The following is a 72,089-nucleotide window of genomic DNA, read 5'->3' as shown; positions in this document are numbered from 1 at the left end:
CATTTCAACCCTGAACTAAAATATTGTTCTTTATTGGTAATTTGTATAGAGTTCAAATTTACTTTTTACACAATATTTGTGTAAAAAAAAATACTGTAATAAATACAAGTAGTAACTTTTTTCAAAATGCTATCTTTATTTTGTATGTGATTTTCACAAAATTGTATATGAATACTTTCAGAATATATAACTACTATATGTATGTTCTATGAAAACAGATGCCAAACCTTTTTAAAAATTACTTAAACCTTAGTATATGTTCAAAAAGAGACTTCTTGATTTTGTACATTTCATATGAAAGTCTTTAAAATAATATGAAGATTATTTCTTCTGCCCAAACCAGATGCATTTGAACGACACAGAAAGCACAAATTACATTAAAAGAACTCTACCTTTATGCACAAACAGCTTTTACTCGGTGGTGGGATTCAATTTTTTTTACTACTGGTTCTGTGGGTATGGCTTGGTGAGCGTGGCAGGGGAAGGATTCTGTAAATTTTCCAGTCAGAGATGGTATTTGCCAGTTCTCCTACTCAAAATTTCTCCTACCGATTCTCCAGAACTGGTCAGAACTTGCTGAATACCCCCTCTGCTTTTACTCATATAAGGGTTTTTTTGAGATTTGACTAAGATTAGATAGAGAAAAAAATTCTTACATTGGTATGTCAGAAGATGTTATCTCAGGGTTTTCATTAAATTTACTTTGAAAAAAGTGGTAAACAATGTGAGACATCATCCCACCAATGATGAAGTCTCCAGGCTGGTACCACTCATGTGGAACAAGGAAAGCATCACTTGCAGGGCAGCTCAAAGTACCTACTTTATGCACCAAAAACATCAGAAGAAACATCTTGATGTGTTTGTTATTGTGCAGATGTTTTGTCTTCCATTCTACCCATTGGAAAGTATAGATAATCCAAAACTTCATCTAAGGATTATACTTGAGAATGTAATTAATGAGAAAATCTATTATGTTTTATTTGAAGATCCACCTGAGCGCAAATTTGTATCTCCTCTACTTCCAGGATTTGAACAGATATTCTGGTAGAAGAGAACAGAGTGTAAAAACTTTGAAGCAATTAATCTGACAAAGCTCTTGTGCCAATCTCCCAGTGGTTCAAAATTTCCTTTATAGCCAAACAAATACCTTGATTGTTGCTGAATTTAAATACCCTTCTGTGCAGCCTTATGTTTATATTTAAGCTTAGCTAAGAAAATATGGTGATTATTCCAGAGATTTTGTTTTGTTTTGATCAGACAATAGTGGCTGATGGTTCAGCTATTTTTTAAAAGAACAATGCCAATGAAAATAGCCTATGAAACACTTGCAGTAGAATATATATTTAATTGTTAAAATGGTAGAAATAAAAATAATGCTTTTTTCAAGGTACCACATTTATTTTCTACCAATTTTTCACAAAATAAAATATAAATAGACCCAGCAGGTGTCAGTCATTTTTAATGTATTTTTTTCAAGGAGTAATAATGCAGAACTTTAAAAAAAATTACTCTAATCTCACTGAAAATCTTCTAAAGTGTCCTTATATTTTATATATTTTATTGCAAACACTTTTACATAAACTAAAGCAGGGGCCCCCACCCATGGCCTGTGGACTGGCACTACAGCATGCCAGAAACCAGGCTGCACAAACAAACAAAGCCCAATCCATGGGAAGCAGCAAGCATTTATTTGTTTGTTTGTTTGTCAAACATGTACAAGATAACAAGTATAAGTATGAACATAAACAAGAACAAAGGCAGTAAATACAGATAAAGTGGACAGGAAGACAGGGACAGTAGGCTGATGCGTTTATCCATGCACCCTTTAAGGACCTCTTAGGAATGGGGTGAGGTCCATGATGTTTGAGGTTAAAGCTGTGAGGGGTTGAGGCTGTAACAACAGAGAGCATTCCATGTGTTGACCACTCTATTGCTGAAGTGTATTTTCTGCAGTCGAGTTTGGAGTAGATTACCTTGAGTTAGTATTGGTTGTTTGCCCATGTATTGTTGCAATTGAGGCTGAAGAAATCATTGACAAGTAAGATGTTGTAACAGACAATTTTGTGTAATATGTTTAGATTGGACCACAAATGGATTGTCTAGGCCCAAAATTTCAAATGTGGAGGCATAGGGAATTCTATTGTGAATGGAGGAGTGGAGTACTTTTGTCGAGAAATCCTCTGAACCCACTCAATTGTGTTAATGTCCAATATACAGTGCAGTTTCCAGGTGGATGAGCTGTATTTGAGAATTGGTCTGGAAAGGTTTTGAATGCTAGAGTTAACAATTCAATGTTGCCAGAGAAGAAGCTTCACAAAAGAAAGTTAACAACTTTTAAAGCCTTTTTGGCAAAGCATGTGAAACCACAGCCCTCTTGTCTGCAGACAAAGCCCAGGTATATTCAAGTTTGTGATCTTTCCCTCTATGAGATTTTATTTTTTTGAAAAATGCCAGACTTGTAATTTTAAGCCAAATCAAGTTACTCTTTATTGTGGTGATTAGTCAACATACATTTTGAATAAAGGGGGAGACAGAAGGAAGAATACAAAGAACATAAAATAATAGAGTTGCAAGGGAACTTGGAGGTCTTCTAGTCCACCCCGCTTTGCTGAGCAGGAGATCCTATAACATTTCAAACAAATGGTTGTCCGGTCACTTTTTCAAAGGTTCCAGTTATGAAGCACGCCCAACTTCTGGAGGCAAGCTATTCCATTAGTTGATTGCTCTCACCATTAGGATTATTTGTCTTTAGTTCTAGGTTGCTTCTCTCTTTGATTAGTTTTTATCAATTGTTTTTTGTCTTGTGTTGTCTTCTGGTGCTTTTGAGAATAGATTGAACCCCTATTCTTTGTGGCAGTTCCCCAAATAATGTAACATTGTTAACATGTCAACCCACTTCTTCTTATCTCTAGACTAGTCATACCCAGTTCCTCTAACTGTTCTTCATATGTTTTAGCCTCTTGCTTTTCTCTGCACTCTTTCTAGAGTCTCAACATCATTTTTATAGTGTGGTGACCAGAACTGGATATCATTTTGTGTGATTTTACTAAGGCTTTGTAAAGTGATACTAGAACATGTGATCTTGATTCTATCCCTCTATTAATGCAGCCTAGGATTGCATTGTTGTTTTTGTTTTTTGTTTTGCCTGGGAAAACTTAATTTCAATAAATTTCCCATATTATTAATACCCGATAACAGTTTTCAATGGAAATTGATTTATGAATAGGGAGTGAATGGTTGGGACCCAGTGTGAAAGCATTAAAAAAATACAGTTAAATATACAGGATTCACAAACTCAAAGTATTTTACATTTCAAAGAACCCTAACAAATCCAAACTAATATAATATAACACTGTGTTAAATAGGTATTCATTTGATGGTAATAAGCTTTTTACTATATTTGTATAGTGTTCTACGAATTGAAAGTATAAAAACCATGAAAATGTCTCTGCAAACACTGGACATCGTTTGAGTCAATATCTGAAATATCCTAATAGCAACCAAGACAGCTAAATCAAAGTAAAGTTCAATGGGAGTGTTGGAAGGGAAAATGGATTAGATTAAAGAATCTTGCAAAGTGATAGGAATGCAGCAACCTGAGCACTTACTTTGGAATGGGCTTACATATGAATGAATCTTAAAATACCCTACATAAATCTTTCCTTGACAAAACCAAACCAAACCAAACCAAACTAAACCAAACCAGCCATTTTATTCCTTTTTCAACAATTTTTTCTAGGCAGAAATATCGCATGCAGTATTAATTCTTCTTTATGAGTTTTTCCTTCTGCTTGAGGTCAGGCCGCAAAACAATGATATAGCATTTCTTTACTTGTTTCTAGATGCTGGTAGATCTGTTTTTTTATTATATTTTCCAGTATCTTCCCAGGTGTTGATGTTAGGCTGATTCGTCTATAGTTTCCTGGGTCTGTTTTTTCCCTTTCTTGAAGATGAGAACCATGCCAGCTCTTTTCCAGTCCTCTGGTAGTTCTCCGGTGCTCCAGGATTTTTGAAAGATATGGTGCAGTGGTTGTAAAATGACCTCTGCCAGCTCCTTAAAACTCTGGGGTGTAATCCATTAGCCCTGGTGATTTGTGTTCATCAAGATCAGACAGGTGTTCTCTTACTATTTTTTTGCTTGTTTGAAATTTTATTTCTGGTCTGTCTTTTACAGTTATGTTTTTGGTGGGTTGAGCTATAGTTTCTTTTTGTGTGAAGACCGATGCAAAGCATGAGTTAAGCAGTTCTGCTTTCTCTCTGTTACCTGTTACTTCCCTGCCATCTTCTCTCTTTAGTGGACCGACTGTTTCCTTGATTTTTTTTCTTGTTATTTATATGTTGGAAGAAACTTTTTTTACTATCTTTGACTTTCGTTGCAAGTCTTTGTTTAATCTGAGCCTTTGCTATCCTGACTTCCTCTTTGCAGATTCCGACTATCTGCTTATATTCTGCCTTAGTTGTATGTCTTTCTTTCCATTTTTTGTACTTGTCCTTTTTTTCTTTCAATTTGCCTGATAGATCGTTGTGCGGCCATGCTGGTTTCTTCTTGGGTTTTTTGTTTTTCTTTCTCAGTGGTATTGTGCTGGTATGGGCTTCTATGATCATACTTTTCAGAGTTTCCCAAGATTTTTGAGTTGTTTTCCCCTTTAAGATTTTCATCCATGGAATCTTTCCTAAGTTCTCTCTGAGATTATTGAAACCAGCTCTTTTAAAATCCAAGTCTCTGGTGTCATTATATTCTATTGCTTGTGCTTGTGTTATGTTGAATTCTAATATGACATGGTCACTCTCACCCAAGGTTCCTGCAGTTTCAACTCCATCTATCACTTTTTCTCTGTTTGTAAGAATTAAGTCCAGTATGGCTGTCCCTCTAGTTCCCCCCCTACCTTTTGGACAACAAGGTTGTCAGCTAGGTTGGTTAGGAACTTATTTGATTTCTCACTTGGTGCAGAATTAGTTTTTCCAATTGATATCAGGATAATTGAAGTCTCCCATTACTATTGTTGTGTGTTTCCTGCACATGTTTGTTAGTTGGTTGGCAAAAAGGACACCTATATTTTCTGCTTGGTTGGGTAGCCTATAATATACACCTATGGCCATGTCATTCTTTTATCTTCTTCTTCTTCTTTTTCTTCAGCGTTTGTCTCGCGCTCGGGCGAGGTCCGCTAATGTCCTTGAGTACTGCTTCCACACCTCTCTGTCTGCCACGTGTGTCGGGTCTGCCTTCGCGATCTCTAGATCGGCCTTGATCGTGTCCATCCAGCGTTGTTTAGGTCTACCACGCGGCCATCCAGCGTTGTTTAGGTCTACCATGTCATTCTTTTATATATATATATATATATATATATATATATATATATATATATATATATATATATATATATATATTAACCCATATGCCTTCTAGGAGTTTTTCATCTTTGGTTTTATGCATTTATGTAGCAATATAGTGGTCCTTTACATATAGTGCAACTCCACCTCCAATTTTATGGGGTCTGTTGTTTTTTTTTAAAAAAATAAATTTTATTGAATTTACAATTAAAAACATATCAACAATACATACACAAAAAAGGAAAAAAAACACCCGGCCTTGCGAACTGGAAAAAGAAGAGAGGGAGGGATGTAGAAGAAAGAAGAAACAAAGAAAAAGAATAAGAAATGAAAAGGGTACATCTAAAAGCAGACAATATCCTTTTTGACAGTCTGTAAGATCCATTCTTCCTAAATTAATTCGGATACGTTCATCTTATCAACTATGCTTAAATTACCCTTTATCTTTTAGGCAGTTTATCTCTGGCTTAACCAATTATACCAAGAATTCCAATTATTGTAAAATGTTGAGGGCTCTTTGTTTTTTAAGGCTATCATTAATTTGTCCATTTCTGCACATTTACATATTTTCTGGATAACCATTTGTTCTGTAGGTGTATACGGTGATTTCCAGCACTGAGCAAACGCTAATCTGGCCGCAGTTAAAATGTGAATTGTTACATATTTCATCTTTTTGGATAAATGTTTGTCAGAGATCCCTAATAGGAAGAACTCTGGTTTATATTCGATCTGTTCTTTGGTTATCTCCTCCAACCATTTTCTAATTTTTTGCCAATATTTCTGGGATTCCTTGCAAGACCACCACATGTGGAAAAAGGTTCCTTCTATGCTTTTACATTTCCAGCATTTTGGACTTGTGTTAGGGTTCATTTTTGCCAACCTCGAAGGTGGCATGTGCCATCTGTAAAACATTTTATATGTATTTTCTTTATATGCTGCTGATTTTGTAATCTTAATATTTCTGTTCCAATTCCTTTCCCATTCTGATAATGTAATACTTCTTCCAACATTCCTGCTCCAGGCTAGCATATTCCCTTTGACTATCTCTTGTTCTAGTTCTACTTCCAGTAAATATTTATAAAATTTAGATATGTTCTTTTTGTTTGATCCTAATAAAATTTTATCTAAGTATTACAGTTTGCTATAAATTCCAAAATCTTTAATGTCTTGTTTATATCTGCTATGAATTTGAATATATAATCACTGATCTATTTTAAATCCCTGTTCCTGTAATTCTTGTCGAGTTTTTAATTTTCCTAGCGGATCTAATAGATCTTTATATTTGATCACTTTTGTTATGTCCAAACTATTGGGATGTACCATTGCCTCCATTGTTGATAGCCAGATCGGAATTTTTAGATAGTATTTTTTGCATATTTTATTCCAATTAATTAATAATGAGTCCCTAATAAGGTGTCTATGAAAATAAGACTGCTTAGGTTTCCCCACTTCCCATAAGAAGGCATGCCATCCTCTCTGGAGGTCAAGCCCTCCTAATGCTAAAGTTCTTTTATTAAGTAAGTTCACCCAGTCTTTTAACCATAATAAGATAGCTGCCAAATAATATAATTCCCAATTTGGAAGAGCGAGACCCCCTCTGCTTTTCGCATCTTGTAAGGCCTTAACATTGATCCTGGCTTTTTTCCCCTGCCAAATAAATTTAAGTGTTATCTTATTTAATTCTTCAAAAAAAAATTTAGGTTACTTAATTGGAATTGTCTGAAATAAATAAAGAAATTTTGGTAATATGTTCATTTTAATCGAGGCAATCCTGCCCAATAGGGAAAGCTGCAGCTTATTCCAAGATTCTAAGTCTTTCTTTGTTTGTTGAAGTAATTTATCATAATTGTTCTCTTTGAGTGATTTACCTTGTGGTGTTAACCATATTCCTAAATATTTGACCCTTTTTGTTACCTGTATCCCCATCATTACTTCTAATTCTTTCTTCTGAATTTCTGTTAAGTTTTTGGTCATTAATTTCATCTTTTTTCTATTAATTTTTAAAACCTGCCACAGCGCTGAATTGTTCTAATTCTTTTATTAGGTTATATCCTTTTTCCATAGGTTCCTCCAGAAAGAAGACCATATCGTCAGCAAATGCTTTAATTTATATTCTTCTGATTTGACCCTCACTCCTTTAATTTCAGAATTTTGTCTAATACGCGTTAAAAGTGATTCTAGGGCAAATATAAAAAGAAGAGGTGAGAGAGGGCAGCCCTGTCTAACACCTTTTTCTATATTTATTGGACCTGTTTTTTGCCATTAATTAGTATATTAGCCTGTTGTGTATTATAAATTGTTATTATAATGTTTTCAAATTTAGTGCCAAGACTCATATTATAAATTTTTTGAATTAAAAAATGTCAGTTTAAGTTGTCAAATGCTTTCTCAGCATCTAAAAACATGAGTGCGGATTGTTTGACGGTTCTTAAATTGTTCTTTATTTGACGGGATGGAAGAAATCCATTTTGATCTTCGTGAATAAGTGGGTTTAAAACTTGTTTTACTCTATTAGCTATAATAGAAGTGAATAATTTATAGTCGGCATTTAAAAGTGAAATCGGTCTGTAATTGTTAATATATCTATGATCTGCATCCTCCTTCAGGATTAGTGAAATCAACGCCCCCCCTCCACGAGTCTGGCATCTTAGCAGCCAGAAGTACCTCACTGAACATTTCCAGCATCAGTGGTCCTACTAGTTCCATTATAGCTTTGTATAGTTCTGCCGGTATCCCATCTGGTCCTGGAGATTTGTTATTACTTTGATTCTCCATTGCTGACTTCAATTCAGACCATGTAATATCTTTATTTAATAATTCTATCCCTTCCTCTCCAATTACTTTGTCGTTCGTATCCTCTAAGTAAGTTCTTATTTTATCTTCATTAACTTCTTCCTTTTTATATAATCTTTGAAAATAGTTGTAGATGATATCTTTTTTCTTCTCTATCTCATGTTGTAAGACGCCTTTCTCATCCATTAGTTAATATATCAATCTCTTTTCTTTCTCTTTTTTAAGTTTATGGGATAACCATCTTCCTGGTTTATTGGCATATTCAAAATAAGTTTGTTTGGACATTTTCAAATTAACTTCTATTTTGTCTTGTTCAAATAAGTTCAACTTATGCTTAATTGTTATTAACTGATTTTGTATTCTCTGGTTTTTAGGGGGTTTTTGTAGTTGTATTTCTAATTCTTTAATTTGTTGTTGTAATTCATTTTGTTGGGCATGTGTTCTTTTATTTCTCATGGCATTATAAGAGATTGTTATTCCTCTTATAATTGCCTTCATTGTGTCCCAAATATTTTGTTTCGTGGTTGCTTCATTATTATTTTCTTTTAGGAAATAATTTAATTCCTCTTTCAGCTTATTAATGTACTCTTCTTCATTTATTAACTGAGTATTTAATGTCCATCTTTTCTTTGTTTTTCTCCTATCTCTCCAAATTAATTGTATTGGGTTGTGGTCGGCCCATTCATTTGGTAGAATTTTAATTTCTTTTATTTCATTAGCCAATTCCGGGTCCATCCAAGCCATGTCTATTCTGGTCCAAATTTTGTGCGGATTAGAATAATATGTAAACTGTTTCTCTTCTGGATTTAGTTTTCTCCATAAATCTATTAAGTTTAATTCTTTCATCATATCCTTACAGGACATAGAAAATTCTCTTTTCCCTTTCTTGTTCTTATTCGCATTACTATGGTCTTTTTGATGGTCAGCAATGGAGTTAAAGTCGCCTATCAAGCAAATATTCCTATTTTCGAAACCTATTATTTTTTGGTGGAGATCTTTAAAAAATTTCCCTTGTTCTTCATTTGGTGCATAGATTGCTGCCAATAAAAATGTGATATGATTAATCCAAATTTGTATAACCAGAGTTCTTCCTTCCGGGTCCGACCAGATTAATTCTGCTTTTACATCGTCTTTCACATATATTGCAATTCCTTTCTTCTTATGTTTGTCTGCTGGTGCTGTGAAAAGTTTTCCAAGTTTCGGGCAAATTAAATATCTTTCATCATTTTTCTTAATGTGTGTTTCTTGTAGACATATTATGTCAGCGCTTTGTCTAATTAATTTAGTTAATATCCTTTTCCTTTTAGATGTTGAATTTAAACCATTTATATTAATGGAGAGGAGTTTCTTTCCTTCCTCCATTTATCTAAGTCTGTTTAGATTTTTGTCTAGTGATAATTTTGTTTTCTTCTTGTGTTGTTGTGAAATTAATTCTTCTCTCCCTGGTTGTGGTTTATCATTCCCTGAATTTTGAGGAAGTCCTTCTTTTTGATTTCTATGGCGATTACAGTCATCCTGTGGTTTCCTTTTAGTTTCCTCCTTGGTATATTGGTCATCCATGCCTATTAGCTGTTCATGAAAGTCTTGGGCCTGTTCTATAGAGTCTATTTTGATTTTTCTCTCTTTCCAAGTTATTAACATCCCTTCCGGGATTAATCATTTAAATGGAATTCCTTTTTTGTTTAAATCATTGGCTAAAAATTTATAATCCTGTCTTATGACCCTCACTTTTCTTGGAATTTGTTTTAGGATCATAATCTCTTTGCCTTTATTGGTATTGTTTTCTCTCTGGACATTTTAAGAATTAAGTTTCTCACACATCTAGTGAAATGAATATAAATTTCTCTCAGGCAATTATGGCATCTAGCATAATTTGTGCTGACCCTATACACCTCGTCAAACTCTTTAATTAGATTGTCTTTTTCTTTCCCTAACAATTCAGCCAATAATTCTGCCATTAGTTGTTCTAGTTCTTCATTTTTTGCTTCCGCCACATTTTGAAACCTTAAATATGCCACCGCTTTATCCATTTCGAGATGGACCAGAGAGCCTTCCATTTCTCCAGTTACATTTTTGAATTCCTCATCTATCCTTTCAAAATTTGTCTCCATCCGTTCAGTCCTACTCTCTATTTCTTTTATCTTAACTTCATTTTTCTCCATAGCCTGTTGCAGGGACCCTATCTTTTCTTCCACCTTAAATATGTCCGCTTTCATTTCCGCTTTAAGCTTTCCCATCTCATCTTTTAATTCGCTAATGTCCACTCTGGTTTCGTTATGATTCTTAATCATTATTTCTTGCATCTTAGACATTGCTTCTTGCAAGGATAGTAGTATAGCTTGTATATTAACATTAGAGACATTGGGCTGTTTTTCTCTATAAGAGATTCTTCAATGGTTTTTTGGATTGTTGATGAAGCAGATGTCAAAGTAGTCGATAGGGTCGGAGTGGTCTTCCTTCCTGTTTTCAAAGCGGTAGTTGTCGTGGAGGTCATCTCTCTTAATATTTGTTTTTGCTGTTGCACTATGTTAGATATATTGTCCCAGATCACCATTCAGTATTTTGCTCCTAAATTGAAAAATCTATTCTAATACTTCAATTAAGTATATAAATAAGCAGTCAATGCTCCTATATTATAGAACGCTGTCTAATACTGTATAATAATCTTTATAATAAATTTATATACCTAATATCAATATTAATCACCAATAATACATCAAGTCAAACCCAATTACCACTTTGAAAATTAATCTTAAATATTCTAAATAATCTAAATCAACAATATTTTTCACTCTTTGTTATTGCTATTTAAAACGATCAAATCAATTGTCAATGAAATCTATAAGGACAGTATACCTTTTTTTTTTCTATAGGAAGTAAATTTATGTAAATTATTAAGAGATTAAGATAGGGAGGAGAAGGGCTAAAAAAAGGGAAGAGAGAAGAGAGCAAAGTTTACCTTAATTTCAGGAAGTCAATAAGCAAGCAGCAAGGGGTTCAAATTGTAAAGATAGTGCCAAAATGATAATATTAAAGTAATACCAAATAGAAATTCCAACAGAAAAAGTGATGTGATAAAGAAAAAAAACAATTTATAGTCAATCTTCAAACTAAAGGTTTAAGTTTTGAATTTCTTTCCAGCTCCCCAGGAAGAGAGTGGTATAATGTGCTGACTAATCTCAATAAGGAGTCAATCTTTCCCAGCCTTCCGATGGTCTCTTCCTCCTTCCTCTTCTTCCTACTTTCCCTTTCCCACTTTTGAATTCAATGTACAAATCTCTTTCACCTATTATTCCCTCCAAAATCCAATGGTCTTCTCATCTCGATTGCTTAACAATCTGTCCTCCCAACAGTATTAAATAAAGCCAATAATCCTATTACACACAGTTCAGAGAGTTAATAAGTCTCTTTCAATGCTGCAATTCTTTCTCCTCGGTCGCCTCCTACTCCTCAAATGTTGTCAAAAAATTAGTCCCAAATACCAAATTACTCACAAATTCAGGTCTTCCAATCTCCTGGTTTCAACGTTCTTCCTCTCTCCCAAGGGTTTTCCTTTCAAAAGCTATAATCCACACTTCACTCTAGCGATCACGCCTTTCCGTTCGCATTTGTCACACTTTCGCTTTTCAAGCCACTTTTCTGGCTGCCTTTCTCTCTGGCTTCCCAAAAATGCTGCTCACAACCAGGAAAAGAAATCTCTCACGCCACTGTCATTCTTCAATCTTTGATATTATATTATGATCTTTCAGCACCACTTGCTACTCTGATCTTACAGGCTGTCACTATCTTGCTTAGTCAAATCGGTGGCAGACCAGACTATGGAGCTGCCATGAACTGGCAGCTGGCTCTTCCGCGCTGGGCTCAGGAGCTCTTCTCTTCATTGCCAGGGGGTTGCCTACCCCCACCCTGCGACTCGAGAGTCTCCTACACTGACACAAACCTCTCTGGAGTTTGTGTATCCCCTAGAGATCACTCCAGATGCTAGAGAAGGTGTCCGAAAACCGCAGCAGTCTTCTCCACCTCTGCACGTCCCTGTCCTGCCACCGGGTCAAGCTCTGGTCTGTTTTTTTTTTAATGGTTTGTATCCTTCTACCAGTATGTTCCAATCATGGGTTTCATCCCACCAAATTTCTGTTATTCCAACTATATTATATCTACCTTCATGTATTCATAGTTCGAGTTCACCCTATTGGTTCCCCAGACCTTGTGCATTTGTATATAGGCACTTGAGATCTTTATGTCTGACACTGTGCTTACTGTCTATGTAACCTGTGTTGTTCTAGCCTGCCCCTACTTTCTTGCCACTTGTTCAATTAATGCACATGGTGTGGCACTCACTATTAAATGCTTGGTTTTAGTTAACAGCAAGGTTGATAATCTTACCTGCACAAACATGTATTTTGCATGCACTGGTATCCTTATTAGTTTTATGTTGCTGGGGACAGAAATGTTCTGAATCCATTAATTCTTTGTCCCCACTGTTGAGTTTAAATGTTTATCCAGGAAATCTGTGAATTTAATGCCAAGTAACTCAGTCCCTTTCTTTGATGGATGCAAACCATCTCTTTTGTACAGTTTTTCATTGGACCAGCTGCAGACACCATGACTAATAAAACCAACGCCTTCCCTTTTACACCACTCCTTTAGCCACACATTAAACTCCGCTAAATGCTGGCCTTTCCCTTTTTGTTACTGGCAGAACCTCTGAAAAGATCAGCTTACAGCCTATATTACTAAGTTCATACCCCAAGCTCTGGAAGTCTTTCTGAACAGAAAGTACATCTGAACAGAAATTGCCTTCAGAGGTAAATGGGGATGGACAGGCCAAATCAGGCCAGGGCCTTTCAGGATTGGGATGGCTTGTAGGGAGGGAGGAAAGGGAGCAGGATGACCAAGAGAGGTTAAGCAGTGAACATGAGAGGCAGAGCTCAGGTAATGAGAAAGGACCACCCCCTCCTGATCCTCAAGCATTAAGAATAGAGAGAAGGAGAGAACAGTGCAGACTGACCTGACTATTTTGGAGGAGCGTATCTTGCCTGCCTTGACAAGGCACACTTGGGGACTGAGACATAAGGAGACCATGTGGGGAGGGACATTTGTCAGGAACAAATTTTGAATTCCTGGAGTGTATTGCTGACATTTGAAGTTTTCTGGATTTCCTGCTTTCTTCCTGGCTTCCTGGGTTAATTGCCTTGCTCCTTGCTTCCTGGACTTATTGACTTGCCCTGCTGGATTTCTTGCTTTGGAGCCATTGTGCTCACATTGGGCTGGACAGCATTGGGCTAATCCTAATGTACTCTTTTGGGACCATGAAATAAAGTGAAGAGAGATTACTGGTGTCAAAGTCCTCTTGGGCTAATGAGCCATATGTCAGCTGCAAGAAAGTGAAGTAGTATCCTCTTGAGTTGTAAGATCAAATGCAATTGTCCAGATCTAGTTTTCATACAAAATATATGCAAGGAAGGAATTGTTTTCCTGAAATTCTTCTAGGTATTAATATGGAAATGAATTTATTAGAATTATTTCAATCACATAGGATTGATCAATTATTTTGATAGAAGCAAAGAACACTAGGTTCAAATCTTCACATCTTTCCTCAGATATGGAATGTCTCTAGATACTTCTTGTATTTGGCATTGTAGTTTCAAAATTATTCTAACTAATAGAACTTAAGTCAGGGAGGACATCTTAATACAAATCTAAGCTTGATCTTTAATGTTCCTTAATTAATCCATAACAACATCAGCATCATTTGTACAGAGGGGTCCTTGGTGCTCTCTGAGCTTAGTGGTTTTCTTATAGACATTTCATTACCCAAAATAGGTAACATCATCACTTCCTAGCACTTAAGATGTTCTCTAGTTTGGATAAAAAAAGGCCTGCAAGAAAACAATCAGTCAAAGGACCCTTCATTTCCTCCCTGAACATATTCTCCTTTACTGGTAATTTCTACAAATTTATTTTATGAAGTAATTCCATGATTTACAAGAAATATGTACAACAGCAAATACAATAGTCACTTTTTTCAAAGCACTATATTTTCTATGACATTTTCAAAAAGTGGTATACGAACAGATTCAGGAGCTATCACTTATTTACTGAATGTATGTTTTGTGAGGAGAGATAATGCCGACTCTTTCTAAAATCATCTTTATTCCAGTAAATCTTCATATAGAGACTTATTGATCTGAAATTTTGTACATTTCATGTGAAAGACTTTTAGATAATGTAAAGAAGGCTATTTCTTTTTTCCAAACAAGATGCAACTGAAAGAAAGGGAAGGCAGAGATTATACTTATTATACTTGTACATTTATCTACAAATAACTTTTTAGTCATATAATGGATTTTTCAAAAATCTAGGATTAGATAGAGAAAAAATTCTATGTTGGTATCTCATAAGGTTTCTTAGAAGGATTTTCACTCAATTTAATTTCATAAAGGTGATAACTGAAGTGAGATGTCATGCCACCAAGGACCAAGTCCCCAGGCTGTTACCACTCATGTGGAACAAGGAAAGTATCACTTGCAGGGCATTTTCAGAGTAACTACTTTATGCACCAAAAATATCACAAAAACATCTTCATGCTTTTGTTATTATGAAAATGTTTTCCCTTCCATCCTACCAATCAGAAAGTACATATAATTCAATATTTCATCAAAAGATTGATGCAAAGTTTATATCTGAGAATGTACCTAATGGGAAAAATATAAGGGAAAACATATGCTTAGTTGTTAAAATTGTTGAAAGTGTTTTTTGAATCTACAAACATTTATTTTTATAAATTTTTCACAAAATAGAATATGTACATATTCAGCACACATCAGTCATTTAGTGTATGTATATTTTGTGAGGAGTAACAATGCAAAACCTTTTAAAAGAATTACCTTAAACTCACTTAAAGGTTTTCTTGCACCAAAGTTTCTAATATTCTACTGTTAACATTTGAACATACTCTAAAGAATATTATTTCTTCTTCCAAAACTAGAAACATTTGAAAGACAGAATGACTTATATTAGATATAAAGACTATATTTATGCTGTAACAATTTTGTAATAAACAATTTTGGGGGAACTGGCTAAGAATATAAAAAGAAAAAAACTTCAGTCATTAAAAAAAAACTCTCTTTACATAGTATGTCACAATGCTTTACATGCAGATGTTCCTTTAATTTCAGTTCATAAAAGTAGTGATATATCGGAAAATATCCAGAAGCTCCAATTGGTTTGAAATCCAGTCACCCATATGGAAATGAGGAGGTGATAAGCTACCTGGGAAAACCAAGGGAAATTATCAAAACCATAAAAAAGTGAAAGTTAGAATATTTTGGAAATGTGATGCGACATCCTGGAAAATACAGCCTACTTCACTTAATCCTCCAGGGAAAGATTGAAGGCAAATGAGGTCCAAGCAGAAGAAGAACATCATGGCTTCAAAATCTAATGGACTGAGTTTGAACAAAACTCAGGGGCATTTTTTTTTCGTGTGGCTGTTGATCAAAATATGGTCACCAGCATATTCTCCAATGTCTGATGACAGATATGGCACAAGAAAAGAAGAGGAAAAGGAAGAGGAAGAGGAGGAGGAGGAGAAGGAGGAGGAAGAGGAGGAGGAGGAGGAGTTGGTGGTGGTAGTTTTGTGCCAGCCCAGGTGTTCAGATATGTCATCTCTCCTGAGAGAGCTGCAATGGCTGCCAATTTTCTTCTGGTGACCATGTTATTTGAAGGACCATCTCATGCTGGTCACATCCACCTGACACACCAGACTGGGGAGGCAGTAAATATTAAGGGCCTTCTCTCCTAAGAAAGTACATGTGGCAGGACTCAGAAGACCAGCTGATGGTGGGTCCCTCTCTTTGGAACCTCATCCCTATGGAGGTAAGATTGTCACTGACTTCGATAGTCTTTCACAAGGCTCTTTTGCCAACAGGCCTTTAGAATTCTGAGTGGGATGGAGCCCATCAAAAGGCTTATCTAATTGATTGTTATCCCCATGAGTGCATGTGGTGGGGGGGAGGTTTATTATGTTTATTTTTTTCATATTGGGTTTTTTTTTAACCAGCCCAAAAACCCTGACAGTGATGGGTGGCCATATAAATTCTCAGAAATGAATTAATTAATTAATTAATTAATTAATTAATTAATTAATAAACAAACAAATGAACAAACAAACAAACAAATAAATAATCTTATAATGGTATGTCATAAGGGTTTCCTTAAATTTCAGTTTATAAAATTGGTGAACTACGTGGGACATCATGCCACCAATGATGAAAACAGGGGAAACATCACTTGCAGAGAAGTCCAGAGTAAGTAGTTTCTGTCTGAATTAGGATTGCACTTTCATTATCATTTGGGCCATTGGCCCTGTCCATAGAATCTGTCTGTCTCTGTCTGTCTCTTCTCTGTCTCTTCTCTGTCTCCATCTCTGCCTCTCTCTCTCTCTCTCTTCTTATCTATCTATCTATCTATCTATCTATCTATCTATCTATCTATCTATCTATCTAGTCCTGTCCTATCCTATCCTATCCTATCCTATCCTATCCTATCCTATCCTATCCTATCCTATAAAAATGAAATTTATTGTAGAGAAAAGCATGATTTTACATCTCGACAGGAATAACCAAACCTACAAGTACAGATTAGGTGAAACCTGGTTCAAAAACAGGAACTGTGAGGGGGATCTTAGAGTCCTTAGTGGATGATCACCTAAACATGAGCCAGCAATGTGCCAGAACAGCCAAAAAAGCTAATACAATCCTTGGTTGTAGAAAGTCATAGAATCAAAATCATGTGAAGTATTAGTACCAGTTCATAAAGCCATAATAAGGTCACACATGGAATCCTGTATCCAGTTTTCATCACCATATTACACAAAGTGATGTTGAGACCTTGAAAAAATAAGTGCAAAGAAGAGCAACTAAGCTGATATAAGGACTGGAGAGTAAAACATATGGAAAAAAGGTTGCAGGATTTGGATTTGGCTAGTCTAGGGAAAAAAGACTGGGGGGCGGTATGGTGGCAATAATCTAGTATTTGAGAAGCTGACACAAAGAGGAGGAGGTCAATTTATTTTCCAAAAAAACAGAGGGCAGGACAAGTAATGCATTGATAAACAATCAACCAGTGGAACAGCTTGCCTTTTTTCCCCTATTGGCTCTGTGGGCATGGCTTTATGGGCATGGCTTGGTGGGGTTCAATCTCTAAAAGGAAGAAGGAAGGTGGGCATGGGTGGGTCCAACTGATTTAAATCGTCACTACCATCTCTCAGAACCAATTCAAATCATCCCGACCTCTTCTCCCAAGATAGTGCGAGGTAGTTGAATTTCACTCCTGCTCTCTCCTCACTTTCTCCCCTATGGTATTTCCCTGAAAAGATAACTGGGTCTTGTTTTCTTTTGACCCCCTGAAAAAATGGCTTTTTGGGTTTTAACTCACCTCATGGAGGTTGAACCAACAGCCCTGCCCTGCAGGAATCTGCTGCCAGCCCACTTCTGTGACCACTTGCTGCTGCTCACATGCATTGCTCCCAGCCTCCATTTCTTGAAAGCCTTCTGCAGCTGAAAAACAAACTCCAGGTTGACATGCGCAACACTTCCTGGCTACCGTTTCACCTCCAGATGCCTTCCAGAAAGCCCTCTGTATCCAATAAAAGAGCTCTAGATCAAAAAGGAGGCCAGGGGTGATGCGTGCAAGTGACAGCAAGCAGCAGCAGGAGAAGCAGCCCTGCAAGGCAAGGCAGATGTTGGGGTGTGCAAGGCCTGATAAGGAGGGCAGCTCCATCTTTCCACCTCCATCCTAGCTTAATTTTTACCTGTGTGCCTCATCCCACCCGCTACACCCTGGGGTGGGTGAGATCTTGTTAGGGGCAATTTTGACAGTAGGGCTTAATTTTAGCACATGCATTCAAATACATGATAGGGCTTCTTTTCAGGGTGGGTTATATTTTCAGGAAAACACGGTATCTTTCTGTCATCTATTCATCATATATCTATCTATCTATCCATTCATCTGTCATCTATCTATTCATCATCTATCTATCTATCCATCCATCCATCTATCATCCATCCAATCTATCTACATGCCTGTATCTATCATCTCCATCTAGTAGGACACTTCAAATTTCCTCCAGGAATTTAGACATTCCCTCAGCAGAGAGGGGTGTTCCTTTTTGTGTGTGTAGGATTTGGGCTGAACTTCACCTTTGATTTTCTTGAAAAATGGCAGACTTTTTATTTTAAATCAAATTAAATCACTCTTTATTATGATCATTGATAAGCTATGAATAAAGGATAAGACAGAAGGAAGAATACATTTCATATAATTTCACTAAATGTCCCATATTATTAATACCTGGTAACAGATTAAATCATCCCTTCAACCTCATCACAATTAAGTTTACAGCTCTCCCTGCCTTAAGAAAGTTGAAAACATTCTTAAAGATCCATCTCAGCCTTTTTTCAGGCAGATGGTATAAGACAATAAACACAAGGACAAATAGGCTGAAAAACAGCTTCTATCCCAGAACAGTAACTGCTACTGTATAGTGCAATTTAACACAATATCAGGGGCTTTCAATTCAATTGTACAGAATGTGAAAGATGCGTGTTTTTGTTTTATTTTTATGTATAATGTACACTGAAAATGGCATTTAATTTAATTGTTCAAGGTGCAATGAATTTAACAATCAACTTAAACGCATGAAAACCTACAATTTGGCAATATATGAAAATGTATCTGATGGACCTCCTTTTCAAATCCCAGGAATTTGTCCCTAACTACAAATGTGATAGACAGAAGAATCTCATGGCCATCATTGGAGTACTGGTGTTGTTACATCATCTTGTATTGCTGAAATTGTAGGTTTCTTCCAGATTCCATTAGTAAGTTTTTATTTTATTTATTTATTTATTTTTGTCAATTGCTTACAAGATAATAGGTATAAGTAAAAACATAGTTATGAATACATGGATACATATAAAAAAAATAATTTTGAAGTTGGCAACATGACCAGATTTGTTTTTCCGCCAAAGTGATTTCTTTTTGGATTGAAGCTTCCTTATTGTTAAGGGTAATTTGTTTTTTCGGGTTTTGAGAATTGTTAATGGTACATATAGTTTGATGACTCTTTTGATTTCAAGTAAAAATATATTGTAATGGTCTTCAACAGTATTGCATCCAGAGAATAAAAATTGCCTATCAAGGGATGAGAGATCATTGTTTATAAGATCATAGTTGCCTTTTTTGAAGTTATAAGTGGGGATTCTATCGTTGTGATGATTTTGTGTGGACGTATGTTGGGACAAAGTCAATCATGTTGTAGTCACTGTTGGAAAAGGGTCCTTTAATTTGTATTCTGTAAATTGAACTCAAACTATTGCAGAAGATGAGATCAAGGCAGTTGTTAAGTCCAGTGTTGTTGGTTACTAGTTGTTCTAGTCCCAAATTTGTTACTGCATTGTGGAAGGTTGCATGTGTGTTTAGTTGTACATTCATTAAGGGTCCAGTTAATATGAGGTAGATTGAAGTCACCAAGAAAGATAAAAGCATGTTGGCAGGATGCTGCCCATTTTGGTAGTGAATTTAGCTTGTTTACATGTTCAATGTCATAATCAGGGGCTCTGTAATATAGTAAGAACTGAAATGTGATACTTAAGGACAGTTCACAGATGATGGTCTCAGGAATAGCAAGCTCCTGGGTAACCTGGATGTTTTTTAGATGTGGGTATTCTAGGTATTGAATCATTTGCTCGGGTAATCTCAAGCAGTCATGACGAGCGTATTTGTTACATAGAGAACATTTGATGGAGTTTCCATTATCCTTTAGAGTTTTGTAGCATTTAAGGCATGTGCAGGAGTCTTGTTGTTCAACACCACCTCCTCTACGGATTTCATGATCTGATCGGTAAACATGATAGTCTCTTACTGTGGTAATGGAGTCAAAAAAAAAAAGTTGTAAAAGTGTTAAAGAGAAAAAACATATTCTGTTGATGTTCTTATGGAATGTATTCATTTTCTGTGTTGTAAAAAATAGGTAGAAATTAAAATATGCTACCTAGAGAAAAGCACTATTTTTATTTCTTCAACTGGAACAATTAAATATACATTATATTACAAATCTGCCTTATACAACTTTTGTAGGCATTTTTTTTCATTTTTCAAAAATAGTTGGCCAATTGGAAAAGTGCTGTAATATCTATTATTCACTATCGCATCATATGATTTCTATTGTATCACATCATAGTAGACTATATCATAGTATATTATATCATATAATATCATAGGAGGAAGAAGGTGTATTAGATATCTTCTCTGCCTTGAGTTATTTCAAAACCTAATACAAATCAGAATACAAATAAAATAAATAAATAAATAACTAATATTTGGATGGGTAGATTACTAAACTCAAGGTAATATCTAATGAAAATTTTGAAATATCAGTACCATCATTGTTATTGTTTCATTCTTCAACATTCTTTCACTGAAAATGTGAATAAAACCTCCAAAGAAATTATTGGCTTATTTGTCAGACCTGTTATGTATGGATATTTGGCTTATACACCTAAGAATATAAAGAACCAATTTAGTGTTAGCTATCTGAACCTTTTAAAGATCAGAACATTTATGCAATGTGTTTACTGCTAAAGAGTTATGCAGAATTGTGAAATATCCTGTCCTTAGCTTAGTTTACTGGGGCGTCTTCACATTATAAGATATATTAAGGGATATTAATGATCTCTTGTGTAATCTTGTAAGGAGAAAACAGGAAATCCGAAGATAAATGGTGAAGTGAAGAAAGTTGGCCAATTATTATCTCATCAAAACAAAATAATTATCTCCCAGAGTGTTTTCTTAGTGAGACCAAAACATGAAAGGCTGCACAAAAGGATATTTAAATTCAACAATAATCAAAGATTCTGTCTGACTATAAAGTAATTGTTGACGAACAAGCAGTTTGGTACAAGGAGTAATAATCCCTCTGACACATTCAGTGCTTCAAGTTTCAACCCTCTGACCTTTTCTGCCAGAGTAGCTGTTCAATACTTGTAATGTTCAAGATACAAATTTGTATTCTCATGGATCTTTTAAAAAGAAATGGTGGATATTCTCATTAGATGCATTCCCAAATATAATCCTTGGGTTAATACTTAGATGAACTATTGTATGCAATATACTTCCCTATGGGTAAGATGAAAGACAAAACATTTTCACAATAAGAAAAGCAACAAGATGTTTCTTCTGATGTTTTTGGTGCACAGAGTAGTTACCCTGAGCTGCCCTGCAAGTGATGCTTTCCTTGTTCCACATGAATGGTACCAGCCTGGAGATTTCATCATTGGTGGGATGATGTCTCACATCGTTTACCCCTTTATTGAAAGTAAATTTAATAAAAACCCTGCTATAACATCTTATGACATACCAATGTAAGATTTTTTTCATTAACTAATCTTAGCCTAGCTCTCCAAATACCCCTTATATTAATAAAAGCTGTTTGTTCATAAATGTAGAGTTCTTTTGATATAATCTGTAATTTCTATGTCTTTCAATGGCATCTAGTTCTGGCAGAAGAAATAATCTTCTTTACATTATTTTAAAGATTTTCTGAAAACATCACAGAAAATAAATATAGCACTTTGAAAAAAGTCATTACTTTTATTTGTTGAAGTACATTTTTGTTGGAGGTCATAGAAATGCTGTGTTAACTCAATTTGAACTCTGTAAAAATTACCAAAAAAGGAGAATATTTTGGTTCAGCATTGAAAGGAGGGGTGCTTCATGCCCTCTGAGATGTGTTGTTTTATTGCAGATATTTCCCTCTCCAAACTAGATAACCTCTTCAAAGCTAGGCTATTTTGCATAATGAAACATCTACAGGAAAGTCACCAAACTCAGAGAGTACCAAGGATCCTCTGTATAAATTATTAAGTGTTTTAGAAAGATGATTATCATTTTACTACTGTCAGAGAAAGAATTGTTTGTTATTCATACATAAATGATGAGAATTGTCAACTATTTTTTTTCAAATGGGATTTAAAATATTTAAAATATTTGCAGTGTAATCACCAAATTTCATCAGCACATCCTTGCCTTGGCTTTTGCTGTGAAGGAGATCAATGAGGACTCCCAGATCTTACCTAATATCACTCCCGGGTTCCACATCTATGACAGTTACAACAACCCAAGGATGACCTATCGCACCACTCTGGGCCTGCTTTTCAAATCCCAGGATTTTGTCCTTAACTACAAATGTAATAGCCAGAAGAATCTCATGGCTATTATTGGAGGATTGGATTTTGATACATCATTTTATATAGGTGAAATTATAAGTTTCTTCAAGATTCCACAAGTAAGCTGTGATGGGGTTGAGGAGGAAAATTCTATATTTTGTTGTTCTTATGGAATATATAATGAGCACCAAAGATTGGGTTTAGGTTTGTGTTAAGATCTATAACTCAGATTGAAATTCCATACCTGAGCAAAAATTAAATGTAGTACTCTTTGCCCCTATTAAAAAAATTGATCTTTTCTATCTATTCAAAAGAATGCCAAGAAATACCTTTCTATGTTTATATTTAGAGAAAAAGATTTCTAGGAAAACATTGTTCCTTAGGTATATTTTGTAAGAAAACTACATTAAAAATTAGATATGATTTGAGAATTGAACAGAATACCACTCCATTTTTTTAAGCTGATATATGGCTCATTGGTCCAGGAGGAATTCCAGACCAGTAAACTTTCTTCACTTTATTTCATGGTACCCAAAGAGGAACATCAGTACACTGGGATTATCCAACTACTCCATCATTTCAGGTGGACATGGATTGGCATTTTTGCTGTAGATAACAACAGTGGGGAAAATTTCTTACAGAAAATTCAGCCCTTACTTTCCCAGAATGGAATATGTTCATCATTCATACAAAGTCTTTCCCAACTAGTCCATTTGGAAGACTATCAAGAATATTTTCAAAAAATTGAAATTATCTCCATCAACATGATGAAGAGCAAGGCAAATGTATTTCTTGTCTATGGGGAATCTTCGGCAATTATGTGGCTAAGGATGGCCACATTTATTGTAGATCCTGAAAGCAAGGAAGTTGCCTTGTATAGAAAGGTGTGGATCATGACTGCACAGATTGATTTTGTGCTATCAGGATTTCAAAATCGGTGGGATCTCCAGATGTTTCATGGAGCTATTTCTTTCAATATTCATTCAACAGCAGTTGTAGGTTTCAAGGAATTTCTTCAGACCATAAATCCCCTTTCACTCTCGCAAGATGGTTTTTTACAGGATGTTTGGGAACAATCATTTGAGTGTTCATTTCTGAGATCAGACTTAAAAGAAATACACAGTAGGAAATGTACTGGGGAGATGAAGCTGGAGGATCTTCCTGGGCCAATATTTGAAATGGAAATGACTGGACAAAGCTACAGTATCTACAATGCTGTTTATGTTGTGGCTCATGCTTTGCAAACACTACTCATGCAGAGATATAATGTTAAAAAACCTATGATAAAAAAACCTGACTGTCCAGATTTCCAGGCTTGGCAGGTATTCTCTCTGCTTTGGACAATTGTATTGCAATGAGTCACTTTATATAGAAATATATTTTGAAATGATTGTGGAAAATCCTAATATTTTCTGCATATGGAATCAAGTTAAGTATGAAATACAATCTAGAAATAAGGAGGAATTTCCTGTCATTGTGAAAAATTAGTTTGTTGAACAACTTGCATTCAGAAGTTCTGGGTGCTTCATCACTGAAGATTTTTATGACAAGATTGCACAACCATTTGTTAGAAATGGTATAGGGTCTCATCCTTAAGCAGGGGGATGAACTAGAATATCTCTGAAGTCCCTCCTAATTCTGTTATTCTGTTCTGTATAGAATGGATACAGAGAAACAGATTCCTGTTATTCTGACTATTGAGAACCTACCATATAAATTATAGTTATGTTTCTGTAGGAATTATTTAGGAAATCATCTTAGTTTGCCCAATCAAAATGATAATTTAAATTACATTATCTGTTCGAAAAATAATCTATTTTTCAAGATACTTCTGTGTGGCTCATGAACTTCTGGTATGTTCAAAGATAACTCTTCTGTCTCTATCAGATATTTAGAGGAATGAAGTAGTGGTCCTTTTTAAATGTGGCATACACAATATGAAACAATCCTATGTTTGCAATGATTACTATATCCCATCTATCTATTGAAGAATACTTGAATCTCAGAATTTAAAGTTTTAACGAAGGGATTTCATACTATCAAACAGCCTTGTACAAATGAACAAATGTTTATGCTATGGCTCATGCTCTGCAAGCCCTACTCATGCAGAGATATAATATTAAAAAAAAACATGATGAGTGAAAAAACTGATTATACAGATTTTTAGGCTTGGCAGGTATTCTCTCTGCTTTGGGCACTTCTTTTTTTTTTTTAACAAGTCACTTCATATAGAAATATATATGGCAAATGATTGTGGAAAGTCTTAATATTTTCTGCATGTGGAATGAAGTTAAACATGAAAAACAATCTAGAAATAAGGAGGAATTTCCTTTCAGTATGAAAAAATAATTTGTTGAACAGCTTGCATTCAGAAATTCTGGTGGTTTCATCACTGAAGATTTTTTATGATGAGCTTGCACAACCATTTCTTAGAAATGGTATAGGGTCTCATCCTTAAGCAGCGGGGTGAACTAGAATATCTCTGAAGTCCCTTCAAACTCTGTTATTCTGTTCTGTATAGAACAGATCTAGAAAAACAGGTTCCTGTTATTCTCATCATTGAGAACCTACCATATAAATCATGGTTTATGTTTCTGTCAGAATTATTTATTTATGTATTTAATTAGTAGACCTAAATAATAGGAATTGGCATAATTCCAATAGTCTATATTCATTATGATTTGGTTTGTTGTTTTTTATCTTTTTTTAATAGTACCAAATTAATAGTAGAGTTCATATTTATATTTTCATACATTATCAAGTATCAAATTTATAAGTGTACATATTTAGTAATTATTATACGAACGGGGAAAAATGACTGAATGACACATGAATTTGATGATCTCCTTTCTATCAACATTCTTTCAACTCCTTCTCTCTTTCATTCTTTTTCAACTAGCTCCATTCATTTCTTCATGACATTTCTTTCAATAATTCAGTTGGGGAGAGAGTATTTCTGAATGAGAAAGGAGAAGCAACAGGTGGCTTTGACATCACCAACTTGGTCACTTTTCCAAACAGATCCTTTCAGAGAATTAGAGTTGGAAAGATCGAACCCGGTGCAACCAAAGGAAAGGAATTATTCATTGATGATGACAGGATTGCCTGGCACCCAACTTTTAACCAGGTATGGAGGCATTTTATTAATCATGTTTTTTTGAATCTTTTTATTTTATTTTATTCAAGGCAAACTTAAAATATGAAACTCAGAAAAATCCAAAAAAGGTCAAACAAGAAAAAACACAAATCAACAAAAATATTAAAAAAATAAAAATAAAATAAAAAAGGCCAACATTTATACACAAAGTCAAGCTATTTTTCCAAAGCACCTGAAGGCCAGACAAGGAATAATGAATGGGAACTGAACAAGGAGAGATTCAAGCCAGAAATAAGGGGAAATATTCTGACACTGAGATCAATCAACCAATGGAAAAGCTTGCTTTCAGAAGTTGTGGGAGCTTCATCACTGGAAGCTTTCAAGAAGAGACTGGACTGCTATCTGTCATCAATAGTGTAGGGTCTGCTTGGGTTGGGGGTTGGACTAGATGACTTACAAGGTTCCTTCCAAATTTGTTAATCAGTATCTATTATTCTCCCCTGATTAATACATTACTACATCATTGATTTTCACTCTTTGAGAAACAGCTCGCCACCCTCCAATCTTGACTGAAAATATATGTGAGGATGAAATGATTTTGATATTGAATTAATGAATTTAAATATGAAAGGGAAATTTATCTAAAGATTAGTTGAATGGATAATAAGTTGAAGTGATATTAATTAAGAAAGTTGAAAGTGTAACTATGACTAGGTATAAATATTGTAATCTAGAATCACGTTGCTCATGTGAAGAGATGTGTAAAAAATAAAAAATAAAAAAAATGGGAAAAAAAAGAAATCACAAGAATGGCAATTCTTCTATCACATTGTAAACACATTCAATTATTTACTCACCTGCCCTTCATACAGGACCTTTTATATATGATTTTAATCTCTATGTCTTTTTAACATACATTATAAACCCCAGTTAATTCAACATCCATGTTGGAAATCAATAATAATTTCATTCCATTAAGGAGAAAAATCAGAAACTGTTTTAAAAACCCTCCTTTTCGGACTTCCCTTTGGGCGCTGTGTTGGTGTGGAGCTGAGGAGTGGATCCAATTCCGATTTTTGCTAGTTGGTGGCTTTTTGGAGCATGCCAGACCCCGGAGGGGTAGGCAAAAGAAAGGGGAAGATACAGAGGTCTTGGGAAGGTGCTGCGATCCCAGAAAATGGAAGAAGAAACTCCTGAAAACCAACAGCAGAAAAGGGAGATCGTGACAACTGTGATGATCGGAACCAGAGACACAGCAACCCAGCCAATTAAAAGAAGTGAAAAGAGAGAAGCAGCAGGCTGAGCACTGGAGAGGTGTATTTAAAGAAGATCTTCAGAATATTGGTGTATACTGTAAAGAAAGCTCCGAACTAAGTGGTGTGGTGAAGAGACAGAGTCTTTGACTGGAGCGTTGGCTGAAATAACGGCAGAGATTTATGCTGACTAATGAAATCGTGAAACCTGGGGAGACAAAGGGTGAGATAACAACATTTGCTTTGTGAGTGGAGGAGTGAACTATAGAACTTTATTGTCCATTTATTTGAGAACTGGGGAAAGAAAGAAAAAGAAGTGAAAGTGATTAAGTGCTATAGGAAAACAAAAGGACAAGTAAGAGTGTAAAACTTGAGAATGAACTTTTACTGCATTGAAAGATCAGAAGAAAGGACTGGGGAAAAGAAACCTTAATCTGATAAGTATTAATAGACAACTTTGACAACATAATAACAAAAACTTATTTAAGGTTTATAAGTGAAACTGTGACTGCGCGGGAATAAAAGAATAAAAGAGCAACAAGAAAATACACAACCAGAGAAAGTGACAGTGCAATTTGGAATGAGGACATTTTGAATTAAGACCTGATGTAAGATAACAACAAAAATTGCTGGATCTGATTTAATAGATATTGGTACGATACAATGAACTGATTGTGAGGAATCACGAAGACGTGAAATTAGAAATGAGCATGGAAATAGGAGGAGTGAAGAATGAGATACAAAATTTAGATAGTAAAATCGGAAAGATCCAGGAGACAATGACAAAAAAATGAACAAAAATTAAACATAGTAGAGGTAAGAACTGAGGTGGTGGAAAAGAGATTAGAGGACTCAGAACAAAATTGGAAAGTTTTATATTGTGAACTTCGGGATTCTGTGGTGCATATAGGATTAGAAAAAGCATCCTTTTATTTGAGATTCCAGAATTTTGTTGAAGATAAAAAAGGAAGATTTACATGAAATAATGGTGAATTTGATAGCAAGAGCCCTACAGAAAGACAAACAGGACATCGATGAGGTCTACAGAGTATACACACACTACACCTGAAGATATAGATTACCCCGAGAAGTCCACATCCGATTCATGAGAAAGACAATACGAGACATGCTATACGGCAAGACCAGATATTCGCCACTGATATATAAAGATCACGAAGTGGTCATGTTGAAGCAAATACCCAGGAGAGTTAGGGAGCAAAGAAGGGGCTACCAGTTTTTGTCATCTCAGTTAATTAAAAATGGTATATCGTTCAGATGGCTCACCCCAGAACGGCTCCTAGTAGCATGGCAGAATAAAAAATATAAAATTGATACAATAGAGAAAACACATCATTTTCGTGAACAATATCTGGAACCCAAAGAAGAATGTGAAAGTGGAGGAGATTTAAATACAAGAAGTCAGGAAGAAATCTCTGAAGAGAAAGAACCTGTACCTCAGTCAGAATCTCAGAAACCTAGAGAAGATGAGGACAACAGACCAAGTACAAGAGAACCCAGAACAAGGAAAGAAACAAAAAATGCTCTACACAGACAGTAATATGAGCAGAGAAATTACCTTATTCTCAGTTAATATCAATGGTTTAAACTCAACATTAAAAAGAAAACAGTCATTTGAAAAACTTAAAAAGCAAAATGCAGATATAACTTGTATACAAGAGGTACACATCATAGATAAACAGGCAGATCTCCTAAAGGATACTTATTTGGAAAAAATATATTGGGCCCTTTCAAACCAAAGAAAAAGAGGTATTGTAGTATATATAAAAGATTGGCTGCAACACAAACAAGTATATAAGGATGATGATGGAAGAATGTTATTTATAGAAATAATATTAAACCAGAAAAAGACCTTGTTATATGCCCCGAATGTAAACCAAAAAGAATTTTATAATAAACTCCACCATAAGATAATAGAATATGAATATACAAATGTATGTATTGTAGGAGATTTAAATGCTGTTTCAGACAAGGACAAAGACTTTAAAAGCTCCCCCCCAAAACAATAATAAATAAATAAAAGGAGACTATTTCCATCGTCTTTTAATAACATAGTAAGGGAATTAAACTTGAAAGATGTGTGGAGAGAACTATATCCAACCCAAAAGCAATATACTTTCTTTTCCAATTCCCATCATTCTTGGTCTAGAATAGATCATATTTGGATGGACCCAGGCTTAATGAAAAACACTGAAAATATAGAGATTTTGCCAAATGTATGGGCTGATCATAACCCTATTCAAATTAAATAGAAAGGAAAGAGAACAATTGGAAGATGGATATTTAATAATAGTATATTAAAAGATAGCAAATATATTGAAATGGTGAGAAAAGAATTGAAAATATTTTTTGAAATAAACAAGAGAGAGCATACATTTCTTCAAAATCTTTGGTATACCACAAAAGCCTATGTGAGAGGTTTAACTATTGGCTATAGTATTGAAAAAAAAATAAAGAAAAAAGACAACAACAAAATGTGTGGAGAGAGAAGCTTAAAGATTTAGAAGTAAGTAGACAATTTGATCCAAATAATCAAAATACTAGTAAAGAAATAGATTTGGTAAAACAGAAGATAAATTTAAGTATGCAGGAAGACCTGGTCCAAAAAGTTAAATTAGCAAAACAAAACTATTTTGAAAATGCAAACAAGCCAGGGAGATGGTTAGGCCATAAAATAAAAAAGAACAAAATAAAAACCCTCCTTTTCAAAACCTTTTATGCTTATCCCCAGGATCTTCCATTATCTCAATGCAATGACCCATGTTTCCCTGGATCCTGGAAGAAGGGGATTGAGGGGAATAAGTTCTGCTGCTATGACTGTTTTCCATGCCCAGAGGGGAAGATTTCAAATCAAAATGGTAAGCTTGTAGCAAACTTTAATATACTACTTTAGGATGCATAAGATTAATAAAGTCAGTTTCAATAATATGGAATGTCTAGCTGACAAATTCCATGACTTTTCTTCCAGATATGGATGACTGTTTTGAATGTCCAGAAGATTATTATCCAGATAAAGAAAAGAAAGACTGTATCCTGAAAACAATGGTATTTCTAACTTTTGAAGAAACCTTAGGAATTAGTTTATCCTCAGCAACTCTTTGTTTCTTCTTCCTGACATCTTGGGTATTTGGAACTTTTATTAAGCAGAGGAATACTCCCATTGTCAAAGCCAATAATAGGTCCCTCACATACACTCTCCTTGTCTCTCTCCAACTCTGTTTTCTCTCCTCTTTATTCTTCCTTAGCCAACCTGGAAAGGTAACCTGCCTTCTCCGACAATCAATGTTTGGCATCACTTTTTCAGTGGCCATTTCTAGTGTACTGGCCAAAACCATCACTGTAGTTGTTGCTTTCATGGCCACTAAACCAGGATCTCAGATGAGGAAATGGGTGGGGAAAAGATTGGCCTTTTCTATTGTTCTCTTGTGCTCTCTCTTCCAAGTATGTATTTGTATTCTTTGGTTGTCAACATCTCCCCCATTCCCTGAGTTGGACATGCACTCAGAGATTCAAGAAATGAGTTTACAGTGCAATGAAGGGTCAGCTTTTTTCTTCTACTGTGTCTTGGGCTACATGGGTATCTTGGCTATCTCCAGCTTTATTGTGGCTTTCCTTGCCCGTAAATTACCGGACAGCTTTAATGAAGCCAAGTTCATCACCTTCAGCATGTTGGCCTTCTGCAGCATATGGATGTCCTTCTTTCCAGCCTATCTGAGTACAAAAGGCAAAGCCATGGTAGTTGTGGAGGTCTTTTCCATCTTGGTTTCCAGTGCTGCTTTACTGGGATGCATATTCCTGCCAAAATGCTACATCATTGTTTTTCGGCCTGAGTTAAATCAGAGAGAGAAACTCATAAGGAAGAATTAATACCACATGTGAAATTTCTGTCCAAGAGAAATTGCTGAAATAAATTATAAAAAACTGTTTGTCTACAGGAAATATATATAAAACCTACAGGAACATAGAAGTTTTTATTTCTGACAAGGAAGGGTTTATAAACAGTATTTAAAAAAGAACAATAAAAATTTCTTGGAAAATGCCAACAAAGCAGGGAGATGGCTAGCATATAAATTAAAAAAAGAAAAAGAAAAAATGTTGGATTAGTAAATTACAGAATGAGAAAGGAACTATGTGTTATCAAAGTAAAGAGAAAAACAAAATAGATCAAGAGTATTTTGAAAAGCTACAACAAATGGCCCATAGAGGAAAAGCAAATACAATGTCTAGAGAAAGTAGAGCTGCCAAGAATCACAGAAGAAATAAAAATGTTGGAACTAATTGAAATATAGAAAAAACAGAGGAATAATAAAATGACAGGCCCTGATGGACTGCCAGCAGAAATATATAAAGAATTCCAGAAACCATTAGGCTAAATATTATTAAAAGTGTTTAATTCAATTTTAAAAGGATAAATACCACCAGCATCACGGACTGAAGCAAAAATAAAAGAAAGTATGGATTTAACAATGGTTAAAAATTACAGACCCATATCATAATTGAATTCAGCTTACAAAATATTTATGGCAATCATCGCAGAAAGACTTAAAAGATTCCAATACAAATTTATACATGTAGATCAAAACGGGTTTCTCCTAAAAAGACAAATATGTAATAACATGAGAACAATACTGGACATTTTAGAATATTATGAGGTTCACTGTGAAAAACAAGTAGCATTGATATGGAGTTTGCTGTGTTCTGCTTGATTATGAATACAGCAAACTCCAAGACCAATAAACACAAACCAAGACTCCCAACCAATCAGGATGAATAAAAAACCATTCTGGCACAGCAATAGGCTAACCCCAAATTTAAAACTGAAATGGCTGTGAAAGTCTGACTCACAGATGAACACAATACAGAAGCCTGATGATGGCAGATGAGATTCTGCCGAAACATTGCTACAACTTTAAAAGCACAACTATAATGACATCGGAAAATACTCAAACAAAGCTGAATACCATACATGTAAGTATGTGGGAATAAACTTTGACTTGGGTATTGGGTAATGATTAGTCTAAGACCTTATACATACATGCTTGCTTAAAGGTCACTGAGATAGTATAAGGAAATTAAAAACAAACACTAGAAACAATCAGGCAGCTCAGACAACTGTAAACAAGTCTGTACTATATCTAATTATTGTAATCCACATTGTGACTATACTTGCTATGCTAAAAATCTCAATAAAAGGGAGCGCTGGAATTTGCTCTGGGCTCTCATCCTGAGAACACTCGCTTGTGTCTCACCTTTTCCATGAGAGACCACCACAAGTGGTGACCCCGACGTGATCCACTGCTGACCCCGACGTGATCCACTGCAGGTGGTACATGTCCGGACCTCCGTGTTTCCTCACCTGGACTAGGTAAAGTACGGACTTAACTATTTCTGGACAATAGGATTTTTCAGGGAACATGGGGGGAAAACTTTCTCAGCCACAGGAACGTCATGTTAGTGAGCTGCTGAAACTAGTCAGGACAAATTTCTTTCTCTTTAAACCTTCTGGAGAGGAGTATATAGTTCTTTCAAGAGGTAATGTGAAAAAGCTGCTGCAAGAGATCTGGCGGCAATGCCCCTGGTACTCAGAGAAGGGCTCTTTAAAGTTAGTCACGTGGAGGAAAATTGGAACTATCCTTCATGAGGAACCACGGGCAACAGCTGAAATTTTGACATATTGGAAGGTTGTTATGACTGCTTTAGAGACCCAGCAACAACCTCTTTTAAAACCTTTAGCAGAACTTCCTCCTTATAAAGGAGTTGTGTTGCACCCTCCAACTCCAAAGCTGGAGTATGTTTTCTCACCCCCAACAGTGCCTACGCCTGTGGATGAGAAACCCCAGCCACAAATGGGAAAAGTTCAAACAACGATGCATCAGGCTTTCAATGAGGGGAAATTAGAACCTGATGAGATTCCCCAGATGAATTTGTTTCCAGTTAATAGGCAAGTGGATGCTCAAGGCAACATGCAGGCGGAATGGGTTCCGATTCCGTTGGCAGTACTTAGGGAAATCAAGAAAGCCGCTAAAGATTATGGTATTCAAAGTCCTTTTACAAAGGGTCTTCTGACAAGTTTGGCTACCTCACACATGATTCCTAATGATTGAAAAGATTTAATGAGAATGATATTGAGTTCTACTCAGTATGTGGTTTTTGATTCAGAGTACCAAAGGAAAGCTATCACTAGGGGACGAAATTCGGGGGGGGGGCTGTATACGCCAGACCAAATCTATGGGGCAGGCTTGTTTGAATCCACTGCTGATCAAGCTACTAATTTGCCTGATCACGCACTTCTCGTGGTTATGGCGGCTGTCCTTGGGGCGTTGTCCCGCATCCAGGATGTGGGAACCCTGGCATGGTCTTTTTCTCAAATTAAGCAAACAGCATCTGAGTCTTATAATGATTTTGTGGAAAGACTACAATTGGCTATTACCCAGAAAATCTCCAATGAGGAAGCAGCGAAGGAACTTTTGCTGATATTGGCAGTTGAAAATGCAAACGCTGACTGCAAACGTATCTTACAGCCTTTGGTGGCTAGAGGTGAGGTTACTCTGGCTGATCTGTTAAAGGCATGTGCAGTGGTGGGTTCTCAGGCTTACAACATGGAGACTTTGGCTATGGCATTACAAAGAGGGATGAAACCTACAGGGAACTGTTTTAATTGTGGGAAGCCTGGCCATTTTAAAGCCCAGTGTCGAGCACCTGGGGGGGGGGGAATGGCGTTTAACAAAAAAATAAATAAGGGCGTCCACCCGAAGTCGGTCTGTCCAAAATGCAAAAAAGGGTTTCATTGGGCAAATCAATGTCGCTCTGATCAGAATCAAAATTTGGGAAACTAAATTTGGGGCGTGCAACTAGCCCCGCTCCCAAGGCTGTTACAAAGGCATCGCCCGCAACTACCGGGAATGCAGGTTTGTGTTTAAAAATTTTGCACTTGATTGATGTAACTTTTCCTAATCAAGTGTACATTGAGGACACTCATTTGCATGGGCCACTGCCAGAAAAAACAGTGGGATTGGTACTTCCCAGGTCTTCTGCATCAAAAAAGGGGTTCTTTGTTATTCCAGGGGTTATTGATCAAGATTATAAAGGGGTTATTAAGATACAATTGTACACTGATACTCCTGCATCATTAATGGCCGGTGAATCTATTGCCCAGTTATTATTGATTCCATACATTCCTATGAATCCTTTAATTGGGATCCCACGAACTGGTGGTTTTGGGTCCACTGAAATGGCCAGTTCTCCAGTTGCTGCAGAATTGCTAGCACTGACAAAAAATTTGACTACAGACCAACCAAAAATGACAATTGAAATTCAAGGAAAATCATTTTCTGGCCTTATAGATTCCGGAGCAGATGTCTCTGTGATACGCCAAAAGGAATGGCCAAATGAATGGGTGCTTGAGGACTCTCTGGCTGTTCGTGGTGTAGGTGGTTTGCAGTTTGCAAGAAGTAGTGTACATTGGTTGACGGCATTGCATAGAGCAACTGGCGAGACCACAAGGATCCAACCTCTTGTGTTGCCCCTGCACATAAACTTGTGTGGTAGAGATTTGCTGTCACAGTTCCACACAAAAATTGTTATTGGATAATGGAAAAGTTACAACTGTTAATCTCTCAGCCAGTTTGGATTGACCAATGGCCACTTCCACAGGAAAAACTTGTAGCTTTACATCAATTGGTAGCTGAGCAGCTACAATTAGGCCACATTGAGCCAACTTCTAGTCCGTATAACACTCCTTCATATAAAAACAAAAACGGGGGAAGTGGATGGATATGGTTTGCCTTACATACAAAACATTCTTAATATTACCTTATACACTTTAAATTTTTTAAACATGACAGGATCTCCTGCTGCTACGGCAGCCAGTAGGCATTTTGCTTCCTCCCCTTCTGCAGGTACGCCAAGTCCGAAAGTTTGGTATAGGAGACTGCCAGATCCAACGTGGAAAGGACCTGTCCCGCTGATAACTTGGGGCCAAGGATACGCTGCCATTGAAGATGAGGGGACAGTTGTTTGGGTTCCTGCTCACTTTGTGCATCCTTATCATCAGCCAAAGGGACAAGGGGGTGGATTTGGGGGAATGGAAAAGAAACACATTGATCCAGGACATGGAGAAGCTAGCAAACCTTCATAATAAAACTGATTGTTGGGTATGTATGCACATGCCAACTCACAAAACATCAGGGCTTCCAATGGTTGCAGTACCTCTGCCCAAAGGCGACTAGTATAAGGAACAATGCTATGGTTGTTCAGGGACGTGGTCTAGCAGTTGGACTACAAGTAACATAAACACCTTACACCTTGGAAGCCGGATCCAAGAGGTGGCGGGTATCTGCTGGACCCACAATGAGACGGTAGAGAATATGACTTATTTGGGAACATATCCATTTTGTAACAAAACAGTTGTTATTGGCAATGGAAGTCGGGTTTATTCGGGTGACATGAAAACAAAAAATCTTAGTTACTTTGTACACAACATTTCTTATTTTGATATCATATCTTTGATCAATGAAAATGGGTGTCCATATATTCCTGCCACATGCTATCCCACCACGAAAGAAAACCAGCTGCCTAAATGTGCAAATGGGAATAACGCACCATCGTCCACTTATTTGGCTATGTTAATGGAGTCTTTTGCAAAACTATGCTAAAAATCTCAATAAAAGGGGAGATGGGAGGAGCTTGCGCCGTGGCGATACGGTCTGCAATCGAGCTCCTCGATTGCAGCCGATATCTCCGCCACTGGCCGGTCCAACGGACCTACGCTGTCCCGTAGGGACAGCCATCGTGAAGAGCATATCCTGAGGATTCCGGGGATACCGCAAAATCCCTGGAGAGCCCGGGTGAAGCTCTTCTTGCCAGCGGCGGAGAGGCAGCCCCCATGCTGCTGAGGTCGGGGCGACTCCAGACGGAAAGAGTTTGAGAAAGAGTTTGTCGGTTGGGTGAGAACTTCTTTTTTTTATTTAATTTTTTGAATTTGGAAAGTTTACTCTAATTATCTGAAGAAACCTGTGTGATTTTTGTTTTGTTTTTTGACAAAATTGATTTAGCGGCGTTTTTTTAGGGAAACGTCAAAGAGAGAATCCATTTTTTTTTCTTTTCTTTGCTTCCGGACTCTATTGTTACTTATTGGATAACTGGACTGTTTTCTTTTTTCTATATATTCATATGTTTTATTCTTCTTCTGGACTTTTTTTTTTTTTTTTTCTGGGCTAGAGGCTTCTCTTGATTTTGTTTGATTTCTCGGTTTCTGTTTTGTGTATTGCAAGCCGGCTTTCCCTTAAGAGAGGAGGGGGGAAAGTGAGAACTATGATACTTTGTAACACTGCCACCTAGAGGCTCGGAAATATTTTAAAAAAAGAAAAATAGACTCTTCTTCTCAAGGACATCCCCTGATAAGATAGAGGAAAGCACTTTGTGGAATATTATTACAGGTGTCTTTCTGGATATACATGGCTCAGCTTTGAAGCTTGTGGGAAAGAGAAGGGAGTTATAATTAGAGCCTTGGATAATTAAATAGAGTGCAGTGTTGTTGTTTTTTTTGAGTTCTGCCAACCCCTTCACTAACATCAAGGTCCTGACTTTTAAGCTTGATTTATTTGCAAAGGGAAGCCTCTGAATTTCTTTTTTCTACTTATATTTTATTTTGATTTAACTGATTTTATTTTTTTTTTTGCCTATTTGGATCCTGTTTTCTCTTTTTTCCTTTTTTTTTTTTTTAATGTACATTAGCGGACTATTTCTTTTTCCTTTTTTTAATTGAGGTTTTTTCTTTTTTCTTTTTTTTTTCTGGCTGGACTAAGGTGTGGAATCTGAAGAAACTTATTTTTCTTGGTTTTTGTTTTGTTTTTTGTTTTTTCTCTTTTTCTTCTTCCCTTCTTCCTTTTTGGCTTTGTCTTGTTTATTATTATTATTGGGTTTTTATTTTTACTGTTACTTTTTTTTTTATGGTTTTTTTTTCTTTTTTTATTGGACTAAGGTCAGGAAGAATTTGAAGAATTTTTTTTTTTTTTTTTTTTTTTCTTTTTTTCTCTCACTTTTGGCTTTTTTATTGTTGGCCTTTTTACCTTGGATTAAAATTTCATATTTTTTTTCTTTTTTTGTGGATTAAAATTTGAAAAAACTTGAAGAGTTGGAACCACTTAAAATGAGTAAGAAATTTATATCTTCGGTGCCTCTATGTCTGCTTCTGCCTCCCCACCATTTGGACAGCGTTCAATTCAGACATTGTTAAAGCAAGATAAAGAGAAAGAAAAAGAACAAGAAAGAGTATCCTTCCAGATGATTATGCAAGGAATTCAAGATCTTAAGGTAAAAATGGATACTATTGAACAAAGAACAGGTAGGATGGAACAGATGATGGAAAAATATGAAGAGAGACTCCAAAATATTGAAGAGGGAGGCAAACAAAGAGAGGAGAAAATTGGAAATATCGACAATAGATTAACAGCGATTGAACAAGAAAAAAGTGAGATGTTGAAGTGGGAGTTGGATAGATCAGAATTTTATCTTAGATTCCAAAATATAGAAGAAGAAAAAGGACAAGATTTGGTTGTGATAATGGTAGGAATCTTGGCGGAGGCGCTCGAGATAACAGAAGAGAAGATGATGGATGGAATTGATGAGATATATCGAGTTTTTACAAGATATGCGATGAGAAACAACCTACCCAGAGAAGTTCATATTAGATTTATTAAAAAATCTTTGAAGACACAAATATTGCAAGTAGCAAGAGAAATGCCACTGAAATACAAAAGTAAAGAAATTTTGGTTTTAAAACAAATACCTAGAAGAGTGAGAGAGATGAGAAGAGAATACCGATTCCTGACTAAAAGGTTATTGGAAAAAGAGGTGTCTTACAGGTGGTTGATTCCAGAAGGATTGATGTTTACGTGGCAGGAACAGAGACATAGAATTGATTCAATTGAGAAAGCAGAACTGTTTTGCGCAGAGGTTTTTGGAGGCAGAGAAGGAGGAGCAGGAAAGGAGGTCCCATCAATTGAATCTCAAGAGGAACAAATGGAGGTTGGAAAAGAAGAAGGTGCAGTAGGTGGACAAGTGGATATTAAAGATCAACGTGAGGCAAGACCCACGAGAGTGGTTAAATCTAAATATAAAGCATAATTATGGAAGAAAAAAAATTGATTACAATGAATATAAATGGACTTTGATCAATGAAAATGGGTGTCCATATATTCCTGCCACATGCTATCCCACCACGAAAGAAAACCAGCTGCCTAAATGTGCAAATGGGAATAACGCACCATCGTCCACTTATTTGGCTATGTTAATGGAGTCTTTTGCAAAACTAATCTATGCTGAGCCAAATAAGGTTGGTCATCTCCTGGGAGCAAATCTATGGTTGCTGTGTGGACGGATGGCCTATGATCGCATGCCAGCACGATGGAAAGGGGTCTGCACCTTTGGGAAAGTAATCCCATCTCATGTCATTTAAAAATCTTTGGGGACTGCTCATATCCGCAATGCGCATTCTGCAATGGAAGTAAACTCTGTTTTGACCCATGACTAATGGACACAAGTATCAAGGGGAGTTATTCCCCCTTTAGCAGTCATGATGATCTATAGAGATTTACATCGTTTAAACAATTGGACAGTTACTATGTTTAAAGACACCATTAAAATGCTAAAGCTGCTTGAAGAAGAGCAAGGCAAAATTCTTGACTTTGTCCTGCAAACCAGATATGCGGTGGACACTATTTTGGCTGCGCAAGGGGGAGTTTGTGCTGTGGTTCATATGCATTGTTGCATGTATATCTCTGATCATTCTCCAAACATTACAGCTACTATACAGCATATGGAACAAACCTTGAAGGAGAATCCACTACAATCGGAGGGTGAGGGACTGGACGTGTGGTCTGCACTTTGGTCCTGGTTGCCAGATGGTTCATGGATTTGTCACCTAATTGTTGGAGTGATATTGCTTATTATATTTTCTCTTTGTGTATGCTATTGCATCCAATGTCTCCCTGGACTTTTAGGAATGTGTCAGGTGAAGCCTACGGAAGGAGAACTGCTGTTCCAGATGGCAAAAAGCTACCGAGGCATCCGCAATCATCAAAAAAATAAAACAGGGGAGATGTGGGAATAAACTTTGACTTGGGTATTGGGTAATGATTAGTCTAAGACCTTATACATACATGCTTGCTTAAAGGTCACTGAGATAGTGTAAGGAAATTAAAAACAAAACTAGAAACAATCGGGCAGCTCAGACAACTGTAAACAAGTCTGTACTATATCTAATTATTGTAATCCACATTGTGACTATACTTGCTATGCTATATGTGTGTGTGTGTGTGTGTGTGTGTGTGTGTGTGTGTGTGTGTGTGTGTGTTGATTTGTCTGTTTTAAATGTATGTCAAATAAATGTTTTTTTTCTAGAATAAATTTTTTTTTAAAAGAATTATTCTGAAAGACAAGCAAATTAGAGAGCTAAATATTAAGAAAGAAACATACAAATTACAGGCATATGCAGATGACCTTGTATTCATCATAGAGGAACCACTGCAATCAGGCACAAGGTTTATGGAAGTACTGGAGGACTACTGGAAAGTAGCAGGGCTAAAAATAAATAAAGATAAAACTAAAATGATAACAAAAACATTACAAATTCACAGAAAAAAGATTTGGCTGAGAAGATAAACATTCTAATAGTGAAGAAAGTAAAATATTTGATAATACAGCTATCAGCAAGGTATAGAACAATAAAAGAGAATAATTATATTAATTTGACCAATCAAATAAAGAAAGAATTAGAAAAATTGGGAAACCTGCAACTCTCCTTTATGGAGAGAATTGCAGCAATAAAAATGAATATCCTACCTAAAATACTTTTTCTTTTCCAAAATATACCAATAAAACTAGAGAAAAATACTTTGAAGATTTGAATAAAACAATATTAAAATTTATTTAGCAGGGGAGGAAACCGAGAATTAAATTAAAATTATTGCAAGATGTCAAACACATAACAGATAATCAGAGTTGGGAGGGACCTTGTAGGTCATCTAGTCCAACTCCCCACCCAAGTGGGAGACCCTACACCATTTCTGACAAATGGCAGTCCAATCTCTTCTTGAAAGTCTCAAGTGATGATGCTTGCACAACTTCCAAGGGCAAGCTTTTCCATTGGTTGATTGTTCTTATTGTCAAGGGGATTTGGTTTACCTGACTGGGAGTTGTATTACCAAGCTTCTGCATTAAATTGCGTGCAAGAGTGGATAATTTTTTTTAAAAAAGGAGGTTAATAACATTAGAGAATCATGACCTACAGTCCAGATGGCACTCTTTTTTATTGGATGAAAGGCATACCAGTACTTCCAGAGGCATTATGTAAGATATGCTCTACTTAAGGTATGGATAAAAACTAATCAGCAAAATTACATAAAGACTCTGGTATGGCTCTCAACAGTAAAAACAATAGTGCATCAAAATTTCATGAATCTGGGGAAAGTCATTATATACAAAGATCTACTAGATGGAAAAGGGGAATTAAAATCCAGACACGAACTGAAACAAGATGGGATACAACTCCAGTGGTGAGCATACCTACAAATCTAATCAAGATACAAGAAAGACAAGAAAGAATGGGACATACGGAGAGAATTGATGGCATTGGATAAGATACTATTAGAAATGGAGGGGAAAACAATCAAGGGAATATACAACTATCTACTAGAGTATAAAATGGAGGAGGAGCAAGTCAAAGAAGTAACGATAAAATGGGCTTAAAATTTCATGAGGGTGACTCTATGATATTTAATAAGACAATTGAAAGGAGATGGCATTAATCAACCATACTTCAATCAATTATGAACTCATACTGAAATAATCTCTTTAGAAATCTAATTTCTATTTTTAATATAAAAATGGCACATATATTTTAGAATAGAATATAATAAAATAGAATAGAATTCTTTATGGGCCAAGTGTGATGGGACACACAAGGAATTTGTCTTGGCACAAATGCTTTCAGTGTACATAAAAGAAAAGATAAATTCAAGAGTCAAGAATCATAAGGTACAAGACTTAATAATAGTCATAGGATACAATAAGCAATATTAATAAACAGTCAATAAAAATCATTAAGATACAAGCAACAAGGTTACAGTCATACAGTCATAATTTGTTTTAGAGGGGTGAAAGGAAGGATGGGAGGATTAATAGTAATAGTAATGCTTTTTTTTTTTACCAGTGTGGTCAAGCATTAATCAAATTGACAAAATTACATTACAGTGTAAAAACCATGTTTGAATACTTGGGTTGCATTTCCATTAGAAATCACAAGAATGGCAATTCTTCCATCACATTGTCAACACATTCAATTATTTATCCACCCTGCCCTTCATACAGGATTTTTGTATATCATTTTAATCTCTGCATCTTTTTAATCTTTTTAATGTACATTATAAACCCCAATTAATTCAACATCCATTTTGGAAGTCAGTAATAATTTCACTCTATTAAGTATTGCCAAATATGGCCATAGAGTGGAGTCAGCTAAGAGATTCCACTCATTGGCTCAGCTACTGGCAGGAGAAATAAAGCCCCATCAGTGGCCGAAGCTTTGGACAGCACCAGCTACAAAAGGTGGCTCCTGCTGTGGCTGAGCGGCTTTTTCTTAAATTCACAAAATAAAGACTGTTACCTGTTCTTGCCGTGTCCTGCCTCTTATTACTGTGGACCCATCTAACACTGGTGATGAAGGTGGGATCCTGAGCTGTGGAGAGAACAAAGGACACCTCATGGGACCAACATGGCTCAATGATCAAACAGCCTGGCACACTGCACAATGTCAATCTCCTACAACCTGGCAAAAGAGAAATGGTTCTCCTACATGAGCCAATTTGACCTGCACCTGGAAGTCAACGGCCTCCAAGCAGCCCCCCATGCACAAAAGAAAGCATTGTTCCTGACATCGTGTGACACTGAAATCTACGAGATGGCAGATACCCTAGTAGCAGATGACCTGAGAAGTTTGTCCTGGGATAAACTACTATGGGCACTCAAGAGACATTATGCCCCCTCTCCTTCCTACCTGGCAAGCCAATATGACCTTTACACATGAACCCAGAGAGAGGGAGAGACGATCAACTCATTCGTGGCTGACTTACAGCAAATAGCAAAGAACTGCAGATTCCCAGACACTGAAGGGATGATCCGAGATCAAATCATCCTGGGAACAAGGGACCCAGCCCTACAAAAGAAGCTTTTAGTCTGGGAGGATGTCTCCTTAAAAGAAGCCATCAATGAGGCATGAGCTACAGAGTCCTTGGACAACTTGGCAGCACAGATCAGAGGGACAGGGAGGAGCCATGCAACCAAGACAGATCAATACCCAACTGCAATGACTCCGCTCTGAAGTAAGTGAGGACGAAGATGAGGAAGTGCATAAGGTAAACTCTGGTAAGCTAGATGGGAAACTGAGAAACAAAGAGTGTGTTGGTTGTGCAGGAAATCATCACTGCTCAGCATGATGTCTTAAAGACACTATTAGCTGAAGATGTGAGCACAGAGGCCACATTGTGGAGGTATGCCAGGCCATCCAACTGACCAGCAAACAAGGCAGGCGGGCATCATCACCCATGAGGAAAGATGCCCACCAAAGGGAAAGACGGAAGGTCCCTGGTGGGAAATTGAAAAGGAGAGATGGCTCCAGGGAAGAAGAAGCCCATTTCACCTTCATTGGCTATGCCCAGACTCAGGTGAGACATGCTGATGCCTATGAGGCCAACAAAGTAATGGTCACAGTGTCCATCGAGGGCAAACCCTGCCAGATAGAAGTGGACTTGGGGTCCTACATATCTATGATTTCATAGGATACCCTCAAGAGACTCCAACCCAAACTGTAGTGTGACCAACTGGAGCCACAACTCTCATATTAAAGGACTACCAGGGCAGCCTCATATCTGTATTCAGCAGGAAGACAGTCCACATAAAATATAGCCACTATCAAGGGAACCTGCCACTCACAATAGTAGATTGGAACCTGTGAGCCTACTGGGAAGAGAATGGTTCCAGCCGCTCCCAATCAACATCAGCGGCATCCATGCAGCAGAGACCACCACCACCACCTCGCACCCAGCAGCAGACATCGCCAAACTGGAATGGGATTTCAGTGACATCTTTGACATCTTTGGGCAAGTACACAGGGATCCCAATATCATTTAATTTAGACCCCAACATCGCCTCAGTCCAGCTCAAGCCGCAGCAAGTCCTGTTTGCTCTCCGTCCCAAGGTTGAAGTACAATTCAATAAATTAATCACACAAGTGGTCCTTGAGCCGGTGGACCATGCCAAATGGGAGACCCCAATCATCATCCCAGTTAAACCTGATGGGTCAATCCAGATCTATGTGGACTATAAAATGACCCTGAACAAGGCCCTCCAGCAAAGCACCTACCCCGTGCCCATGATACAGCACCTCCTGCATTCCCTGGGCCGAGGAACTATATTCACGATATTCGATCTGGCCTAGGCCTATCAGCAACTGCCCATTGACGAGGTAACTGCTGAAGCGCTAACCATCGTCACCCACTATGGTGCATTTAAATGTAAGTGGCTAAAGTTCAGAGTAAGCATAGCCCCCTGGCCTGTTCCAGAGCATTATGGAAAGGCTACTGAACAATATTCTGGGGGTGATACCCTATTTCAATGATGTGAATATCTCAGCCAGCAATAGAGAACAACACATGGAGCAGTTAAGGACAGTACTGAGGCGATTCCAAGAAGCATGACTGAAATTAAAAAGGAACAAATGCCACCTGGCTGTGCCCCAAGTGGAATTTTTGGGGTTCCTGATAGATGCAGCAGGCATCCAACCCACAAACGGGAAGCTGAAAGCAATACAGAAGCCCCCACCCCAAAAACTGTAAGCCTTCTTGGGATTGGTTAACTTTTATAATGTCTTTCTGCCACAGAAAGCAACCATTGCAGAACCGCTCTATAGACAGCTGGACATGGGAACAATGAAAGGCTGATGCATTCAAAAAAATAAAGAACATCTTGACATCCAACAGTGTCCTCATGCAATATAGCGAGACACAACCATTGACACTCACATGCGACGCCTCCCCCTATGGAATCAGAGCAGTCCTCAGTCACAAACTACCCAATGGGACAGAAGCCCCCATCGCATATTCTTCTAAGCCATTATCCAAACCACAAAAGAACTATAGTCAGATTGATAAGGAAGTGCTTGCCACAGTAGCACGGATCAAGTGCTTCCATGAATACCTGTATGGAAGACAATTTGACTTAATAACCACCACAAACCCCTGCTGGGCATCCTCTCCAGAGACCGACCCACACCAAACATCCTATCACCCAGAATGTTAAGATTTTGTCAAATAACCAGCACCCTCCACCTCAGTACTTCTAGTAGAAGAACTACAGCCTGGGCTGATGGTGTCTGCAGAAATCACCAGACTCACATACAAAACCATGGCATGGATTTTGAACTGAGTGTGAATGAGATGGCCAGAATCCACAGAAGGGCATGAGTTCAAACCATATAAAAACAGACAGGCTGAGCTATCCATACAAAAGTGCTGTATTCTATTGGGAGAGAGAGTGATCATCCACCCCACTAAGAAAGAGTACTAACAATACTACACGAGGGCCAGCTGGGGATAGTCCTCATGAAAGCTGTAGCTAGGAGCTATGTGTGGTGGCTGGGACTGGACAAAGAAATAGAGACCTGGATCGCTACCTGCACACCCTTTCAAGAAACCCAACCAGCCGGATGAAATCCACCACCACTCAATCGACCGTAAGAGCTCTGCAGAAGCTGTTTGCTACCCATGGAATACCGGATATTTTCATCTCCGACAACGGGCCTCAGTTCACCTCACAACCATTCAAGGGTTTCCTAGCTGGAGTAGGAATCAGGCACGCCCTATCAACACCTGTACATCCGAGCATGAATGGGCAGGTGGAGAGAATAGTCCAAACGACCAAGGAAACCCTCAGGAGAATGGGCAAAGGGAACTGGCAGGAAAAATTCTACATGATTCTTTTGGCCCAACACATCCCATCCCATGCGACAACACACCATAGCCCAGCAGAGCTATTGATGGGCCAGAAGCTCTGATTTATGCTAGACAGGATCCACCTATACTACAGTCCTGAAACCCCAGTAGACTCCACTGGGAAGTATAGGAACTTTTCATAAGGGATATGGTCTATGAGCACAATTACATAGGGGGACCCATTTGAGTACCCGCCAAAGTCATTGGGATAACTGGAACCAGATCCTATTGAGTAGAAACAGAGGAGGGGAACCAGTGGGAGAGACACATCGACCAAATCAGAGGCTGAATTCTGATCACCGACAAATGGTCAGAAAACCAATGTGAACAAACAAAACAATCCCTAGCTGAGGCCCTGCTGACAGAACTCAGAACAAGAACCAACAAACTAGCCGCAAACCTGGTCAGGACTTGGGAACACTTATCATTTGAAGAAGAGGTCCTGCGGTGTACTTCTGAGGCCTCAGGCTCAACTGTCCCTGCCGCGCTCCAAGATGACTTTGAGACGGTTCCATGGGCAGTGACCAGAGCAGTGGTGGACCTGTCCTCTTGGGCTGCTGCCCCAGGAACGAGTGAAGTGTGCAGGTCCAGCCACACCTCCCAAAGCCCCGCCTATCTATGTGATTACATAAAGTATGCAAGTGCTGATTGGCAGAATACTGACTAGGAGGGGAGGGGTGTTAAGTATTGCCAAGTATGGCCATAGAGTGGAATTGGCTAACAAACTCCACTCAATGGCCCAGCTACTGGTGAGAGAAATAAAGCCCCCTGTCAGTGGCTGAAGCTTTGGACGGCACTGGCTACAAAACCTAGCACCTGCTGTGGCTGAGCGGCTTTTTCTTAAATTCACAAAACAAAGACTGTTATCTGTTCCTGCCATGTCCTGCCTCTTATTACCGTGGACATATCTAACACACTCCATTAAGGAGAAAAATCAAAAAGTGTTTTAAAAACTCTCTTTTTCAAAATCTGTTATGCTTATCCCCAGGATCTCCCGTTCTCTTGATGCAATGAACTTTGTTTCCCTGGATCCTGGAAGAAGGGGATTGAGGGCGTTTAGTTCTACTGCTATAGTTTTGTTCCATGCCCAGAAAGGAAGATTTCAAATCAAAATGATAGGATTGTAGCAAACTTTAATATACTTCTTTAGGATGCATAAGATTAATAAAGTCAGTTTCAATAATGTTGAATGTCTAGGTGACAAATTCCTTGACTTTTCTCCAAATATGGATGACTGTTTTGAATGTCCAGAAGATGTCCAAACAATGAAAAGAAAGGATGCATCCTGAAACCAATGGTATTTCTAACTTTTGAAGAAACTTTAGGAATTAATTTAACCCCAGCAGCTCTTTGTTTCTTCTTCCTGACATCTTGCGTACTTAGAATATTTATTAAGTACAGGGATACTCCCATTGTCAGAGTCAATAACAGGTTCCTCACCTACACCTTCCTTCTCTTTCTTCTGCTTTGTTTTCTCTCCTCTTTATTCTTCCTTGGCCTGCCTGGCAAAGTGACCTGTCTTCTCCGACAATCAATGTTTGGCATCATCGTCTCAGTGGCCATTTCTAGTGTACTAGCCAAAACCATCACTGTGGCTGTGGCTTTCATGGCCACAAAGCCAGGATCTCAGATGAGGAAATGGGTGGGGAAAAGATTGGCCTTTTCTATTGTTCTTTTGTGCTCTTTCTTCCAAGTATGTATTTGTATTCTTTGGTTGTCAACATCTCCCCCATTCCCTGAATTGGACATGCATTCAGAGCTCCAAGAAATGATTTTACAGTGCAATGAGGGTTCAGTTTTCTTCTACTGTGTCTTGGGCTACATGGGTATCTTGGCCATTGCCAGCTTTATTGTGGCTTTTGTTGCCTGTAAATTACTGGACAGCTTTAATGAAGCCAAGTTCATCACCTTCAGCATGTTGGCCTTCAGCATGTTGGCATATGGATCTCCTTTTTTCCATCCTATCTGAGCACAAAAGACAAAGCCATGGTAGCTGTGGAGGTCTTCTCCATCTTGTCTTCTGGTGCTGTGCTACTGGGATGCATATTCTTGCTGAAGTGCTATATTACTGTTTTTCGGCCTGAGCTAAACCATAGAGAGAAACTCATAATGAAGAATTAGTGTCACATGTGATATTTCTGACTAGGAGAAACTGCTGAAAAATGGAATGGAAAAACTGTTTGATGTCTACATGGAATATATTAAAACCTAGAGGAACATACAAGGCTTTTTTTTTCTACCAAGGCAGGATTTATTCAGGATATTTAAGATTCATTCATATTTAAGCCCTTTCCAAAATAAGTGCTCATGTTGCTGCATTTCCATAATTTTGCAAAATTATTTAATCTAATCCATTCTCCCTTTCAACACTCCTGTTGAACTTGACTTTGATCTAGTTTTTTCATTGCTGTTAGGATATTTCAGATATTAACTCAAGCAATGTTCAATATTTGCAGAGACATTTTCACGGTTTTTATACTTTCAACTCACAAAGCATTATATAAAATATAGTAAAAAAGCTGATTAGCATTGTATGAATATATATTTAATACAGTATTATAAGATATTAGTTTGGATTTGTTAGGGTTCTTTGAAATTTAAAATATCCTGTATATTTAACTGCATTTTTTAAAAATGCAGGCTTTTGTGGTCTACTTTGTCAAATGCCCTTCTGAAGTTTAAGTATATTATGTCCACAGTATTTTCCTAGTTACTAATTTAGTTAAAGAATGAAATAAGATTGGTTTGGCATGAATTGTTTTAAAGAAACCCACGGCTACTCATGCCTTGAAATTTTATCCCTTTTATCTCTGTCTACAAGTTTTTTGTATTTATCCTTTTCTTCCCAGCTTTCTTGCCCTTTCAGTTTCCTGCCCACTGCTGGGGTTTTCAGGTATCATGTGCTGATATGGACACTCTGCTCCATTTAGCTGGTGTGCCATGATGCTCTCAGCTGCTAGAAATAAGAAAAATATAGATAGATAGAGAGAGATTGGAATTAGAATAAAAAAGATATGGGATTGATTTTGTTAAAAATGAATTAGAAATCTTACTGTGTTGAAATGATGAACATATTATTACTAGGATTTATAAAATGTTATTGAAATTGAATTTGGAAAGTGAACTTGTAAAACATTGCATGATTCAGTGGGCAAGGAACTTTGGATATAATGGGATGCTTGAACAATCGGAAAATATGTGGAGATAGATAGATAGATAGATAGATAGATAGATAGATAGATAGATAGATAGATAGAAGGGGCGAGAGCTTCTATGGACAGGTTAAATAGCATAAATTATAATGAAAGTGCAATTCTTATTGCAGATATGGTGTGCAATGGTGAGAATGTCGAATAGCAGGCTAAGTTCTATGGTCAGAAATAAAGCCTGGAAAGCTAAGGCTCGAAATGAACTAAACTTTCCAACAAAAGTCAAAAACAACAATAACAACAACAACAAAAGCTTGTTTCAACATGTATTAAAGCATGCAACTCTGTCACATGGTGTCCCACATGGTTTATCACTTTTGTGAATTGAAATTTAGTATAAAACCTGATCACTTAGTTTAGGTTAGTTTAGTTTACTTTATTGTCATTGCACCTCATACAATGAAATTAAATACCATCTTCAGTGTACATTATGACAATGAAAATAAACACAAACACACATCCCTCACATTCTATCCATTGAGTTGAAAGCCCCTGATATTGCATTAATATTGCACTATACAGTAGAATTCAATAGAGTTACTGCCTTGGAATAGAAGCTGTTTTTCAGCCTATTTGTCCTTTTTTTAAATTATCCTGTACAATTTGCCCAATGGTAATAGTTCAAAGAAAGGGTTCCCAGGATGAGATGGATCTTTGAGAATGTTTTGAACTTTCTTAAGGTAGTGGGAGCTATAAAGCTCTTCCAAAGAGGGGAGAGGGCACCCAATGATCTTCTGCACATAGATATTAACCCTCTAGAGTGCTTTCCTATCTGCCACTGTGCAATTGGCAAACCATACACTGGTGCAGTCAATTAAGATACTCTCTCTGTGCAGCAGTAGAAGATCTCCAGCAGTTTTTATTTCAATTGTTGTTTTCTGAGAAGTCTCTGCTGGGCCCTTTTGACCAGTGCAGGCAATGTGTCAGGTCAGATCCTCTTTTATGGTAACACCCAGAAACTTAAAACTGGCCACTTGCTCCACTCAGTCTCCATTGATAAGCAAGGGCTGGATGTCTGATCTGTTCCTTCTATAGTTCACTATAAGTTCCTTGGTCTTATTGGTGTTAAGGACCAAATTATTGTTTCCATATCACAAAAGCAACCAGTCCACCTCATCTCAATAGGCAGACTCATGCCCCCCGGAGATGAATCCCACCACTGTTGTATCACCTGCAAATTTAGTAATTGTTATGTCCCTGGAACTTGCCAAAGTTCCCAACCAGGTCCGTTCATACTGTGGGGGCGTTACTGCTCCTCATTGGCTGACTCCCCTCGACAGCCGGCTATAAAAGCCAGCTGCAGGGTCAGGTCAGTCGCTGTTCATTGGAAGCCTGCTACCAGCAGCGCTGACATGTTCAGTCCTTTATTCCTTGAATAAAGTCTTGTTGCACTCATGCCCTGGTCTAGCCTCTCATTACTCAATCCACAACACTGGCGACGAGGATGGGATAGCTACCAGAGGCAATCAGCAGCAGCTGAAGTCACTCTATTGCTGAGCCGCAGCCGCGCCGTCGGAGAGCTCGGTCAGCAAAAGTGAAAGTAAGAAGCATCTGTAGCCGCTCAGTTAGCAAGCTACAGGGGAAAGTGAAACGCTGCGAGCCGCAGCCGTTCAGCACAAAAAGAGCGCGAAATTCAAACGGCTGTCGTTTGAATTCAAGCCAGAATACAGCGTGGTGCTGTCATTCCCGAGTCACCGACGCCTACGCAGGCGTGAGATTTGAAGCGCTATCAGAGGTGGCCAGCCATTACCGCCCACGCTCTCTAGGAGCGCGAAAACTCAAAACCCTGCCAACAGCCGTTGCAGCCCGAGCCACAAACGTTAACCCAGAGAGAACAGAGAGGTTCTGTGGGGCCTCTCCAGAGCTGAAGTTACTAGTCTGGCAAGCGCTGTAGCCACAGCAGCCACTCTCACCAAGGAGCACACAGGGTTGTTTACCCAGAGAGATTTAACAGCCCTATCACTAGTCTGGCAAAACGCTGTAGCAGCAGCTGCCACACTCACCAGGAGCACACAGGGTTGTTTACCCAGAGAGATTTTACAGCCCTGTAACCAACTGAAGTTCACAACATGAACTCCAACCCAGCCTTCCCACCGTTCAAGCCTGATGAAGAGAAGTGGGACTCGTACAAAAATCGTTTTAACCACTACATCGACGCCATTGGCCTGGCCGATGCAGCAGAGCACAGGAAGAAGTCATACTTCCTCAGTTATTGTGGGGCCACCGTTTTTGATACTGCCACAGCACTCGTCGCACCACGTGAGTTAAAGAATGTTCCCTGGACAGAGTTGCTAGAGACCCTCACCAATCATTACTCTCCCAAGCCTTCGCAGATCGCGAGACGCTTCACCTTCCGGATGAGGAAGCAAACTGAAGGGGAAACCATCAACCAGTACATGGCCGCCTTGAGGACTGCAGCTCTCCACTGCGAGTTCAGAGACTACTTAGATGACATGCTCCTTGACCAACTCGTCTGCGGGGTCAAGGACCTTCATCTCCAAAGGCGACTGCTAGCCAGCAAGGATCTCAACCTCTCCCAGGCCGTTGAGGAAGCCTTGGCTGCAGAACTAGCAACCCAGTCAGCTGTGGAAATTCAAGGCCCCGTCTCCAAGCCAAGCTGTGCCACCATCCACTCGGAAGTGGTAATCAGCGAAGATGATCCCAACGATCAAACAGAAGTCCACCGTCTCGCCCAAGCCAAGCAACCACAGGCGGGAACCAGACAGGAAAGCAGCGGTGCACCCAAGCACATCGCCCTGTGCCTATCCTGTGGCGGACCTCACTCGAGGGCCTCGTGCAGATTCAAGGGCGCCACCTGCAACAATTGCCACAAGAAAGGCCACATCACCAGAGTCTGCCAGGCTGCACACAACTCAGCACAAAGGTTTCCTCCCTTTTCCCATCCTGGCTCCCAAAGGCAAGTACTAAATTGTCACACTTGCTACCATGCTAACCACACCTGTCATTCTATCAGTAAAATCACACTTTCCATTTTATTAGAAGGTAAGCCTTGTCGTATGGAGGTTGACACGGGGTCAGCGCTCTCAATCATCTCTTGGAGCACACTCAAGAAGATCCAGCCCACACTATCCAGAAACCAGCTCCAGAAGTGCCAGCTCACCTTGAGGGACTATCAGGGAAAGGACATTCCAGTACTCGGCAAAGGCAAGTTCCTTGTTAATTTTAAAGCTTTCAAAGGCCATCTGCCTCTAGTGGTAGTTAACGGCAACCTCCCTAGTCTCCTGGGGCTTGATTGGTTCCCCTATCTCGGCCTTGGGGTAACAGGAGTCCATGCTGTCTCAGCTTCTGACACTGACTCCTTATTCACTGACTACTCTTACGTATTCAGCAATGAGTTGGGGTGTTATAACGGAACCCCCATCTCATTTGCAGTAGACCCCCAAGCAGTTCCCGTTCGGCTGAAACCACGTAGGGTACCATTCGCCATTCGGCCTAAACTGGACGCAGAACTTGACAAACTATTAAAGCAAGGGGTCATTGAACCCACAGACTTCGCCAAATGGGAGACACCAATTGTCACACCCCTTAAGAAGGATGGCAGTCTGAGAATTTGTTCTGATTACAAGACAACAATTAACCGCTTCCTACAAGTTAGTGCTTACCCAGTCCCGGTCATTCAACATTTACTGCACACTTTTGAGCCTGGCACCATTTTTGCCAAATTGGACATGTCACAAGCTTATCAACAGTTTCCTGTTGACAACCAAACAGCCGAATTACAAACTATCGTGACCCACAGGGGTGCATTCAGGTGCAAGCATCTCCAATTTGGCGTAAGTGTTGCCCCAGGCATCTTTCAGTCCCTGATGGAACGTATCCTACAGGGCCTCCCTGGTGTAGTACCCTACTTCGATGATATATTGGTCTCGGCCAGGGACAGACCCCAACTCTTCCAGAGAGTCAGAGCAGTGTTAGACAGGTTCAGACAGCATGGCCTCAAATTAAAAAGGGAGAAATGTGCCATTGCCACTAGACAGGTGGACTTTCTAGGCTATAGAATTGACGCATCAGGCATCCACCCCCTAGAATCCAAAGTCAAGGCAATCCATGAGGCACCCACTCCAACCACTAAAGCCGAGCTACAAGCCTTTTGGGATTATTAAATTTCTATGCATCATTCCTACCTCACAAAGCGTCAGTAGCTGAGCCCTTACACAGGCTCTTAGATAAAAATCACCATGGCACTGGGGACACAAGGAAGACACCGCCTTTCACGCAGTCAAATCACTGCTCACATCAGACGCTGTCCTCATACAATTTGACCCACGTCTTCCTTTAGTATTAGCAGCAGATGCATCCCCTTTTGGGATTGGAGCTGTGTTAAGCCACAGACTACCCAACGGCTCCGAGGCACCAATCGCCTTCTTTTCCAGAACACTCTCAGCAACAGAGCGTAATTACAGCCAAATTGATAAGGAGGCTTTAACCGCAGTCGCAGCAGTAAAGAAATTTCATGAATTCCTTTTTGGCCACAACTTCGAACTCATCACAGACCATAAACCTCTCCTGGGTCTTCTATCCGGAGACAAGCAGACCCCCCAAGTGTTGTCCCCCAGGATGACGAGATGGACCTTGTTCCTGGTGGCATACTCGTACAAACTCATCCACCGCCCCGGGAAAACATTAAGTCACGCAGACGCCCTCAGCCGCTGCCCCCTGCCAGCTCCAGCTGAGGATCCGGCCCCTGTCCATGCCATCTTCGATGTCACCGAGCTCAACCTTCCTGTCACCGCTCTCGACATCGCCACCAAATCTAAGGCAGACAGAACAATCGCCCAGGTACTGGACTGGGTGAGGAGGGGGTGGCCGGGCACTAACCTTGAAACCGAATTCACACCTTTTAAGACCCGTCAACAGGAACTATCTAGCTTGCAGGGTTGTCTGTTGTGGGGCACCAGAGTCGTTATCCCGGCCTCACTTTGCACGCCAGTCTTAGAGGCACTGCACGAGGGCCACCCGGGCATCGTCCAGATGAAGGCGTTAGCTCAAAGTTACGTTTGGTGGCCCGGCATGGACGACGACATCATCAAGTGGGTAAGCTCTTGCCAGCCCTGTCAGGAATCCAGACCATCCCCTCCAGTCACCACCCCCACAAAGTGGGAGAGCGCCAACGCGCCTTGGTCTAGACTTCACATTGACTTAGCCGGACCAATGCACGGCAAAACCTTCTTGGTGGTCGTGGATTCATACTCCAAATGGATCGATGTGGCCCAACTATCCACAACCACCACGCAAGCAATTACCAAGGCCTTGACCCGTCTATTCGTGACACACGGTCTACCGGATACTATAGTCTCGGACAATGGCCCCCAGTTTGCCTCAACAGAATTCAGCCGCTTTGCCACCAATCTGGGCATTCGACACATCCTCACGGCTCCCTTTCATCCTGCCAGCAACGGACTGGCAGAGAGAGCCGTTAGGTCCACAAAAGAAGCATTAGCCAGATTCAACAAAGAGGACTGGCATCACAGACTCTCCTGCTTCTTACTGAGCCAACACTCAACCCCATGCACGGTCACCAACAAATCACCGGCTGAACTCCTGATGGGTAGACGCCTAAGAACTGTGTTGGATAGGCTCCACCCTCACTATTGCCCCGACACCCCTCTTGGTTCAATGACGGGGGTCAGAGATTTTGTCTTGCAGGAACATGTCTTTGCAAGGAACTACGCCGGAAACCCACTGTGGATACCAGGGGAGATCGTAGCCATCACCAGTCCCAGGTCGTACCGAGTCCAGCTGGAAGACAGCCGCATCTGGAGAAGGCACCTGGACCAGCTAAGGAAGCGCCAGGGTACCCTCGCCAGTGCTGGATCATGGGCACAGGTCAGCCCCCAGGTGCCACACCAAACTCTCATCGGAGACCATTCCAGGGGCTCTTCGCCTTCATCACCTGAGCCGGGAGAACAGGCAGTAGGCCGAGACTGCCCGATGGGTCCGCCACCAGTACCCTCCGATGGAACCACAGCATCGCCGGCCGGAAGCACTACACCGGTACCAGCTCAGACCCCCGAGCAAGACCGCACTCCATCACCAACCCTACCTGCGTCTTCGAACTCTGGGTCACTTAGTAACTCGCCTGAGTTATGTCGCTCTGGGCGCCAGCACAGACCACCCGCTTATTTAAATGACTATACGTGTTCGCATCTGGGGGGAAGGGGTGTTATGTCCCTGGAACTTGCCAAAGTTCCCAACCAGGTCCGTTCATACTGTGGGGGCGTTACTGCTCCTCATTGGCTGACTCCCCTCAACAGCCAGCTATAAAAGCCAGCTGCAGGGTCAGGTCAGTCGCTGTTTGTTGGAAGCCTGCTACCAGCAGCGCTGACACGTTCAGTCCTTTATTCCTTGAATAAAGTCTTGTTGCACTCATGCCCTGGTCTAGCCTCTCATTACTCAATCCACAACAGTAATAGTATTACTAGTGTGAGTGGGAATGTAGTCATGCACATAAAGAGTACCCTGTGTTGTACCAGTGTTAAGAATAAGGGCTGAAGAGTATGATTACCTAATCTGACCCTCTGTGAGTAGCTGGACAGAAAATCCATAATCCAAAGGCAGATTGAATAAGAAAGTCCAAGGTCCAGAAGTTTAGACACTAGTCTATGTGGAAGAATTGTGTTAAATGCAGAACTAAAATCTACAAAAAGCATCCTCACATAGCCGTCCCTCTGTTCTAGATGAGTCAGAGCAGTGTGAAGCATGATGATTGTAGCATCCTCTGTAGATCTATTTATTATAATGTCTATTATAATATCTATTTATTATAATATCTATTTATTATAATATCCCATTGTAGGGGTTTTCTTTCTTTTTATAATCTAAGCCTCTTCCCCCCAAATTTCTTATATGAGTAAAAGATAGTTCATCATAAATATAGGCTTTATTTCTAATCAGAAGTCAGGGTGACCTAGTAGCTAGAATGCAGTATTGCAGGCTGACTCTGCCAGCAGTTTGATTCTCACTGGCTCAAAATTGACTCAACCTTTCATCCTTCCAAGTTGGTATAATGAGGATCCAGTTTGGAGCTGAAGAGAGGATAGAGGTAAATGTGGGTTTGTGGTCAAAACAACATAGTTTTTCAATGAGTCATGGACAATTCAACAACTGGTTAGCCAGAAGAGGAGGATAGAAGCAACCAGCATACTTTACTGAAGCCAATTGGTTACAGAAGAGGCAAAGCTAGATCTGGGATTTTCATGCCAAAAGTATATTGTAAACCTTTGCCTGTTCCTTTCTATCCCCTGATTATGAGGAAATGCCCAATTATTGCTAATAAATTGTTTGGGTACATCATAGGTCCCTTTCTACTCAGCTGGCTTCATTCCTTTGCTGGAACTTGGAATGAATGGCTAGTAAACTTCGAAGGACAATATGAGTCTTGGTTTCATTTCCTCATGGTAACCCATAGTAACCCTCCCTCTGGTTCCACCCCCCCACAGATCTCTCCTCTCTCCCATACAGTGCACAGCATAACTGAAAGGCAGCCCTGAAAATAATATTCTTTAGTTTATCTTAAATTGTTCCCAATAGAATGTATGAAACTTGGGTGCAAGAAATCTTGAAGAATTTCAGTGAGTTTAAGGTAATTCTTTTAAAAAGTTCTGCATTATTACTCATCACAAAAAACACATAAAGTAAATAACTGATGTCTGTTGGATCTGTTCATATTCTATACTTTTTCAACTGGAGTATTTAAAATATGTGCAGTATAATCACCAAATTTCCTCAACACAACCTTGCCTTGGCCTTGCCAATGAGGACTCCCAGATCTTACTGGGGTTCCACATCTGTGACAGTTACCTCCATGCAAGGATGACCTACCATACTACCATGCACCTGCTTTTCAAATTCCAGGAATTTGTCCTTAACTACAAATGAAGAATGGCTATCATTGGAAGAGTGAATTTTGATGCATCATCTTATATAAATGAACTTATAGGTTTCTTCAAGATTCCACAAGTAAGCTATGATGGGGTTGAGGAAGAAAATTATATACTTTGTTGTTCTTGTGGAATATATAATGAGCATCAAAGATTTTTTATTTTTTCTATTTTTTATTTTTTTATTTGTCATTGCTTACAAGATAATAGGTAAAAGTAAAAACATAGTTATGAATACATTGATATATATAAGAAAAATAAAAAAAATATATAGAAGAAACAATAGGACAGGCATGGTAGGCACATTGGTGTGCTTATGCATGTGCCCTACAGACCTCTTAGGAAAGGGCTGAGGTCAATAGTATACAGTCTAAAGTTAAAGTTTTTGGGGTTTGAGGAAAAAAACACAGAGTCAGGTAGAGTATTCCAGACATTGACCACTCTGTTACTGAAGTCGTATTTCCTGCAATCAAGTTTGGTGTGATTAACCTTGAGTTTGTATGTATTGTTTCCTCTTGTATTGTTATGGTTGAAGCTGAAGTATTCATTGACAGGTAGGACATTGTAATGTATGATTTTATATACTATACTTAGATCGGACTGAAGGTGGCGTAATTCTAGGTTTTCTCAGTCTAGAATTTTGAGTCTGGTGGCATAAGGTATTCTGCAATGAGTAGAGGAGTGGAGAACTCTTCTTGTGAAATATTTCTGGAGTTTCTCAACTGTGTTAATATCAGATACATAATGTGGGTTCCAGACTGAGGAGCTGTATTCGAGTATTGGTCTTGCAAATGTTTTGTATGCTCTAGTTATTAGTGTAATATTACCAGAGAAAAAGCTACGTAAGATTAGGTTAACAACTCTTAACACCTTTTTGGCTATGTAGTTACAGTGGGCTCTAGCACTTAGATCATTAGAGATGAGTACTCCAAAATCCTTGACAGAGTTTGGATCATCAACAAGGTCTTGATTATTCAGCCTGTATTTTATTTTCTGATTTATTTTTGCAATACGTAGGACAGAGCATTTATTTGTTGAGATTTGAAGTTGCCATTTGTTTGACCATTCTGATACATAGTCAAGGTCTTTTTGAAGGGTAGCAGTATTGTCTGTGGTGTTGAATAGCTTGACATCATCAGTGAAGAGAACACAGTTGCTCTTGATATGATCACAGAGGTCATTTATGTAGAGTATGAAAGGAGTTGGTCCTAGAACACTGCTTTGGGGGACAACACTGTTGACAGGTACAGAGTTTGATAGGACGCTCCCAATTTTGACCACTTGTTGTCTGTTTGACAGGAATTCTTCTTTTTTTAAAAAAAAATATAGTTTATTAATTTTTACAATTAAAACCAGTCACCATACATACACAAATAAGCAAAAGAAAAAAAAAAGAGAGAAGAGGAAGAGAAAGAAAGAATTTTGAGAAAAGAAAGAAAAAGAAAGGGGGAAGAAAGAAAGAAAGAGGTTACAAGGTAGAAAGTATTCTTATTTTTACAATTTGCAAGATCTTTTGTTTTCATAATCTTAACTAATGTCATATAACCACACCTGTTTTTAACTTATATCGTTACCTCATTATTATGGGTTGATACTTTTCTTTTATGCCTTATGATATATAATTTATCTTTGGTAAATCCAATTATACCAACAATTCCAGCTATCGTAGTATAGTGAAGTGTCTTTGTTTTTTAGCGCCAAAGTCAATTTATCCATTTCTGCACATTTTGAGATTTTTTTCAATAATCATTTCTTCTGATGGAATTTGATGTTGTTTCCAGTGTTGAGCGAAGGCTAATCTGGCCGCTGTTAAAATGTGTATTGTTATGTATTTGGCTTTTTTGGAAATTTGCTTATCAAAAATCCCTAGTAGGAAGGACTCTGGTTTGTATTCGATCTGCTCTTTGGTGATTTCTTCCAACCACGTTTTAATTTTCTTCCAATACTTTTGGGTTTCTGCACAACATATGGAAAAAGGTTTCTTCTTTTTTCCTACATTTCCAGCAATGCGGACTCATGTTGGGGTGCATCTTCGCTAAGATGTCCAGAGATACCATAAGATTTTAGTTTTAGGAGTAGTTTGTCGTGTACCACTGAATCAAAGGTTTTACAGAAGTCTATGTAGATTGCATCTATTGCTTTGCCCTGATCGAGTTGTGTGGTCCCTATGTTTTTGCAGTGTAAGAGTTGCAGATTGCATGATAGTTTTTTCCTAAAACCAAATTGTTTATTAGAGAGCAGGTTTCTAAGTGGAGGATGATGGATTGCTTAATAATTGATTCCATGACTTTACCGGTGATGCAGCATAAAGAGATTGATCTTTAATTTTCAACTAGGCTGGGGTATCCCTTTTTGAAGATGGGGATGACCGTGGCTTGGACCATAGTTTTGGCAAGGAGCTGGTCGTGAAAGATTTTTCAAAGATTATACTTAAAGGTTCAGCTATGGCAGTGGGTAGCTTTTTTAAGAGGTAGGCACCTATTCAGTCCAGTCCAATAGGTAGAGATGGTTTTAGATTGCGTAGTGCTTTTTCAACAATGCCTTCTGTAAAATCGATATGTATTAGATCATTGTAGTTGTCTATGGTTTTACTAGGAAATACTGGGCATGATCCATTACTGTTTACAAATACTGAGCCAAAGAATGTATTAAAGAGGTTGGCTTTAATAGTGTCCTGGTTGCCATCTTTACCATTAGGTCCTTTTAGGGGTGGGAGGGACCTTGCCTCTTTTAGTTTGTTGTTTACAAAATTGTAGAAAGTACAGGTGGAATTGGTGCATAGAAGGTTTTCTTCTTGTATAATGTGATAATTGGTGCTTTCTTTTTTTATCTGGTGGCATAAATTTTTTTGTATTGGCTTTTGAAGTTGGCAACGTGACCAGATTTGTTTTTCCGCCAAAGTGATTTCCTTTTTTGGATTGAAGCTTCCTTATTGTTTTGGGTAATTTGTTTTTTCTGGTTTTGGGAGTTGTTAATGGTACATATAGTTTGATGACTCTTTTGACTTCAAGTAAAAATTAAGTTTCGGCTTGTGTTAAGATGATCTCCATGGCTTATGGTTTACTAATTAGCATTCTTTTCTGAAACTGGAATACCAAATGCCAATAAGAAGTATATGAAATGAATATCCAGAGTATTCCATGCCTGTGGGAAATTGACATAGTACTCTTGCACCTATTGAAATTATATGTCTTTGAAATAAATCCAAGTAATTCCTTTTTATATTAATAGTTAGAAGAATTCTCGGGAAATGTTCCTTGAATGTATTTGATAAGAAATTTAGATAAGAAAGAATAGATTTGATTTAATATTTCAACAGAATACTATTCTACTTTCTTATAGCTGACCTATGGCTCATTGGCCCAAGAGGAATTCCAGACCAGTAAGGTCTCTTCACTTTATTTCATGGTCCCAAAAGAGGACCATCAGTACATTGAGATTATTCAACTGCTTCATCATTTTAGGTGGATGTGGATTGGGATTTTTGCTGTTGATTACAACAATGGAGAAAATTTCTTACAGAAATTGCAGCCTTTACTTTCAGAGAACGGAATCGGCTCGGCATTCATAGAAAGGCTTTCACAACTAATTCATGTGGAAGACTTTCCAGGACTTTATGAAACAGTCTCTGTTATCTCCATTAATATAATGAATAGCAAAGGAAATGCATTTCTTGTCTATGGAGAATCATGGGCAGTTATGTAGCTATGATTTGTCACATTTCTGATAGAACATTAAAAGCAAGAAAATTGATTATTTAGAAAGGTCTGGGTCATGACTGCACAGATTGATTTTATATTATCTGGATTCAAAATCAGTTGGGATCTCCACATGTTCTATGGGGCTATTTCCTTCACTGTTCATTCAACATCAGTTGTGGGGTTTCATGGAATTTCTTCAAACCATAAATTCTCTTTCAGACTATAGAGATGGGTTTTGAAAGGATGTTTGGGAACAATTGCTTGATTGTACATTTCCAAAACCAGAATTACAAGAAATGCATAGTAATCCATGCACTGGGCAGAAGAAACTAGAAGATCTTCCTGCACCTTTGTTTGAAATGGAAATGACTGGCCAAAGCTACAGTGTCTACAATGCTGTTTATGCTGTGACTCATACTTCACAGGCTCTGTACACATTACGTTTCAATAGAAAAAAAGCTATGATGGGTAAAAAATCTGACCACTCAGCTCTCCAGGCTTGTCAGGTATTCTCTCTGCATTGGACACTTTTTTTTAATTTCAGTGAGCAGTTTCATGTAGAATTATCTTTTGAACCCTCTGTAGAAATTCTTAATACTTTCTACATGTTAAGTATGAGTGTAAACCTAGAACTAAGGATAAATGTCCTGACAGTGATTATAATTAATTAATAGAAATCTTGCTTCCTGAAGATATGGATGCTGCAACACTGGATATTTTTTTAAAAAGGGATTTGGTAGTGATTTGTCAAAAATGGTATTAAGTCCACTCTTTTAATAGTGTATAGGACTAGATGGCTTCCAAGGTCACTTCCAACTCTCTTATTCTTCTTCTGTATAAAATAGATTCAGAAAAGCTAGTTTCTGTTTTTTTTTTCTTCTATTTTCCATTATTCTAACCATTGAGAAACTACTATCTAAATTACAACAGAATAACAGATTTGGAAAGGATCTTGCTGTTTCTTCCCAAGCAGGAAATCCTTTACGATTTCAGACAAATGGTTATCTAAACTCTTTTTAAAAACCTCCAGTGTTAGAGCACCCATGACCTCTGGAGGTAAATCACTCATTAATTTTTCTGTCAGGAAATCTCTCCTTAGTTCTAGCTTGGTTCTCTTGATTAGTTTCCATCAATTTCTTCTCGTCTTGCATTGAGGTTCCTTGGAGAACATGTTGACCCCCTCTTCTTTGTGGCAGCTCCTTAGATATTAGAAGACAGCTATCATGTCACACCTAGTCCTTCTTTTCATTGAAATAGACATTGCTACAACTATTCTTTGATATAATTCAGTGGTTCTGAGGTTATAACTTCCACTTCCTTCTGAACCATTGGGTATAATCTATCTGGTCCTTGTAATGTGAACTTTTCTAGAGCAGATAGATGTTCTACCATTTTCTTTCTTATTTTGACTTGTGTTCCTTGTGTGCATTTTATGAGGGAGGGAGTTTTATGTAAAGGCAGATTTTTTTTAAAAAAAACCCACTTTTCTCCCATTACTAAATCAATTGTTTCCTTGATCTTTTTCTTGAATTTTACATATTTTTTAAAAAATCTTTAATGTCAAGCCTTAGTTTATTTTGAGCCTTAGCTTTCCTGACTTCATTTTTGCAGGTTCAAGCTATTTGCTGATAATCTGCTTCAGTTATTTGCCCCTCTTTCCACTTTTTATACATTTCCTTTGTGTCTTTCAGTTTAACAGAGAGTTCTTTGTTCAGCCATGCTAATTTCTTTTGAAATCTCTTATTTTTCTTCTTCATTGGAATTGTGATAGAATGGGCTTTTATAATGTCACTTTTCAAACTTTCCCAAGCTTTTTCAGTTGTTTTTCCCTTGAGAATTCTAATCCATGGAATGTTTATTCCATATATATTATATTGAAATCAGCTCTCTTGAAGACTTAAACTCCAGTCTGACTTGTTCTATTGCTTTCGCTTGCATAAAATTAAATTCCACTTATTACATGTTTACTCGCACTGAAAATTCCTGTAACTTCAATACCTTCTTTCATTTATCCTTGTTTGTGAGAATTACAATGAATCCAGTATGTCTGACCCTCTATTTCCTCTCTCTACTTTTTATCATGCTTTAGGTATCAGTAGGGATTATGTAGGAAATCATCATAACTTGTACAATGTTATATATAAAATGATAATTTAGGTTCTTTTTCATTGTTTCCTTCAAAAATAATCAATTCTCCAAATACTATTTTTCTGACTCATGAATTTTTGAGAAGGTGAGCTTTCTGTCCTTCTCAGAATTCAGTGAGAATGAATTAAAAGATGGTTCTTTTTAAATTATTCTGATAACAGTCCTTGTCTACTCAGCTGGCTGCATTCCATTGCCAGATCTTGGAATGGCTGGTGAGTTTATTGGACCTTGTAAGTCTTGGTTTTTTTCCCTCTTCCCTCTCGCCCTCCCCAGAGCTCCCTCCACCCTCCCCTGCACTCCCCCTCCCTTGCAGTGCACAGCATAACTGAATGGCAGCCCTGACAATACTCTTTAGTTGATGATAAAATTGTTTGCAGTAGAATGTATGAAACCTTTTGAAGAAAACTTTTGAAGATTTTTAGTGAATTTAAGGTAATTCCTTTAAAAGGTTCTGCATTGTTACTCATCACAAAAAATACAGACAATAAAAGACAGATATCTGCTGGATCTGATCATATTCTATTTTGTGAAAAAATTAGCAGAAAATAAATGTGGTATCTTGAAAAATAGCACTCTACAGTTTCAACAATTAAATAAACATTCTATTGCAAATCTTCCTGATTCTACTTTCATTGGCATTTGCTTATTTTTTTTAAAAAAAAGATGAAGCATCAGGCACTTATTATCTGATCAAAACAAAATAATAATCTCCTAGAAGAATCACAATATTTTCTTAATATGGCCTAAGCATCAAAGGCTTCACAGAAAAGTATTTAAACTGAACAACAACCAAGGCTGTTGTTTGGGTATAAAGTGCACCTTGAACTTCTGGGAGATTGGGACAAGAGGAAATAAGAGCTATGTCAGATTCATTGCTTCAAGTTTCTATTCTCCATTCTCTACTGTCAGAGTATCTGTACAAATCCTTCTGATATTCAAGATACAAATTTGCACTCAGATAAACTTCAAGTAGATAATGATAGATTTTCTATTTGGATGCATTCTAAAATATAATCCTTGGATGTGTGTGTGTGTGTGTGTGTGTGTGTGTGTGTGTGTGTGTGTGTGTGTGTGTGTGTGTGTGTGTGTGTGTCCTGTCCCACCTGTATCCACAAATGAAAACTTCAAGTTACAGAGTTCAAATACTTTACGTAAACAAAACCAGAGACAGAAGATTCAATTGCTCTGTTATCACAGTCCTTTGGCAATCCTGTCTGGCAATTCTGTATAGTTCGTAAATCACAACGCAGTAATCAGACGGAAGTCTTTCCAAGGCAAAATTCACTTTGTTTTCCAGCAAAGATTACGAAGTCGTACACTCCCTTATATCCTCTAAGAGAGGGCATGTCAGTCTCATTAATTAATACTTTGCTGGACATCTCTTTTCTAATTGAGATTGACGTCTCAATCTTCTCCTAGTTCTGGCATCCATCCAGCATCCGGCAGTTTCCTCACCGCTTGAAACCTCTGACACCCTTTCCTGATTAAGTTAACACCTGACGTGTAATTGGGGAAGTAGAGGGAGTGGACTCTGAGACCTCCAATAAATCAGGTTCATCTCTCAAATCCAACTCCTCTCCCTCTACTTGACTCCCCTCTAAGTCACTTAATAATGCAGGCTCAAATCTCAGTGCCAGATCTTCTTCATCGCTCAAATCCACATCTGCTGACTGATCAGGTTCAAGTCTCGGAGTCACAACATGTGTATGTATGTATGTGTATATATATATATATATATGGATCTTTGGTTGTTCAAAGCCACAGGACATGAAATTGATTTTAAAAATACCAGAACTATCACCAAAACTGAACACTTCAACAGCAGAATAATCAGAGAAGCCATAGAGATAGAAAAACGCCCACACAGCATGAACAAACGAGATGACACCTCCCACCTTCCAGCCATTTGGAAACCCGCCCTCATGAACAGACGAGTACCTAACATGAAGAAGGACATATATATGTTTCTGAGGTTCTAGCCTCAGGTATTTGTATGTGGATCTTTGGTTATTCGGGTTTTCTCCTGCATAAGATTGGCAGTAACATTTCGATGAAGTCTCATTCATCATCTTCAGGCTTCTGTCTTTGGCTCTGTGCTTCTCAGAGTGAGAAGCACAGAGCCGAAGACACAAGCCTGAAGATGATGAATGAGACTTCATCGAAACGCTGCCTAGATACTGCCAATCTTATGCGGGAGAAACCCGAATAACCAAAGATCCACATAAGTATCAAGATGTTTCTTCTGATATTTTTGGTGCACAAAATAGTTACTCTAAGGTGCCCTGCAAGTGATGCTTTCCTTGTTCCACATGAGTGGTACCAGCCTGGAGACTTCATCATTGGTGAGATGGTGTCTCACATCATTTACCACTTTTATGAAATAAAATTTGATGAAAACCCTGATATAACTCCTTATGGTTTACCTATGTAAAAATATTTTTTTGCTACCAAATCTTAGTCAATATTCCAGAGTCCCTTATATGAGTAAAAACTGAAATCTTTTATTTCTATAAAATCTATGCTTTCTGTGTCTTTCAAATGCATCTGATTCTGGCAAGAAAAAAAAATTATGTTGCACTATTTTTTAAAGATGTTCACTCATGTTGATGAATATATACTTTCTTTATTCTTTATTGGCCAAGTGTGATTAGACACACAAGGAATTTTTCTTGGAAATACTATGTAAAAACTAAATTTGAACTCTCTAGAAATTATCAATAAAGGAGAATATTTGTAGCTCAAGGTTGAAATGTCCTTGGTGCTATCTGAGATTAATTATTTTCTTGCAGACATTTTATTATCCAAACTAGATAGCATCCTCAGTGCCAGACAGTGATGATGTTACCTTCTTTGATTAATGAAACATCTGCAAGAAAACTACCAAGCTAAGAAAGCACCAAGGATCCCTCTGTAGAAATTACTAAGAATATTAGGAAAGTGATTATCTTTTTACTATGGTCAGAGAAAAAAATTGTTTGTTACTCATACAGAAATGATGAGAATTGTCAACTAACTTTTTCAACTGGGGTATTTAAAATATTTGCAGTGTAATCACCAAATTTCATCAACACATCCTTGCCTTAGCCTTTGCTGTGAAGGAGATCAATGAGGACTCCCAGATCTTACCTAACATCACTCTTGGGTTCCACATCTATGAAAGTTACTACAATCCAAGGATGACCTATCGCACCACTCTAGACCTGCTTTTCAAATCCCAGAAATTTGTCCCTAAATACAGATCTGATAGTGTGAAGAATCTTATGTCTATCATTTGTGGCTTGGATTTTCAAACATAGGTGAAATTATAGGTTTCTTCAAGATACCACAAGTAAGCTGTGATGTGATTGAGGAGGGAAATACTATATTTGTTGCTCTTGTTAATGTTGTTGTTGATGTTGTAGACTATTTTATGAGCATCAAATATTAGGCTTAGGTTTGTATTAAAATGTTCTGCATGGCTAAAGGTCTACTAATTAGCATGCATTTCTGAAACTATAATACCAAATACAGGAAGTGAGTGCCAAAGACATTCCATACCTAAGGGAAAAAATATTGTGGTACTCTTTGCACCTATTAAAACAATTGTTATCTGATATGTTTTTGAAGTAATTCCAAGAAATTCCTTTCTTAATATTTAGAAGAATTCTAGGGAAAATGTTCCTTGGATGTGTCTCATAAGAAAACTAGGTAAGAAAAAATTGATTTGATTGAACATTTCAACAGAATACTATTCCACCTTCTTATAGCTGACACATGGCTCATTAGCCCAAGATGCATTTGAGACCAATAAGCTCATTTCACTTTATTTCATGGTCCCAAAAGAGGACCATCAGTACATTGGGATTATCCAACTGCTTCACCATTTCAAATGGACAGGATTGGGATTTTTGCTGTTGATAACAACAATGGAGAAAAATTCTTACAGAAAATGCACCCCTTACTTTCCCAGAATGGCATATGTTCATCATTTGTACAACGGCTTCCCACTTAGTCTACTTGGAGGACTTGTCAGAATTTTATGAAACAGTGAAAGATTTTGCCATAAATATGATGAATAGCAAAGCCAATGCATTTCTTGTCTATGGAGAATCACGGGCAGTTATGTGGCTACGATTTGTCACATTTGCATTGGGTCCTGAAAGCAAAAAAAAGCCCTGCATTATATAGAAAGGTGCGGATCATCACTGCACAGATTGATTTTATATTATCTGGATTCAAAATCAGTTGGGATCTCCACATGTTCTATGGGGCTATTTCCTTCACTGTTCATTCAACATCAGTTGTGGGGTTTCATGGAATTTCTTCAAACCATAAATCCTCTTTCAGACTATAGAGATGGTTTTTTAAAGAATGTTTGGGAACAATTGTTTGATTGTACATTTCCAAAACCAGAATTACAAGAAATGCATAGTAATCCATGCACTGGGCAGAAGAAACTAGAAGATCTCCCTGCACCTTTGTTTGAAATGGAAATGACTGGCCAAAGCTACAGTGTCTACAATGCTGTTTATGCTGTGACTCATACTTCACAGGCTCTGTACACATTACGTTTCAATAGAAAAAAAGCTATGATGGGTAAAAAATCTGACCACTCAGCTCTCCAGGCTTGTCAGGTATTCTCTCTGCATTGGACACTTTGGAAATAAAACAAAAGTTTTATTTCAATGAGCAGTTTGATGTAGAATTATCTTTTGAACCCTCTGTAGAAATTCATAATATTTTCTACATGTTAAGTATGAGTGTAAATCTAGAACTAAGGACAAATGTCCTGACAGTGATTATAATTAATAAATAGAAACCTTGCTTCCTGAAGATATGGATGCTGCAACACTGGAAATTTTTTACAAAGGGATTGGGTAGGTGATTTGTCAAAAATGGTATTAAGTCTCTTCTTTTAGCAATGTATTGTACTAGATCAGGAGTCGCCAACCTTTTGGACTTCAGGGACCACCAAACTCATAATTTTAGATCCCAGGAACCACTAACCAGTTCTGTGGGCATGACCTAATTTATGGGTGTGGCTTGGTGGTCATGTGACTGGCTGGGGAATGGCTTGTATTAAATATTATAAATATTTATATAAATATTGATTTTTTATAAAAAGAGCAACTTTTACCCAAAATCAGGCAAAGCAGGCAGATTGAGTTGCTCACAGAATCACAGATTCATTCAGAGATCTATCTATCTGCCATTGGCTAGCTCAGTCTGTCACATAAAATTTGCTTGCAAGCAAAGTCATAAAATTTGTCAGCAAGCAAACTCACAAAATTAACTCACAACACACCATGCATGCAAATATTGAATTTTTTTTATTAAAAGAGCAACTTTTACCCAAAATCAGGCAAAGCAGGCAGGTTTAGTTGCTCACAGAATCATTCTGTGATCTATCTATCTGCCATCGGCTAGGTCAGTCTCTCAAATTTGCTAGATGTGAGTCTGCACTGAATTTGCTTGCGAGCAAACCTTCAGTCCTAAGGGTGGTTCGGCTGTGCTGAGCTGAAGATCTAAAGACTAGCTAGAAAGCAAGAAATCCAACCATTTTCTGCTTCCCAGCTAATCTAAATCTCCCGGCACAGCATTCCTGTAACTTCAACACCTTCTTTCATTTCTCTTTGTTAGTGAGAATTACAATAAATCCAGTATGGCTGACCCTCTATTCCCTGTTTCTACCTTTTATCATGCTTTAGGTATCAGAAGGAATTAGGTAGGAAATCATTATAATTTGTACAAATCTATCTATCTATCTATCTATCTATCTATCTATCTATCTATCATCTATCTATCTATCTACAACAGATAACAGATAATCAGTGCTGGAAGGGACTGGTCTTGTAGACCTTACACCATTTCTGTCAGATGGCAGTCCAATCTCTTCTTGAAAGTCTCAAGTGATGGTGCTCCTACAACTTCTGGGCGCAAGCTGTTCCATTGGTTGATTGTTCTCACTGTCAGAAAGTTTCTCCTTTTCAATTAAATATCATACTTCTATGGGAACAGTTTAAGTTTTCCATAATTAACTTTCCCCCCCCTTCACTTATATTTTATAAAACATTAACTAATTAAAATGTTCCCATCCCTTCCTAATTCAATTCTCTCATTTATTTTATTAACAAACATTTCACAAGATTACAATAGCTATTTTATCCCTCATTTTAATCATATGTTGTTTCCAATTTTCTAAAATTATTTCTAATACTAATATAAAAATACAATCTTATGTACCTTTACAGAATCCCTTTTTCAGTTAAATTTTCACCCATTATCTCTAAATAGGCCCTGTTTCTCTATATCTTGTTTCTGTCCTTTATAACTTCTTTTCCTTTCCTTCTTCCCTCTCTTCTTCTCTCTCCCCTTTTTACCCCCTTGTCTCTCCACCTCTATTTCTCTCTTCTGTATTCCCCTCTTCTGTTGCTTTCCAATATTATACTTATTTTTCAAACTATTTTTCTTTTCTTTGATTGTTTTTTAAGTCTTAAATTCTCCATTCTCTTTCCCCCACTTTCCTTTTTCTACCCCACATAGAATTACTTGTTCATTAAAGATGGCTTCTTCTTTGTCCCAGTCTTCTTGTTTTGCAGACGTTTCTTGTTGTTTCTCATAGTTCCAAATCTCCATTTCTAAGAATTGAAAAATGAAGCCAAAAGAGCCTCTCCCTTCTTGTGCATTTTCTTTGTACTTTTTAAGTTCCATTTTCAATTCATCCAGAAATAGTGCCATTATATAAATTTTTAAACAACCACCCGATTAATTTTAGTCATTCAAATGCAATAACCAAGAGTCCAATGATCACTAAATAATCCAAATACATGCAAGCTGTTTCTTTTTGCTTTTTTTCACTCTCTCTTCCTGGGGTTCTACAATTTAGTTACCAAGTTTCAGTTAAAATATATCTTTTAAAAGTCTTGTTAAAGTTTTACTGTAGATTCCTTTTAATTCCAGGCAGTCTCCTCCCTTTTTCCAGATCCTGTCCTTTTATTCTTTTTCTCTCCTTCCCTGTTTATAAAAAACTTTTAAATGTCCAGAAATCTTTATTATCCCTTTGACATTTTATGTTATTTTCAGCTTAATTGCCTGTTGATGTCAAAGCAGATTTTTTTCCCGATTTCTTATTTAAGTCTCTTGGTTGTCAATATAGGGAAAGGGAGAGAAGAAAAAAAAAAGCCAAACCTTTCCCTTTTCACTTTCCTTCACTCCTTCCAAATCTTTTTTGGGAACGATGTTACTTTTTTTTTAGTTTAAATTCTAGTGTACCTTAGTTCTTGCTTTTGCAATTTAACCCAGTCAGCCAGAACTTTAACTTCTTATCTTCCTCCTGCACATTCTTTTCCAGTCGACAACTGCTGCAACCACCTTGAGGTAAGGGAGTAATGGCCAGCTGAGGAGGAGAGATGTGGCTCTCCTCAACCCTGTTGGCAGTCTCCCCCCTCTTCACCACCTCTACAGGATGGCTTAGCCCCGAAACCAGCCAGCTCGGGGCACTCCAGGGGCGAGCCCAGACCAAAACCATGCACAATCACAGATTTCTGTCTGTCATCGAAGAGGCTCAAAACTGGAAATATTGGAAGACTGCTATTATGTCTCTCCTGGTTCTTCTCTTTACTAGACTAGCCAAGCCTGTTCCTGTAACCGTTCTTCATATGTTTTAGTCTCCAGTCCCCTAATCATCCTGGTTGCTCTTCTCTGTACTTTTTCTAGAGTCTCAACATCTTTTTTGTAATGTGGTGAACAAAACTGGATGCAGGTGTGGTCTTACTAAGGCTTTATAGAGTGGCATTAGTACCTCACTTGATCTTGATTGTATCCCTCTGTTAATATAATTTAGGATTGCATTAGCTTTTTTGGCTGCTGCTGCACACTGCTGGTTCATAATTAGCTGGTTGTCCACTAAGACTCCAAGATCCCTCTCAGAGTTATTGCTATTGAGCCTGGTTTCACCCAGTCTATATGTGTACATTTGGTTTTTCTTGCCTAAGTGTAGAACTTTACTTTTCTCTACATTGAATTTTATTTTGTTAGATATGGCCCAATGTTTTAATCTCTCAAGATCCATCTGGATCTTGAGTCTATCTTATTGGGTGTTAGCTATTCCTGTCAGCTTAATATCATCTGCAAATTTGGTAAGTTTCCCTTTTATTCCCTCATCTAAGTCGTTAATGAAGATATTGAAGAGTGCTGGGCCTAAAATGGAACCTTTTGGCACCCCACTGCTTATTTCCCTCCATGTAGACTTAAACCATTAGGGACTACTTATTGAGTATGGTTTGTCAGCCAGTTGTGAGTCCATCTAGTGGTGTTGCTATCTGTTATGTCCATGGAACTGGTGGGGGTTCCCAACCAGGTCCGTTGTTTGAGCGGGAGCACCAGCCGCTCCCATAGGTTGGCTCCGTTTGACAGTCGGCTATATAAGCCGGCTGTCGGGCAGAGCCAGCCCGTTGTCGCCCGCTAGTCTGCAAGTTAGCAAGCAGACGCAACAACCCTTTATTCCCCACAATAAAGCCTTGTTAGTTGTACGCTCTGGTCTCATGCCTCTTCCTTACCATCGCTCTACAACACTGGCGATGAGGATGGGATGGTCGAAGGCTAGCCAGACGCATCTATTCAAAGAGCTGTAAATCACTGAGAGTGAAGTCACGAGTGCTGTAGCCGCAGCCGCGCAACGTTCACAAAGAGCGCGAAATTCAAACCACCATTACTCGAGCCGCAGTCACTGAAACGAGCCGCCGGCACCGTAACCGCGGCCGCCAACGCTCACTAAGAGCGTGAAATTAAAAAAGAGCTACGTAACCCAGAGAGACAGTCACAGCCTGCGCTCTTTTAAGAGCGCGATTTCAAAGATGATTGAAGAAGACGAACCCGACACTTCCCACGATGAATGCTAATCCGCCATTCCCGCCATTCAAGCCAAACGAGGAAACATGGGACTCCTACAAGAATCGCTTCAGCCATTTCCTCGATGCCATCGGGTTAGCTGACGCTGCGGAACACAGAAAGAAGTCTTATTTCCTCAGCTATTGTGGGGCCGCCGTTTTTGACACCGCTACAGCGTTAGTCGCACCACGCGCCATCAGAAGCATCCCATGGGATGAATTACAAGAAATACTCTCCAATCACTACGCGCCAAAACCATCCCAGATCGCTAGAAGGTATGCCTTCAGAATCAGGAAGCAGGCAGTGGGGGAGTCGATCAACGAATACATGGCTGCCCTGAGGACAGCTGCCTTACAGTGTGGTTTCAAAGAATATCTGGAAGACATGCTGCTGGACCAGGTCGTCTGTGGGGTTAGAGACCTGAGACTCCAAAGATGTCTGCTGGCAAAAAAGGACTTGAATCTGGCCCTAGCCATGGAGAAAGCCCTGGCTGCTGAGCTCTCTGCCCAGTCAGCAGCTGAGATTCAGGGCACTCCATTAAAGCCCAGCAGTCCAACCGTCCATTCTGAAGAAGTGCTCAGTGAAGAAGACCCCACAGACTTGTCAGACATTAACCGCCTTAAGCATCAGAAGCCTTCACAGGTAGGAGCGGGACAGACAAACAACTTCAAACAACCGCCCTTGTGCCTAACCTGCGGAGGCTCCCACTCTAGGGCATCCTGCAGGTTTAGAAACGCCATCTGCCTGAACTGCCAAAAGAAGGGTCACCTCGCTAGAGTATGCCAAGCAGGGCGCTCCTTGCCTCAAAGACCTCCACCACCGCCTATTTCCCAAAGGCAAGTGGAGGACTGCTATACCTGCTACCACGCTAACCATACTTCCCAAACCCCGATAAAATTAAAATTTCTGTTTTCCTAGAAGGTAAACCCTGCAGGATGGAGGTAGACACGGGATCTGCGCTCTCAATCATCTCCTGGGATATTCTGAAGAAGATCCAGCCCAGACTGTCAAGGAAACAGCTCCAAAGATGCCACCTGACACTGCGGGACTACCAGGGCAAGAACATTCCTGTCCTCAGGAAAGGCAAGTTCCTCGTTCAATTCCAAGCCTTTAAAGGCCATTTGCCTTTAGTGGTTGTTAACGGTGCCCTCCCCAGCCTGTTGGGACTTGATTGGCTTCCTTCCCTTGGCCTTAGTGTAACTGGGATCCATGCTGTCTCAACTTCTGACGTAGATACATTATTTTCTGATTTTTCTGATGTATTTAGCAGCGAGCTGGGTTGCTATTCGGGCACCCCCATTTCGTTTTCCGTAGATCCCCAGGCAATTCCTCTCCACCTTAAGCCACGCAGGGTGCCTTTCGCCATCTGTCCTAAATTGGACGCAGAATTAGACAAACTACTTAAACAAGGGGTGTTAGAACCTACTGATTTCACCAAATAGGAGACCCCCATAGTCACCCCACTCAAGAAGGATGGCAGTTTAAGAATCTGCGC

At 38.4% G+C, this 72,089-nt stretch overlaps 2 protein-coding genes across 2 annotated transcripts in view; one reads left to right on the top strand and one right to left on the bottom strand.

The window, feature by feature from the left end:
• LOC113451139 (vomeronasal type-2 receptor 26-like) overlaps window positions 1-10,436 on the bottom strand; it is a 25,427-nt gene extending 14,991 nt beyond the window's left edge. Inside the window, exon 1 of the mRNA XM_087917108.1 lies at window positions 10,015-10,436. Within this exon, the coding sequence (XP_087773234.1) occupies window positions 10,015-10,436 (422 nt within the window). The remainder of the gene's footprint in view (window positions 1-10,014) is intronic.
• Window positions 10,437-21,354: 10,918 nt separating this feature from the next.
• LOC113452372 (vomeronasal type-2 receptor 26-like) lies at window positions 21,355-30,587 on the top strand. Its single transcript, XM_026723822.2, has 5 exons — window positions 21,355-21,548; window positions 22,180-22,471; window positions 25,252-25,479; window positions 29,452-29,578; window positions 29,689-30,587. The coding sequence occupies exons 1-5, from the start codon at window positions 21,355-21,357 to the stop codon at window positions 30,585-30,587; spliced, it is 1,740 nt and encodes a 579-aa protein (XP_026579607.2).
• The last annotated feature ends 41,502 nt before the right edge of the window (window positions 30,588-72,089 follow it).

This window comes from Pseudonaja textilis, chromosome Z, assembly GCF_049901715.1.
Source record: "Pseudonaja textilis isolate UNSWEBS1 chromosome Z, rPseTex1.2, whole genome shotgun sequence".
Taxonomy (NCBI): domain Eukaryota; kingdom Metazoa; phylum Chordata; class Lepidosauria; order Squamata; family Elapidae; genus Pseudonaja; species Pseudonaja textilis.
The sequence above is the reverse complement of the archived record's forward strand: the minus strand, read 5'-3'. Positions and strand labels throughout refer to the sequence as shown.

Bases quoted from the DNA above. Each gene is read 5' to 3' on its own strand.
- LOC113452372 (XM_026723822.2), top strand. From the start codon at position 21,355: ATGTTTCTTCTGATGTTTTTGGTGCACAGAGTAGTTACCCTGAGCTGC. The intron at 22,472-25,251 runs GTAAGCTGTGAT...TTTTTCAACTAG, and splicing joins GTTTCTTCAAGATTCCACAA to CTCCATTCATTTCTTCATGA. The intron at 25,480-29,451 runs GTATGGAGGCAT...GCTTATCCCCAG, and splicing joins GGCACCCAACTTTTAACCAG to GATCTTCCATTATCTCAATG.